This window comes from Triturus cristatus, chromosome 3_2 (assembly GCF_964204655.1).
Source record: "Triturus cristatus chromosome 3_2, aTriCri1.1, whole genome shotgun sequence".
NCBI classification, from domain to species: domain Eukaryota; kingdom Metazoa; phylum Chordata; class Amphibia; order Caudata; family Salamandridae; genus Triturus; species Triturus cristatus.
The window spans coordinates 283,376,435-283,448,523 of NC_140584.1; the positions used below are offsets into that span (position 1 = coordinate 283,376,435).

Genomic DNA, 72,089 nt, shown 5'->3' on the forward strand with positions numbered 1-72,089 from the left:
GCTTGCAGTCGCTGACTTGGATTGTCAGAGCTGTCCAGTACCATTGTCCTATTAGGCACCATCTATATGTCACCAGCATACATTTTTAAAAAAAAATATTGCTGTACGTACTGGGATGTTTAAACTCAAACTCCTAATTATAGAAGTGAAACTACAAGTTCCAGAATGCAATGTAATGGTGGTTAAAAAGCTGGGGCCGGTAGGTGTCACACATAATAAATAGCAACTTACTTTTCAGAGATAGTTTGCTAATGTGGCTTGTTGTCAATTACCAATCAACAATAAAAGGAAGTAACAGAATATTCCTTAATTAATAAATGCTGTTAATTTCAATAAGCTTTCCAATGTTTAAATAATAATCTGGAGTGAGCAAAAAAAAAAATGTCACTTCTCACTGCCATGCTTTGATAACTCGTGATGAGAAAAGTTATAACAACGTATAACTGCTGGGTGAAAAAAATCTGCTATGTGTTTTGCACATAAAGGCATAAACATGATAAATGTTTGCCAGCACAATGATTATTTTCTCAGAAAAAGAGAGTCAACAAACCAAAATGATCCAGCTTCACTCAAAAAGATTCAGTGAATAGTATATGCAAGCCTGAGGACTGTAAAGCACAGATCTCAAGTAGCTGCATGTCAGATGTAGCTCCTATTTGTATGCATTGTATTCTGGTACTTGTGGTTTTGCTTTTCCTACTATAAATGCAAAACTCCAAGTATCAAAGTGTGATGGATAAATGTGCACAGGATCAACTACTTACACCATAAATGAAACAAAGTGAGATTTATATCTATGGTCCAGAGCAAAATTTCTCCTTCATTATTTCCACTAGGTACTTTGTGTTTTCGTATTGGTAGCTCCCAGCCTGGGAGTATACAGCTGCATTTGTTATTTTAATTTCTCTTGTGTTAGCTACTGATACTAAAGCGATGGACCAATCACAAGATGTCACTGGGCCGGTGAGGGTGGCGGCAGATGGCCTTCAGGGACGGATTTATGCAGATTCAGTTCAATTTACTTTATTCGATTAATTTGAGTTAATCATAAAAGTTCAGAAAAACATCATAAGTATATACCATAAAAAAACAGAGGTGACAGTTAAAAAACCCATTAAAAACATTATACAAAATATTTAAGAAAAGGAATTCATCTCAGCAAATGTACATTTTCCTAGTTTTCAGTGACTGGCATAAAAATGAGGCGACACAAAAGCAGGTTAGGGGGTCGGGAAACATTTGTAAACAAGCATTGAAAATGCAATAGGTCTCGCCTTTTATTAAGTGAAAGCCATTCGCTTTGCTATACAATACCATTAGCAAAGCAAATGGCTTTAACTTAATCAAAGGCGAGACCTATTGCATTTTCAATGCTTGTTTAGCCTTGAAAAAGCCCCAGCCTCACAAGGCACATATGAGGTGAAATTCGTGTTGGCTAACAAAACGAAAAGCTTCTAAGAAATATACCACTGGAAATAATAATCTGCAAATATGATATTTGTGGAGAACTGTGCAAAATAAATACAAAAGTGTCAAAACATAGTAAAAAAAATTCTCTCCAGAAACATCAGTTAAAAAGAGTCTTTGCTCTGTCTAAAGCAAAAAAAAAAGCAATTAGAAATACATGACTGTCACAGACTAAAAGAAAAGGATAACAGGGCAACTGTTGCTCTGCGGTGTTCTGGACTCCTAAAAGTGGGACCTTTTAATAAATTGTTTTTTTAGTTTTATATAGCGTGAACTCCCCCCGAAGGTATCAGGTATCTGAGCACTTTACATGAGCTCCAGTTGCGTTACAGACGGACACATTCATTTTTATTAGGCACAGAGAGATTAGGTGATTTGCCCAAAATCATAGGATGTTGAGTGTCCCTGCCGAGACACGAAACCAGTTCCCCCCACTTCGAGGTCGACCACCCTAGCCATTAGGTCATATCCTCTATTTAATTGAGTACTGCTGAGTGTTTCCATCTTTCTCTGCAGAACAAATCATTGTAAATGGGATCATTAACTCTCATGCCTTGTTTCTTCTTAATAGTCTAGATTTCATGAAATTGTGGGCAATTACCACTCTGGGATTCCAATGCTTTTGGTGGTTATTTTGCCAGTAGTGTAATCTGTATGTAGTAACTATACGTAAACTGCACTTCAGTTAGCGACAGCTGGTTGTGGATTTAACACTAATTTAAGCAGCTCCGTGCTGAACTACTTTTCCTCCATAAATGCTACTACTTTTAGAAGGTGGTGTTTTCTACAAGAAAGAGCCGCTTGTAATGCTCTTTGCTACTAATTTTAATATTGCACTAATCCTGTAAACGACTGCCATTGCCCAAAAAAGGGAGGCCCCTGGACTCCTGTCGGCGTGCTCGCGGGGACTCCACGGCTTCGGGGAGCTCCTGCCAGCGGGCTTGCGTAATTCTACTGGCAACCCCGTCTCGTTGTGAAGGAATCAGCAGCAGGATCTCTTTCACCAAGATTTGGAATCGTTGACCGCACACACCTCTCCCCCTCAATTGACGTCTCGCCTTTGTCTCTTCACCCACCCCCCTTTACCCTCCCTTCTGGATTAAGCGTCTGTCAGTTCAAAGGCACTCTAGAGAGGAATCTTATTTCTCCGGCGCAAGAAAAAGAAACTGAGAAGACAAGGGAGCAACAACACACAAGTGGCCTGGTCGGTGTACGTCACTGTACTAATCTCGGCGCAGATGTAACAAGTGCTAAAGTAAATAATTTAAAGCTGATTTCACGGGATGAAGCTTTCCCTACAGCTGTGAAGTAGGCTCCTTTTATTAGGACCCTGGCAGCAGGGGAGCGCGCCGACTGGCGGCCTCTGGTTGATATCCATTGTGAAGGGTGGTGCTGCCTGCGAGGGGCACTGCGCGCTATTCTTGAAGGAGCAGGCATGAGCGGTGCGCGCACTTTTCAGCAGCGGTTCTCCCTACCCGCACGCCTTGCTGTAGAAGTCTATTCTCGGCTGTGCTCCTCAGTGAGGCAATGCGTTTCCCATGTGTCTTGTCGCCAAACAGAGTGGCTCCATTTTCTAATTAACTCTGATTTTTTATTTTTTTATAAATAACGACCCAGGCCTAGCAGGAGGGGATTCTGAGTGCTTGTACAGTACAAGCGTAGATTAAATAAATTGTGGCTTTGAGCTATACATTGCTGTTGCCGTGCAAATAAATACAAATCTAGCTTCCTGAGCGCTGAACAGCTATTCTAGGTACATTAAAGCTAGAGATGTACTATACACAGCGTTGGTTTAACATGACACTGTTGACATAATTAGTACAATACACTTTGTGTAAATCTGATAGGGGTTGGATCACCAGTCGACTGGGCAACATTGTACAATATAACTAACCATGCTTAGTTTGTTGAACTTTCGAAGGACCAAGGTTGGAATTTGAGGAGTCCAAGGAAACCGAGTGTCACATGTGAAACTATTCAACAAATGAAATAAAGTGGTAGGAAATGCTCAACAACCTGAATGACAAACACAGATGTAGTAACATTGGATCTTTGGAGAGAACTGTTATAGAGTTAGAGGAGAAACAAGCAATGCTCGCGGGAAGCCTCGCGCCAGCTTCTGGGGTCGAGCGGTGGCTTCGCGCGCTGTGGCGGATTCCTCAGCACTGCCGCCGGGCCCTTCAGCCTGTCTGGGAAAGCAAAAGCACGACGCCATGCACGTGTTGGGACAAAAAAAGGTGTGCGCCTGTGCACAAAGATGGCGCTGGGCTGTCCACATGCGCTTGCATTTTTTTTTGTCCCTACGCGTGCAGGTTTAGCTTTGCCAATGGCGAGAGCAGGCATCTTTGTCCATTTGGACGCGCGGGTATTCAGCTGTGGCTGAATCGATTACAAAAGGTGCTCTCCATGGCGAGGCGGTGTATGCGCTGCTTTCGCCAGGCGAGACCTAAAAAAATATAGAGGCGGGCAACATGGGCTAAAATTATTCTTGAGCATGATTGGAATAAAAAATTCTTTATGCAAGGGATTCTGACTCCTAGAGGAAGGGCTAAGGCTTCAGGAGAATTCCCCCCAGTGGAATTCCTAAATGACAGAAATCCTATGGTGACAGAAATAGCACTGGGGCGGTGTCAGTGTCAGGCTTCCACTCTTAATAAACTGTCACACTTCAGGCTTGGAATTGTCACGCACACAGACATTGTCAACAGGCAGGGTTTTAAGTGGGCCAGGTCCTGCCGGAGCTCAGCACCAGCAGATCTAAAAAGCAGGTGTTGAGACGGGTCTCTATCGGGCTCTCAGTGTTTGCCCTCACCATCAGGTTGAAAATGTGTTTTTAACTCTGCAGCAGTACCACCCCTTGCTGCCTTTCTTGTAACTTCAAAGAGACTCGTTATGGTTCTTTCAGTCTCATCATTTTAGAATGGAAGCATTTTTTATATTATATACAACAAAGCCATAGTTGTTGCTTATTTATCATATGCAACTAACAACCATTGACAAAGCCAATAGTCCAGGCTTGTTGTAGCTGTAATGTTACTTGTATTATATGTTTGGATTCAATGACAGAAGCAGCAACATACTGGTGGAGTGGCAAAGTACGCTAAGCACAGATTTTTAGCTTAAGTGTTTTTATGCCACGCCCTTCATTATATCGACCACGACCCTTTGGGAGACCCACATAACCCCTAGTTTTTTCATCCTACTTAAAGCCCTGTCAACCGGGAAATGTCACATAAGCAAACTGAGAACTTGACAACTATGTTCTTTCATAAATCATGTTTTCCTGTGCTTTAGGTCAGTTGTATTAACCGCAATGCCTTTGGACTATTCCTCCCGGAATGCACTGGATTGTAACAAGGCGCCGCTCTGGGTCTCCCCCTAGAAATGAATACGGTTGGTCTAAAATAACCGTAGTTTGTAGGTCAGTGCAGAGATGTTTGTTGACATGAAATAAACTTTAAAACGAACCCTGTTATTAAAGCAGCCCATGCATCTGAATGCTATGTCCGAAATATGCACGCTCCCTGCGTAACCACTGCTTTTCAAAAGTGAAAACCTAATTGCCTAACCGGTCTGGGCAGCCTGTCGTATTTTGGAAGGGGTGGCGAGTAGGGGGGTGGGGAAGTTGAGGCGGGCGAGGGAAGGAAGACGTGTTGAGAGGGGGGAGGGAAGGAAGGACAAAGGTTAAAAGGGCGCCTGTGATTAGAAGAGGAAGTTCAGGGTGTGCAGAAAGAAAGCCGAGATGAGAATTTGAAGCAGGGGCCACAACGAGCACCCCCGTGGATGAGAGCCATAATGAGGGTCGTCATTGCCAGATTCGGGGGGGGGGGGGGCAGATATAGACAAGAGTGGAAGGAAGAAAGGTTAAAAATATTATACTGGAATGAGCAGATCGGTTTGCCCAAGTAAAGGAAAAAACGTGAAACCTCTGCTAGTTGTGGGACATCGACTCTGCGAGATAGTGAGAGCGACCCTCAGTTACACACTATAACCTATTTGATTGGGTGCTAACGCGTCGTTATTCCAGCCCGACTGGCCCCATTGGAGAGGTGACTTTTGCCTTCCTTATATGTAACCAATCGCGCAAAAGCAGCTGATCACGAGCGACATGTGAAGGAAAACTCGGGGGATGGAAATGGGACAACAACCATCTGAACACCACATCTGTGCTTCGAATCTGGCACCTATGGGGGACTAACTTTTCCCTGATTCTGAAATACAGTTCAATTAGTTGACGTGCCTTTATGTAATATCCATGCCATGGGTAATGACGCTTATTAAGTCGGAATTTTGTCACTCCACTCATAGACATCATAAAAAGCTCCTACTCATGTCCATCGAAAGCGCTACGGCGTATTCTCGGTAGTGTGAAACGCTATATACATGGATTTACTGTTATTCTCAGGCTTGTGATATTGTATTTAATTTGGTGCTTTCTGTGAGTTGTAGTCTGACTAGTTGGGCTCACAATCGGCGAATTGGAACAGGAAACCAAACCAAGGGATTGCTCTTCACGGACTCATCTGGCAACCCAAACTGTGCGCAAAGGACGCGTTATTATTATCTGAGATCTCAAGTTTTCCGATGAATACCAAAACTAGCCCTGTTTTTATTTTTCTTTCTTTTTTTCCTTTCTTCATTCCGGTTCTCGCAGTCCTTGTAATAAATGTAGGACAAGTAACAGAAACGAAAATTAAAAGTGAAGACAAGGCTGCCGGCGCGTGATTGGGAACCTGAGTCCTCCCCTCCCTAGTATCGGTGAAACGCTCAGCCAGTCCTGGCCTGTGGAGACGCCCGGCCGAACAGAGGCGATGGCCGCCATGGTGGAGCAGTAGAAGTAGCGGAAATGGCTGTTGGGTCATTCACTTGATGTGATTCTACACTGTTGTAGTAAGTATCTCAGTAAATAATGCGTCTCTTGCGCTACTTAAATGGAGCTCGTTTTATTTACCTCGGGACAAAATAAAAACTGAAAAAACATGTAACGCAATCTGTCTCTCTGCTAAAGCGCTCTAATGTCCTCGGGCAAAGTAACGCTATATCAAAACAAACTGCAGACCCGGTTGTCCCGTGATTTTTTTTTTTTAAATACACCCGGCCTCTCGCTAGAAGTGTGGGAAGGGCGGGGCTTCGTAGAGTTGTTTTGAGCCCCTTCGAGCTTCCCAGATGTAGGCAGTGAATGGGAGGACAAAACCCCGCGCAGCTTTGCAGGCATGGACCGCCACCACTGCACCGCCCCAGCCCCCGTCCGTGCCATGGCCAGCGCGGACTGGCACTACCAGTTCCGAGTGATCCTCCTGGGGGACGCCACGGCGGGGAAGACGTCGCTGGTGCAGCGCTACACCGAGAAATCCTTCCTGGAGCAGGCGGTGTGCACCCTGGGCGTGGAGTTCCATGTGAAGATGCTGACAGTAGCGCCCGACGTGCGGGTCAAGCTGCAGCTGTGGGACACTGCGGGGCAGGAGCGCTTCAGGTGAGTCTTTTTTATTGTTGCATCTTTTATATAGCGCGAACTCGACCCGAAGGTATTGGAGCGCTGTACATGAGCACCGTATTTACATTACATATTCAGGCACGGGAAGATTAAGTGATTTTGCCCAGAATCACAGAGACTCTCCCAACCCCAAAGTCGCAGTGATGGTTCACTGGAGTGACCTGCCGTGCGCACACTTGCTTCCCGACCCCACCACCATAGCGGCAGGGCCAATTCAGTGGGGTGCCCCGCAGTGCATGCTTGCACTGCAAGTTACCGATTTCACAGATTCTTCGGGGCAGGAGCACTAGTGGTGTGTGACGCTCCCGACCCCAGCACTTTAGCAAGCAGTGGCGTGACTGCAGAATACTCTCGCACTGCACATAACTGCAGAAACCTTTCAGGCGATTGGGGCTCCTGTGCACCTTTCAGAGCAGCAACATTTCAGGGTAGTGTTTCCGCGCAGGCGTACTACACTCTAGGTGAGAGTGCGTCTTCTACGAGTGACCTCAGCTCACATGTGCATTTCCTCCCCTGCTGGCAGGAATGCTTTAGCTGGGCATTCATGGCAACGTTTAGATACTACAAAGAGCCTAGAGGGAGATTTTGGAAAAAAATAATCGAAGGACTATTTTCCCTGTCCCTCTAGGCTGGAGACTCCTAAAATGAAGCAATTTTTTGCTTAAACAAAGGCAGTCGCCCGCCTGAATAATTGGTATATAGGTGGGTGTGGTTGATTCCCAGTGCACCCCACACTGCATCATTCTACTTCTCATGCACACGCACTTCATCCCACAAGGGGGCACAAGTGCTTCTCGTTAGCATGTCACTCGTGTGCACGGAGTCCCCACTGCACACAGTACGCACCTGGCAGAGGCACGTAAGACAACAATGGTTCTAGTGTGCACACCATCGCTCCATCATGGACTCCATTCACGGGTCGCATATGCTGTTCCTGGCTTGCCTCCTGCGACACCCTAGCACTGTGCTTGTGCCCCTTGCCCCCGTGGCATGTAGCAAACTTGTAAAACAATCATTCATTGTTGCAGGAGGTAAATACCTCAGTAAAAATGGCATTTGTGTCTCCTGCTTCTGAGCATGTGGAGGGAGCAAGAAATACAGGAGATAGGAGGAGGGCTAGGTGTTTGAAAGTAAAAAAATAAAGTTCGAGGCAAAACAAAAAGGAAGACGCTACTGAGCTAAGTATGAGAGATCAAGAGACAGACCTTGTGTGTGATAAAGGCCCAATAGAGAGGTAACAGATAGAAGATTTATAGAGTTGTATAAGATGATAAGCACTTTGCAAGGTGACACAGCTGAGAGTCAGAGGGGGAAATCGGTGAGAGAGGATTACACTATGAGAGACGTGATCTAGAAAAAGATAGGTAAGCACTACACTAAGAGAGGGTTAGAGAGGCGTGATAGAGACAGATGGTGAAAGGCATCTCATAGGCGTAAGAAGGTAGGTGAGGACTTATTGGAAAAATGCAGATCAGAAATGGAGAGGCAAGACGAGTAATACGGAGCATAGCTGTGAGAGTAGGCAGACAGTGGGAGAGATGGGAAATAGTGTTTACAGTGCAACACCTTTACCACGAAAATATAAGTATGTCAAGTAAGTGAAACGCGTGTGTGTGTGTATATGTGTATATATATATATATATATATATATATATATATATATATATATATATATATATATAAGGGCATTCATGTTTTAAGGGTTTTTCGGTGGATAAAGGTGGTTTTAGAGATGGGTAATGGTATTTTTAGGCTTATCAGGTAGGCAAGGGTATTGGGTGGTAAATGTGTTTTTAGGGGTGTGGGGAGGGTAAGGGTATTTTTAGCATTTAGGGTGGGTAACCATATTGGGTGACTAAGGGTGGTTTTAGAGTTTAGGGGCGGGTAAGAGTAGTGGGTGGTAAGGGTGTTTTTAGGGTTGAAGTGTACATAAGGGTTGAGTGGTAAAGGTATGTTTAGGGTTGGTTGAGTTTGGGGTCAATAAGGCTATATATATATATATATGTATGTATATCCTTCAAAATTATCATCCAGAATGACGAAGCGGCACACCAAGTGATTAGCACCAAATTCATTGTGCAAAACAATGCGTTTCAGCGATAGAGCCTTTGTCAAGTTTACACAATGTGCTCTAATCACCCAAGAAATACGCTGTAAACTAATGGCCATAGAGAAAAGACTTCCTTTGCATAAACAACATAGTTTTTTAAATAATGTTTTCTTGTTACTAGAGTTTGGTAACAATATTCAAAATTCATATGAACACAATCACAATAGCAAAAGTTCATAATAACATAAATACTTCAATTGTTAATGCACAATTCTAATATGCCATTGTACAGCGTGTAACATGGTGCTCAATACGATCATGATATGATGTGTATGTACAAGTGATGGCACCAAGACATGGGGTTGCAGCAAAATGCATACGCATATAAATTAAACATCAAATGCAGTGTTAAATGGGCAGATAGGCAATGGTCATGCTCGCTCGAGATTACTAGAAATCTACACTCGAACAGAGAAAGGTGACTTAAATCGAAACGCCAAAGGGTAGACAAAAATCCACTTATGGCAAACCCATCGATTGCATAAATACGCAATCTGATCATGCCTAGCGGTGGCTCGCCTGAATATCGGAGAACTACTACTGCCTTATAAAATAATATAATAATCTTCAAAATATCGGGCAAGTGCCCAAATTCAGATGCAAGCATAATGCTTCTGATTTAAAAAGTGTCAGTCAGTGCAATACATTGTGAGTGAACATTGCAAGTTACAGGAAAAAAGGCACGTAAGGGATAGAGTATGATCTGGGGTCAACCGATGTGAGTTGTTAACTCTTCGCTGCTACTCATTAGATACGATGTTTTGGTATCCAAATCAATTATGTATCGAGATTCGAAGGTGCACACATTTTTTTCTCTGTCATCCCCTCTGATCTGTTTACCAATACAATCAATCCCAAAAACTTACAGATACGTGTTGTTGCTGTTGTGTGATGTTTGGAAGTGACGAGCTACTGGGTAATTAAAATCATTTTTGGTAATAGCTTGCATGTGTTGTAAAATCCTCATCTTAAGTGGGAGTTTGGCACTCCCCACGTATCATAGTCCACATGGGCATTCCAAGATATATATATGGCGAATTCCTTGGTACAGGTAATATTTGCGAATATGTCTTGTTCTCCCATTTTTCATGGTATAGTTTCTACAGACCTGACTATTTGTACATGCTTTGCATGAATTACAAAGAAAAAACATCCCATTGTGTGCCCAACCAGCTAGTCGTTGTTGTGGGCTCCTAAAAGCTATGTACCAGAAGGTCCCTCAATGATCGTGGTCACCTATAGGTAATCTGGGGGACATTCCTTAGCGAGCTGCCAATCACCGGATCGGCTGCTAGAAGACTCCAGTGTTTTTTTTAGAGTTTTCTTGAGATTGAAAGATCTTCTATTGTAGGTGGTAATTAGTCTAGGTTTATTGTCACTCATTCTCTCCTTGCCTGTATCTTTGTTTTTGAAGAGGACATTTGTCTGCTTTACTCCCTCCAGTTTTTTGCTGGCTTGTGTCAGTACCTTTTGAGAGTAACCTTGTTTCATAAAACGTTGTTTCATATACTCCTGTTCTTTTTTGAAAATATCGTCTCCACTACAATTATGGCGTGCCCTGAGGAACTCCCCATAGGGTATGCTGTGAATAAGTGCGGCAGGATGGTGACTGGACGCATGCAAGATACTGTTGCTAGCCGTGTTTTTTCTAAAGAGAGATGTTGTTAATTCATCATTTTCAATACATATTGCTGCATCTAGGAATTCACAGTAAGCTCTGCTCATAGTATAAGTGAAACTTGGATTCAAATCATTACTTTCCAATACACCAATTAATTCCCTAGCCAGACACTCCTCTCCATCCCAGATGAGCAACAAATCGTCGATGTATCTAATCCAACATAGTATATGACCACCTGCTCCTAGGAAAAGATTTGCCAGGCTGGGGGCGAAGCAGTTGCCCATGGCTGTGCCTGACTTCTGTCTGTGCAAAGTTTTTTTCAAACAAAAAAATGTTTTGCTCAAGACAGTAGAGCATCATCGTCTTTAACATGTCTGTATGTTCCAACATGGACAATACAAGTGTATAATTAACATACATCGAGTGATACCATTAGTTATGGGTTTTGCCAGTTGATACCATGAATTCTTTTTAGAAAGTCAGTACTGTCACAACGGTATGAACGTAAATTAACAATCAATGGTGATAGGAAAACATCTAAGAAAATGGATGTGGTTTCTAGAAGACCCCATTGGATGATACAATGGGTCTCCCTGGTGGTCCAGTAGTATGCTTGTGGAATTTTGGAAGCAAATACAGACGGGGTGTGCGTGGGTGTTCCGTTTTTAAAAACAGATATTTTATCCTGGTCCAATAAACCTATAACCCACCACTCTTTCAGCATATCATGATATCTGCAGATGGATTGTCTGTAGGTTTCCCCAGTTGATCTCCTCGTAACAGTTGATATTGCTTAGCTGTCTGCAAGCTTCCGTTCTATAATCCTCCATGTTTAGCAAGACAATATTGCCCCCCTTATCGGATGGTTTAATGATAATTGAAGAATCATCAGTTAATCATTTGAGGGCAAACCTTTGTTCCTTGGTTAAATTATCTCGCCACTTCATATCATTGCTGTCACGGATCTTGATGATTTAATGCGTCATGACTAAATTGAAAGCATCTGTTATTGTAGGGTACATTTGGATTCTATCTTGATTTTGGTTTGAAACCACTTTTAAACGATCTGTCGATGGTAAAGCCCATAGCTCTCGGTGTCTCATTGGTATTTTGTTCTTGTATATCATCAGTTAGATTCTCGTCCAAAGCATGTGCTGCTAGTATAGAATTGATGTCACTCAATGTAAAGATAGAAGGTACATTCGCTACCGATCCATTGCCAGCTCTTCTTTGTTTATTTGTTATCATTTTATGCATTTAATTAATTTCAATTTTCTGACATAAACGAACAAATCTATTCTTAAGTCCACATAGTTCATATCACTGCTGGGACAATAAGATAAACCCAATTTGATATATACTTACATTTTTGTTGTAACAGCATATGCGTGGTAAAGGTATGCATTGCAAATGCATGATTGTGTCACACAACCAGGAGAGATGAGGGGAATACTGATAAAGAGTTTGTTCAAAGAGAAGGAGAACCACAGGGTAGGGGAGGCAGTTGAGGGAGGTGATGGATACATTGATGTGAGAGACTTCTCAAAGAGATGGGATGGCAGGTGTGAGAGGCGCAATAAAGAGACCGGTTAGAAGGACATGTCGGGTAGGTGGACAGGCGCGAGTGATAGCGGAACGAAGGGAGACAATTGAGAGAAGGGTGATAAAGTTGAATAGGATACAGTGATTATACAGTTTAGAGAGAAACAGGTTAGAAAAAACATTAGAGAGGGAGGCAGGAAGAGGAAACTTGCTGGATATGTAGATGATATTGGTATAGAGACAGGTGAGAAACAATCAGGAGAGCAAGTGAGGTGGGAGAAATATGAAATAGAAGTAAAATAAGAGACAGAACAGATGAGAGACGGGAAGATAAGTACTAGTGATAATGATACTGTTAAGTTAAACAGGAGGTGTGAGAGAGACACAGCAACATACGAGAGATAATACAGTTTACAGATAGCTGAGAGGAGAGTCACAGCAGGCCCAAGGTCATATGACATCAATTCCTGAAAAAGCCAATAGGTCTGGTTTTAGCAAGCTTGTGTTTTATTTATGTATTTTTCTCATGTTGAAAGCATTAGCCACAAATATATAAAAGAGACAAGTAAACATGCCAGTTACACGTGGTAACCGTATACTGGCAATAAAAATAAGGATGACACATGATGTTATAGAAGAGTACTTGTGCATCCTAGCACGCAAGCATATTTAGAACGGGTACACAACCTTTTCAGTTTTTATGCACACCACAGGGAATTAAGGTTCTAATTGGCACAAAGAGAAGGTACTATTGGCTTTAAATCACTTAGCCTGAAGACACGGTTTCAACACACAAGGAGGTCTAAAAGAAAAAGTCAAAGGATAAACAATAGATTAAAACAAGCATTGGCATAGCCAATAGGTCTTGCCTTTGGGACCTTATAAGTGTTTAGCCATGCAACAGTTGTTGTTGCACCAAGGATATTGTGCTGCATAACTAAATACTTATGAGGTCCCAAAAGCGAGACCTACTGGCTATGCCAATGCTTGTTTTTAATGTGAGCGACCTACTTAGGACACCAAGCAAGACATACCGAGGGGAGCGAGAGGCCTTCTTAGTATGGGAGCAATTTTGTGGGTTGATGCACCTTTTAAATGTAAAACTTTTATCGGTGGAAACCTCCCATTGCCTTCTCCATACTGTCAGCAACGGTTTATCAAAAATGTTTAGACCGGTTATTAAAAGATAGACGATCCATTTAGCAACCTTGAGGAGGGGACTAGGTATTGAGCAACTAGGGATTTGCCCTTCTGACAAAGGAGAGGGAACTGCAAGGGGCCAGGTGGCAAGACAAATGGCGGCACCCGTGCTTTAGCTTAACCATCTTAAGCTAAAGTCGGGTGCCGAGATTGCTTCAAAAGTAAAGAATTGTCTATTTCTTTACTATTGAAGCGATCTCAGCACCCGACTTTAGCCTACGATGTTTAAGCTAAAGCACGGGTGCCACCATTAACAGAATGGCGCACGGAGAACATCCAAGCGGCTGTGCGGCCGCGAAAGTGATCACGATCGTGATCAAGCGCGGCGCCCGCGCGCATGCACTGTAGCTCTAGGCTGCTCATGGTAGCACTTTTTGGAGCCCTCACAAAAAGTCTTGCCAGACCAGCGCATGCGCTGGGTCAGGCGAGACCTAAAAAGTGCTGGTACTCAGTACCGGACAGTACCAGGCCATTTTAAGCACTGCCTGACCTTCTTCTTTATTTGGAGATGGAGAGTATCTGCACTTCTCAAAGGAGGTGCAATTCTTTTCATTGGAGAATATCGGCACTTCTCATAAGTAAATAGTAACTCTGGTATCGGGTACATGCACTTAAGGTTTTTCCAAGTCAAGCACTCGTTTTGGAAGTGTGGGGCACACACGACAGTTGAGGCTTGACTGTCTTTAAAATATACAAAACAACTGTCCTGCATTCTGACCTCCGTAGGCCCAGCTCTCTCCTCTGCGCGAGAAGCACGCTGGAGACAGGAAGTGCTCCTGGGCGGGCAGGAGATGCTCCTGGCTCCCTCCTCCCCCTCTGGTGTAACACGCACATCATCTTACGCACCAGCTCGCACCCCCAGTCTGCCTCAGCTTGTAGTGTGATGGAGCACCAAGTTGTGGGGGCTGCGCAGCTCCCCCCCCCCCCCCCCCCCCACCACAGAGGCAAAGCTCGGGGGGGCCTCCAGCTGCCCGCAGGATTCATTAGACACACTGGCTGGAGAGCAGCTGCTCCACTCCGTCGCCCGAGTTTTTGTCAGCTGCCCCGGGCTTCACGACAAAGCCACCCCCACCCCAATACACCGAGGGGGTCCTTGTAGTGTTTTGGGACCTGGAGTGACTACACGGGACACTTGTGTTGGTGCAGGGCCAGAAGACCACGAGCGGTCTCCGCCACCTTTATTTAACCCCTCGGGCGTGCCCGCCTTCGGGATGCGTGTTACGTGTCCGTGAACGGGCCGAGTGGCTCCGTCACTACATCCCTCCATTGTTTTAGATACAGCCATCCTTCACAGGAGGTACGGATTAGTCTCTCGTGGCACACCACGTAAAGTCTTTGAGTCTCTGACTCGGATTCGGCCGGAGACCATACCTCTGGCTCCGGGAGTTGTCTCCTGATTCCGACCTTTTGCGTTCTCCTTCCGGCGCAGGGGTATCCTCCTCCGAGTTCCTGGGGTCCACCCCCGACCCGCGTCCTCTATTTGTTGTACCGACTCCGCCTGATTCCTCGACTCTAAAGCGAGGTGAGGTTCTTCCCCGCTTTCCAGATCTTCCAGCGGTTGATCAGTCTCTCCTCCGTCCCTGGGAACTAACTTGAACCACAAAACGTTTCTTGTGACAACACTGGTTCCTCGCCTGGCTGAAACCATGGTACCCTGCATGTTAACCACTTCCCACACTTCAGGTTCAAATGGAGTGCGATACTTCCAGCTTGGGTGGCGATCTTTTACTATGACCGTGTCTCCGACCTGAATGCCTCTGGGCTGCGCTCTTCGCGCGCGAACCGCTTTATCATTGGACATTCTCCTCCGTGCCTGCGCCGCCCCTTGATCTAGCTCGGGTGGATTCCATGATCGGTCTGCTGGCACGTTGTCTCTCGTGGCTCGTCGAAATAGCAGATGCGCTGGCGCACATCGTGTGGTGCAGTGTTGAGTTTGGCGATATTCGCAGAGGAATTGTGACAAGCACTGCTCAGCATCATCCCCTTTTCTACTCCAATCCTGAGGGCTCGGTTCAGCGTGCGCATGAACCGTTCCACCTCTCCATTGGCCTGGGGCCACTGCGGGGTGATCTTCCGGTGCTGGATACCCCTCAAGGCCAGGTACTCTTGGAAGTCTCTGCCTTGGAATGGCGGACCATTATCCGACGTGACCTCATCTGGTAGACCCAGCATGGCAAACGTGCGGTCCAGCGCTGTTTTCACATGTGAGAATGCCGTTGACGGTACTACCTCTACCACCGGAAACTTGAAGTGGGCATCGATCAGTACTAGTGTGTTTCATCCGTGTGGGAATGATCCGAAGTCTATGCTTATCTTGGACCAGGGTTCGCGGCACGGGTTTTCCCCTCGCTGCCTTTACTGGCGGCGAGGGGAAAAAAAAAGTCCCCAGTGTATCACGCCTCCAGTAAAGCATCCAATTCCCACGTGCACATCTTCTGTCTCGTTTGTCTCCCTCGCTGGAATCGTATCCATTTTAAAAGGCCTCTGGATGGCAGAGCAGCGCATGCGCTGCTTTCGCCTGGCCAAGACCAAAAAAACTGTTAAAATCACCACATCCTTGAATCTTTAAGAGTGTTTTACCCTCGAAGCTCTATCTGCAGTGAGACTGAGTTCCTGCCTTACAGTTCACTCAAAACACCTGCGCCCCTGTCGCTCGCAAAAAATGGGGCTGTCCAGGACTGACAGAACTTTAAGGACCATATCTCAAATCACTGCTTATTAAAAAGTTATCCATCGCGAAGAGCACCTGTGCAGAAAATAGCCCCAAAATATGTAACGACTACATAACTAGGCTGAAGCCTATTCTCAGAAACTCACCACAAGACATTTCCTCCCAACCAAATTGCTGACTACCAATGGTCTACTGTATTCAGCCAGTCACCAGTACTACCTGTTGGTGTTACTCTTTAGTTGCTTACCAGTAGTTGTATGTTTTTTAATGCGACCATACTGCCCTGTACTGTTTGTCCAATACATGCATTCGCCCTTCTAAATAGACCGAGACGGGGCGTGGCCAACTGCCCAAGATGGTGGACGCGACCTGGTAGGGCTCCGGACCCTGGGGGGGATTATCCTGGGACTACACTGTGCCGCAGGGTGTAGCTGTTGCCCGGAGAGTTTAGTCGGTCGCCCACTGCTATCCTGCAGACGAAATCAGCTTTATCCCGGAGAACCGGGGACGGAGATGGACATCGCCTGCGGGCACGAGGAGTGCGGCCGAATTACGGAGGAACGCGCTGAGGCCCTTGCCGCCTACGACTGCTTGAGTCCTGGCGTTTGGAGCCGGAGGCAGCGGTTGTTTCTAACTGCCTGGGATTGGACGGCGGTCGGAGCGGATCACCGAGTAACTGGATCAGAATACGGAGCAACGCACCAACCGAAGGCGGTGAGAGCACGAACTATAGGGAGATGGGCCGGGAGAGGAGGCCCCTCCCCACCCCCTATATCTTACTTTCTCTCCTCTTTCTGTTCAGGAGGGTGTTTCAAGTAACACCCGATTGTCCCTGGCTGCACTGACGGAGGTGCGGCTTGGGTTTCCTGAATTGAAGGCTGCTGCGTTGTCACTGGGCTTGGCAGCGCGAGTGACGGTTCACTTTACGACTGGCATACTTGAGAGGCATTAGAAATTGTGCAATATCATACCAGGGGTGAAGTGGCGGTGGTGACCAGCGAAGACAGGGAACCCAGAGACACTGCGCATTTACCTTCACTGAAGAGTGAGGTGCCAGAACTAGATCCTTCAAAGGTGGGGACCTTATGCGGCGGCAGGAGCTATATCATTCGTGCCTGCGGTTGTGATCGACTAGTCTGAGAAATGGGCAGGTTAAAAGGCGAAATGCTGGACGCTGGCCCGACAGCGGGGGGGAACCCCTAACACCAATACCAGCGAAACTGCGCTGGGCACTTCTGCCACAAGGTTAGTTGAGTCCAACTCAGAAAAGCTGGATCTGATACTGAAGGAAATCCGAGACTCCAAGAAAATAACGGAGCAGCAGATTGGGGCCCTCACAACCGGACTTACCCTTCTGAGGGCGGGCCATGGGAAACTCGCCAAGACGGTGCGAGACCACGGGGAGGCGCTGACCAGTATAGACCCGCAACTTACTGAGCATGCTGCACAAATCAAACAGCTACAGGTTAACGGCCTCCAGGACCGGGTGGAGGACGCGGTAGGCTGCAATCGGCGCAACAACATCCGAGTCATTGGGCTTCCGGAACGGAGTGAAGGTACTCACCCTGCAGACTTTATGGAAGCATGGTTCCGGGAGTATGTCGCCCCTGAGGGCCTATCCCCGTATTTTTGTCTGGAACGGGCGCACCGGATTCCAACTGGTGCTGCGAGGGTTGGCCCACCCCCACGACCTTTGATAGTAAAAGTCCTGAACTACAGAGACATGCTATTGCAAAAGGGAAGGGGGAAAACGGACCTTCAATTCGAAAATCAGCGGATCTCCCTATACCAGAACTACACCATCATGGTACAATGCCAGCGAACCTCCTTCCAAGCGGTGAAGAAGAAGCTTCGGGCGGCTCAGCTCAAATACGCCCTACTGTTCCCGGCTAGACTCAAAGTAATACATGACAAGAAATCTTATTTCTTTGACAGCCCCTCTGATGGGGAAGAATGGTTGGAAGTGATGGATATTGCACACAGCCAGGAGAGAGCACCGGGCTTGGTAAGGCATAGCCCCACGCCGTCCAACAACAACAACCCCCAGGACGTGTTTTATAGATTTAGCTCTCATTCTCGCTAAGCGTAATATAACTATGCGTTGGAAATCGCGGAGGCCCCCAGATACGCTCACATGGCATTCGGAACTGGCGAAATGGGGCGCTGCAGAGAGCGCGGCATTGCACACAGAGGAACTCAGGGGGCTGCGGAAAATACCAATAGCAATGGAATGGGATATAATGTTGGAAGCGATAAAATCTGTAGGCGAAGCCTGAGACCCTACATAGAACATAGAATGCATCAAGGCCCACAGAGAAGGACGACGAGGGTCTTGCATTGTTAGCACAGGAGTAAATGTGTTGTATAAACTAGACACGTAAATTGGGCTGAGTACACCATTGAAAGGTAAAAAGCACATGGCACAGACGTACACAAGTGAGGGGGGGTGGAACGGGAGGGGGGGAGTTGGGGAAAGTTTCAAGTACTAAATACTGCATAGACATTATTTATAGCGGGGGCGGATACCCCGGCAGGCCTTGTAACACTTATCCTAGGATACTGAAGAATGTAACTATACAGCGATGGAATTCTACCACACACGAAGTAGGGTGTGATATGTACAGAATAAGGCTGCTACAAATGTATACTATAATGTCTTTGTACCGTGAAATCTCGAAAATCAATAAAAAGTTAAAAAAAAAAAAAAACAACCCCCAGGACGTGATTGAGGCCTGAAGAACTCGGAACAACGTGGGCGGACGCTGGCCCAGAAGTTGGCGGACAGGGCGGAAGCACTAGCAGTCGCAGGATCCTTCCGCGAGGACAACACTAAGATCGTGTGATCGACTCAGAGGACAGTACTATACAATCGAACTCTGATCATAGCATTCCACTCTTTCCCTCGGCAACGCCCCAAATGGGGGATGGACTGTTGGACACCTGAAGGATAGTGATTAATTCTTTACACATTAGGCTTCTATAGATTTGCACCGTCTGCACCACTGACACGACGTATCACGCTGAACAGTATCCTTTTTTCTTAAGACGTGTTGATTGTGCATGTACAATGTTTCTGAAGTATGCAATGTATTCTGACTTGCCATATTTTTCCTTCAACTGTAAAAATGTCCGTAATTGTAATTGCTAGGATCCGCACATGATCTATCACGCTGTTGGGCACTTCTGGCTAGGTCACCCATGAGAATCACCCCGGCCCACATATAGAAACTCCTGTGTTGTGAAAGTGCACAGATAACTATACCATGAGACGATTTCCCCCCAGGGCCCAATGGAGCCACCGGAGCTCTACACCCATATAAGCAATAGTATGGTTGACTGCACTGGCCCCCCACATAGCGCACGCACTGTTCTATGGACTTTGTATGTTTCAGTTCTAAGTTTGGCTCAGCGTTGTTGTTTATTAGCTACACTGTTTATGTTTAGTTCACAAGGGATGGGGAATTCCTTGTCCACCTTTGCTCACAAGCTCAGCACTGCATGGTGCATGGCACACATAGCATATGCATGTCTCGTGCTCAAGCCACCTTAGGTTCTAACAACCTACTGACCTGGAATGTACGGGGACTAGGAGCGGTACATAAGCGCCACAGAGTGCATGCCTACTTCCTTAGGAGGAAGGCGCAGATAGTCTTCCTTCAAGAGTCGCAACTGATGGAGGCAGAGGCAATGAAAACTCGGAAAAAATGGAAGGGCCGAATATTCACCACTAATTATTCGGCCTTTGCTCGAGGGGTGATCATTTGGATCCGCCATGGGGTCCCGTTTGTAGAAGTGGACCGGCGTACGGATGAGCAAGGGAGATATATCCTCGTAAAGGGCACCTTAGACAGCCTACCCAAAGGGCACCTTAGACAGCCTACCCAAAGTCCTCGGTAGTATATATGCGCCGAATTTCGATCAGGACAATTTTTTTTGTGACCTGGGCAGAGCCTTGACGGGTTGGGACACCATCCCCTGGATGCTGGGTGGGGACTGTAATGCCATCCTAGACATAGAGTTGGATAGATCACACCCTCCATTGCATGGGGCTGGGACACATAGGCAGACTGAGTTACTGAACACTTGGATACAGGGTTGGAGGCTCAGGGATGCATGGCGCATGCTACATCCTACACATAAGGAATACTCCTTTTACTCCCCAGCTCATCAGCTGCATACCAGGCTCGATAGATTCCTTTGTTCACACACAATAACCACACACATCCACAATGCGTCATATTTAGCCAAAACTTTCTCTGATCATAATCCTCCGGAACTTACGCTGACATGGGGTAGGGTCCCAACTCCTGTGCCGACCTGGAAATTGTGGCCACAGCTCCTAGAAGACGCCCCTTTTCAGACTCTATTGTCGACCAACATTAGTAATTATTTCACTGACAACTGGAACACCGCTTCCTCCAACCTAGTGGACTGGGACGCATTTAAAGTGGTGGTGCGGGGATCCGCCATTGGTGTCACTGTAGGGGCCAGGCAAGAAGCGCATCAGAGACTTATGGATACAGAGGCCCTAATGACGGAGCTAGAACCAGCTGCAGTAACTGACGTAGACAAACGTGCATCTCTACAAGAGGCTCGAATTAAGCACGCGGAGACTCTGGAAACCATTAGGCTTATAGACTATCGGGCATACACACACCTGAAACACATGGACGCTGATTAATCAGGTACACTGCTAGCTCGGCTACTGAAGGATAGTCCGGAGGCGGCATCTATCACCTTCATACACTCGCCATTGAAGGGTCTGGTCCATTCACAAATAGAAATCAGTGAAGCATTCTGCGACTATCTTAGCACCCTATATGCGGCACCAACACATGTGAATGTCCACATGATGGATGTCTTTCTAGATGATCTACAGTTCCCTACGATTTCGGAGGCTTCATGCAAAGACCTCTCGGGACCCTTTACCCAACACGAAATATGAACCGTCATTAAAAGTCTTAACCGTAATAAAGCCCCAGGCCTAGATGGTCTGCCGATTGAATTTTATGTTACATATTGAATTTTATGTTACATACTCGGACATCTTAGTCCCTAAGCTTGAAGAATTGTACAAGGCGGCATGGGACACTGGTAAATTGCCGCAATCCACTATGCAAACTCTAGTAGTGTCACTCCCCAAACCGGGACGGGACAGCACTGAGATGTCCAACTACAGGCCGCTGTCTCTACTGGCTATCGAATATAAAATTCTAAGTAAGGCTCTTGCCAATCGTCTGGTTCCTGCCCTCCCCACCCTTATCCATCGTGATCAATGCGGCTTCCTTCCAGCACGTAGCACCTCACTCAATACTAGGAGACTGCATCACATAATGAGGGTTACAAGTTTGCTGCCCTGCAGCGTTTTGGCCTCCCCCTGGACTTCCTGAAATGGGTGTGCCTGCTTTACGTTGAACCCACTGCAAGGGCACGCACTGGCGGGTACATTTATCAAGAATACAATATCCATAGAGGTACTAGACGGGGGTGTCCGCTCTCCCCCCTCCTGTTCGTACTTGCACTGGAGCCTCTGGCGATGGCCTTGAGGCGGTGGTCGCCGCTCTGGGAATACCAATACAGGACTCCACACATCTCATTTCAATATATGCAGACGACATCCTAATATATCTACGAGACCTAGAGGGTGAGGCGGGACCCCTTCCTGATATCTTCTCCACCTTTGAGGCCATATCGGGATTGGCTATTAATGCAGGAAAATCCCACGCTTTCTATTTCCAAGAGGGACCATGCCCAGACACGATCCAATTCGGTAATTATCAGCTACCTGTCGTGCAGGATGCATTTAAATATATGGGTATCCAGGTGTACAGGGATCAGTCGGACCTACTGGAGGGCAATTTAATTAAAGCTATTGCTTCACTTCGTTCCAGCATCTCCTTCTGGACATCATTGCCGTTATCAGTGATGGGGAGGATAGCCATATCCAAAATGGTGATGCTGCCTCGTCTTTTATACTTTTTTGTTAATTTACCCCTGATGGTGCCACTGTCCATCTTTCGAACTCTAGACACGCTACTGTCGGAAACTTCTCTGGGAAAGAGGTAGACATCGGGTCAGCCTCAAGAAGCTACAACTAGCACCGAATAAGGGAGGGCTGGGTGTCCCTGATTTCCGGGCCTATTACTATGCATCCCTACTTCAATGGCTGTCTTATTGGACGGCAGGCAGGAATCTACAAGAAATAGGCTACGATACTCTGGACCTGGAACGAGGTACCTTACAGAATATGCTGTTACCAAAAATAACCATACCATTGGGCAGATCCCCACTGTTGACAACGGCATTACGGTGCTGGAAAAAGGCCCTCCAATACACCTCGGCCACGACCCCTTACACGAGTAATATTCCATTACTGGGAATGCCAATCCTGGGTTGTAAACTCACGATGAATAGACTGCGAGATTGGATAGATGCGGGAGTTGCAGAAGTGGGTTATTTCTTTGGAGATGGTGTCCTCTTAGATCACGCCACATTCGTGGGGGAATACCGGTGCCCCGGACCGGCTTTACTTGTTAAATGCCACGGAAGCGCATTATATCAGGACGACATGGGCACCTCAGCGTAGTGAACCCCCACAACACGACTTAGTGCACCTGCTCTATTACATGGGGCGGGTCACCTAGTTAAATGGCTATATACAGGCATTCGAGCACAAGCTTCCAGTACCCTCACGGACCTTCGCACAAAATGGGCAGAATCTACAGACATAGTGATTACAGACAAAGCCTGGGACAACATTTTGGAGCATCCCAAAAGGGTTTCCCGCAATGCCAAATTAAAATTCATACAAACAATGGTTCTTCACAGGTCATATTTAACCCTGAAAAAGATACAGCGCATGTTCCCAGCGGCCCAAAACTGCTGTCCGAGATGCAGAGCGGAAGAGGCAGGCTTTGTTCATATGCTGTGGGCCTGCCCGCATCTTCGAGACTACTGGGGACCGATCCGGACTATACTGGGGGAAATCACACACCTCATAATAGCAGACAACATACTGGAGTGCCTGCTGGGTTTGCGAAAACTTACTAGGGCCCAGAAGGTTAACCTACGCTTCCTGGACCTAGCGGTTATACTGGCTATTAGAGCAATCACAATGCGGTGGAAGTACCCGAGGGGTCACCTAGTGTTGGCATGGCGAGAAGAGGTATAGATGGGGCAGTGCTGAAGGTGCGGCGCTCAGACGGAAGGAGGCACAAGGGCTCAGGAAACGTCCCATCTCCATGGAATTGACCGCTATGTTGGAGGAACTCAGACAATTAGAAATACTGCCTACATTTGCAAACCCTCACCAGGGATCACCTTAAACACACGATGTGTGGTTAGCACTGGTTAGAGCGACCTACACGGAATAGTCCCATCGTGCACCAGTAGTATAGGTTGACGATGAATGGTAACTTACGAGCATGTGACAGGATAGAGAGTAGAAAGTAGGAGGCCCAGGAAGGGGAGGGGGTAGTTAAATTTAGTTTAGGGCTGCAAGGATCAGACACGTGATATGTTTCCTTTGAGGTACTAATAATCCTTTGGGATGACTCCCCATGTTCTCTTTTATCTAAGCTATTTTGTGTTATGTAACGCTGGAAATACAGATTTGAAGCTCGTAGAGTTAATGATAGTTGAAGGGGTGATAAAGATCAACAAAAATGAAAATGCCATAATTGTATTGGAATGCTGTATTGTACCCTACAAGACGGCTCAATAAAGTTTGTTAAAAAAATAAATAAATAGACCGATGACCTGGGTGGTTTGCACACCCCATGGAACCCTCTCTGTATTGCAACCTCATCCCACTGTTAGGGGTGCAATTCCTAAATGTGCAGCCCACCACTCACTATTTCATTGATTTAACCCTGTGGGTGCCCACTTCCTTGCGTTGTATTGCTGTCGAGTCTTGATGTTAATGCTCCACTCCAGCTGGTTCCTTAGGTGGTGGAGCTCCAGATAGCCACGCCCCCATCTTGGTTCCACCTCACGATGATCCTTTGTATTCTGCCAGTAGTTTAGACATGCTATTATTCATAGTTACTTTGGGAAAAGTGAAACTGCTTATCTTTATGCACGGCTCTCATGGTTGATGTAGTGTGCCACCCAGTACTGCATAAAATGGAGACACGCTCAATCGTAACTGTGGGTGTAGATCACAATGCCAGTAAAATGGATCAGTGCGGACACTGCACCAGAATCTAAAACCATCAATGTCCTGGTGTAAGTGTGTGCTCCTTTCATGTTGCCCCACCACATAGCGACGAGGCAACTGCAGAACCACCACGGTCAGGCCTGCTACCACAGACCCTGTCCGCAACTGACAACAATAAAAGCTTAGATGCTGTAGCCTGCCGTACCTTCCTGCAGGTGTATAAAACAAAGTAAAGACAAATCTGGGAGATGCTGCCCACAGTGCATCAAGGCCATCAGAACCACTTTGAGTGAGTATACAGAGATGGATGCGGCTGGTAGAAGATGGACCTTCTCAGCTAATGTGAGAAACCGACTTCGAGCAAAGCACAGCGTCGCACATTACCTGTTTAGGCGTCTTCAGCGCCCTGTTCGACATGATGATCAAACTGTGAAAAATACGTTTTTCGTGGTTGATAACTGCACCATCATCCTAACTCAGTGTATCAACACATGAGAAGTAAACGCAAACATCCACGAGTTCTGTAATCTCTTCGAGTGAAACTGTTGAAGCTTCATATCGATGAGACCATCTAGCCAGTCGCCCTACAGCACAGAAGGGTCCCCTTCCACCTGAGGCAGAAAGTGAATCGGAGCTGGAGTGACTCAAACACACGGGGAGTGATTAAGAACGTTACTGGGCCCACACTCTCTGTTTCCTCATGATGGTGACTGCAAAGCACAACTAGCCTGGGGCACGACAAGAGATTCCCAACATAGCGATTTGCAGAGACCAGCTTTTTAAGACTACACATGATGATCTCCTGGCTGACCTAAATGGGCGAAATGGTTATCCAAGTTGGATCTAAATGCCGGAGACCACCAACTAATGCTGGCTGAAGACAGTCGATACGTTCTACAGTGAACACACTCTATGAACATCAAAAAGTGTCTCCCTTTTGCACTCCAGAATTGCCTTCACGGGGTTTCTATATCTGTAAACAAATCTTCGGAATACTTTCAGGTTTGGATATCTTTTTATTGTTTTCAAACTTCATCTTCAATCAATTTTGTTCATTTATTCGAACGGGTATAAAGGTCCTTTAAATTGGTATTCATTCAAAGTATTATGTGCCCGATGCATTTCGGGCCTCAAGCCCTTCCTCAGGGGCAGTGTGCTGTAAATGAGGGAACAGGGTATCAGCAAAATGCATAGCTTTAGAATTTGTAAACAAGTAGTAGTGATAAACCCATGTGTCATGTGCATAAATATTCGTTGTGATGCGTGTGGTACACACAGTAATTCAAAAAGAGACAAATACATTCTACGCTCACATCGGGCTGAGGTGATATAAAAGGCTGAATTTTGATGTCATCAGCCGCAAGATCTTTCATAATGCAACATACGATTCTTTAAATGAGCTGATGGAGTGATTGCATTCTCATTCATGCATAGTTGCTAGCAGAGCACAAGCAATGATTACACAGTGCCTCTGAAAAGAGGGCCTCAGCCTCCACAGGGACAAATGTGAGTTGCTGAAGAAAAGCATCAAATTCTTCAGATAAGTATTCTCTGTCAAAGGTCTTAGCAGAGAAAGTTAAAGACTTCAAGACGGGCAACAGCACCCAATACAGCCACGGAAGTCTGGTGAAGTAATCTTATCTGGAACCTGGCCATGTCACAATGCCTTGACAGCCTTAACAAGTCAACAACAGCATTGGCTTGGCCATAGGAACATGAAATAGCTTTCACATTTGAGCAAAAACAGAAGTGGTTGTAAATGCAAGCCCCGATGGGCTTAGAGACCTGTTTTTGCAGGAACACAAGAAAGAACACTTGAACCTTATCAAGTGTGCCAGTAGGGTGCCTATGGTCACAGAGGAGAGAGACTCCCAAATTGATCGTGAGGCTCTGGCAATTTGGTGGGCATGCTATCTCTTCCTCCTCTACCTCTTCAGAAGAGACTTCATTGTCATAACTGACTTCTAGCTGCTTGTCCCACTATTCATGGGGACCTTGCAATTTTGCCCACTCTGTACTAAGAAGTGGGCTATCCAACTCTTTAAATTCAAGGTCACCTACAGGCCAGGGACTGACAATTCTGCTGATTGCCTCTCTAGACACCCTATGGAGAGCACCAACTAGACCTTTACCCACCAGGAGATGCAGAGGGTTTTGTATGACTGCTCTCGCAAGGAGCCAGCCTCGGAGCAATCTCAGACAGAAATGAACTTGTGCTTACAGTGGTGAAAACACCATTGCTAGAATACATGATTGCAGTGTCACACAGCAGGAGATGAAAATACTTGTCAAATGCTGGCAGAAATATAGAAGGTCGGGAATGAAATGAGCTAGGCAGGCTGTGCTACCATCCAATGGGGAAACCTCATTTTCAGGAGTTCACAAAGCCATGCTCGCTCTTGCCCACCAGGGACATCCAGGGATTGCAAAGGCAAAAAGCCAGCTTTGGGGGAAAGTGTGGTTCTCTTTGATGATGAAACTCCGAGTCCATGATTACATCGTCCTCTGTCAAGCTGCAGACACGCAGAATTCCACAGCACCTGTCGTCATAGAAGAGGGCACATGACCTTGAGTAAGGGTGTTACATTCCTTGTGTCCTCTCGGCTTAAAAATGTATTCTCACCTGAAAAAAAAATACCTGTTGTGGGGGACATAAATTTATTTGTGGAATCTCTGAATAATTTGGATAAGCATTTTGCACCTAAAGTATGCGTTGGCATTCGTAGATACAATTATTTTCAATGAACACAAACCAAAGTGGAAACGGTTGAGTACGTTGCAGATTTGCAAAAACTGGCTGGTGATTGTACATTTGGTGCATTACTGGATGACTTAATGGAATAAGTTGTGATGCTCGCTAGAAACCCCGCAATGCAAGAGTGTTTATGGATTAATGGGGATTCCCCATTGGAAAATATTGTTGCACTTGGCAAAAAAGCTGAAATTTCAGGGAAAAGTGCTGTAGCACTGGAAAAAAAATGGAAACGTTTTTATAAGGTATAGCACTAAGGGTAGTGTTCCGCAGAGTAAAGATAATAGTAAGGCGAAAAGTAAAGCAGAAAAGGGCTGGTGTTACAGGTGTGATAGCAAGGATCACTTTGCTTAAAGCAAAAGTTGCCCTGCTTTGAATAAAAAATGTAGTAATTGTGGAGTCGGACCATTGTGCAGACGTATGTAGGAAGAGGAAATGCGTTAAGTGTGTTTATGAGGGCTGATCCAGCAGATTACCAACCTCAGGTACTCAACTACCATATACTCACCTGGGCCCATAAACTCACACACATTCACATAGGCTAGTAAATCCCGCTGGGGGTCAATTTTTATAATTTCTCTAGATTAGTTAACCTGCTAATTTAACTAATCTTTCACTGATCAAAAAGTTCTTTCCTCTGGTCAATGGACCTTTTAGTTGGAACTAGTTGATGGTGAAATGACATAAATCTAATTTGTTTCTGGTTTGAAATAATCACAGACTCGGGAACGTTTTTAAATGTTTATCTGGTTAATTTCACAAGCGCAAATTCATATACAGTAAGAACTCCGTTTCTCCAAAGAAGAAAGTCAATTTACTCAATTAGGTCAATCATCTATTTAAACAATATTACCAACAATGACAGTACCTGGAGAGGAGAGGAAATAGAGCAGACATACTACACAGAAATATATTTACCTAGGATGGTGTGGAAACCAACCCCTTGGCCAAGGAGCTGGGAGGGTCCCCTGGGATAGATCAGGTGACAAAGCTTCAGGACCGGTTACCGGACAGGATAGGTGACCTTTTCTAGATCTGACGCCTGCGTCATACCCTTCTCCGACACTGTCTTCCTCCTCAATTCTTCGGCGATCTTCTAATTCTTTGCCTAACTTCCCTCCTCGATTCTTCCGCGATCTTCTAATTCTGATTACGTTTAGGATCGAAGTTCTGCAATTCGATTCTTCTTCAGCATTTGTTCAGCTCTCGTACAGCATCATAAAATTACCCATCGCCCAATCAGATGCCAACTTTAGCACTTCTCGATTCTCCTTTCTATCTTTGCGTTTCCTTTCTCATTATTGCCTTGTAAACTTTTCATCCTTTTGAACAAATCTCCTTTCATTTCTTCGAACTGGATTTCTTTCCCTTTTCGTTCACTACATACCTTTCTTTTTCAACAACATTTGCACCATATCATTATCACTAAAACTAATACTGTTATTCCAAATATGGGTAGTATTATTTGACCTATAACACTCTTGCCTATATTAGTAAACAAACTCCTTATTGAAGTAATACTATTTGTTAATTTCTTCCATACACCATCAACTTGCAGTGGTTTTAGATCTTCCTCCAATTTAGAAATATTTTTAATGTACCCTGCAATTTCGACACTTATGTCAGGAATATAAGTGCAACAATGTTGCGCTTTCCGTATTTTACAGACTCCACCCTCTTTTTTTACCAATAATATATCAAGAGCAAGTTGATTTTGTAAAAGCATTGACCTTATTGCAACCATTTCCGTATTGATCATTAAGAAACCTCCAGCAGTATCTGTCGATAGACGATCAACCACTGTTGATAACTGACACATTTTTCGTGAGTTTAAAATGACTCCCACTGAAGGTATCAATGCATTAAATATGTCACCTACTATTTCTGAAAAACTAGCTCTTTTTATGCGTGTTAGCTCCTTTTGTGTTTTCATTCTTTCCAGTGATTCTTTTTACATGATAAACTTTAGGGAATACTATTCCAAAATAGTAACTCGCATACCAATGTGCAGGCAGCCTAAAATGGGCTTTACTCCCACACACATAATAGACTCCTGAGAAAACTACATCTGTTCCATCTTTTAGTCCCCATCCCCCAATAACTAAGAAATTATGTTCACATTCACTGGAACCAATAAATACATTGTTATAGTCAGCTTTTAATCCATGGAGACACATTTTCCCTTTCTTTTCAAAATCTTGAGACCTCGCAGCATGAGTCTTGCCAGGTGTATACATCTCCTCTTTCTCAGCCCATTGAGGGATCTGAAGTTTCTTTTCAGAAGCTTTTCGTAGGAAATCCTGTCTCCTTTGCTCAACTAAATTCAAAAATACCTTTTCTTCTTCGTGTAATGAACATGTTTTTGTGTGCTTCTGCTATATCTATTGTTTTCATGGTTCAGAAATATTCACCCATAAACTGTGCGTCTTTAGTACTAAGAACTGGCTTCATACTCTTTCGAATAGGAACCTCTGAAAAAATCAAATCTACGTTAGAATAATAGTACTGTAATTTTCCTGTTCTATAAAATAAACTTGATAATATACTACATGAAATACCATATGTTAATGGTAAATGGTGGTAACACCTTCTGATTCTGGTAATTTCATACACACATAACCATCACTAACCTCCATAGTATCTACAAACTGTACTAATAATTTCGTGAATATATTTTAAAGCGGTGTCATTATTTGTCACCGTGTGATGCAAGTCTAACTCATCTGGTGCTTCTAATGCTACTCTATCTCCTTTGATGTTAGCTAATTTTTCATTTCTGTTTGTGTTATCTTTCTTTTCTGTCACCATCAAATAAGGGATGGCTATGGTTAATACTAACCAGATCATGAGTACTAAAAATATACAACATATACATATTCTACAACATTTCTTTATACACTTTTGTTTTGGTATTCCCGCAACCCTATCATCAGCCATTTTGGACTAAAGATTTCTCTTCTTTTTCTTTGCTTTTGTGAAACTTACGTTTTAGCCTTCAAGGGGGTCTCACTTCTCCTTCGTCAACCTGCTCTACAATTAATTCTTCTTCACTTTCTTCATTCAAATCTAGATTCTCGAATTCTTCAAGAATCACATAGGTCCATTCAGGACCTTTGAACTTATTGTTCAAAATTCGTAGTCTTTGGCTTATTCGCCTAGGTTTCTCAGTCATTTGCCCAGCTTGACTAGTGACTTCATTTAGTTGTTCAGGTTCTTCACTTATTGTTCTTAAGCAATATTTTAACCTCTAACACCACTTGGCCAATTATCTTCTTTTCTGACCTTTTTGGCTTGTACTGCACTTTCACTTTCCTCGTCTCTTTCAAGTATTCTTTTATTTTCGTTATGTTGTGGCACAATTTGATGATCTTCTGAGTCCCTTTCTATCTGTCCTGGTTCAGGATTTACTGTTTTGACTTCATTTGCCTGAACATGTTCTTCTTCCTCTATCTGGCCCTCTTCCGGTCGTATTTCGTCTTGTTCTCCTTCCTGAACTTGTTCTTCTTTTTCTAACTGGTCCTGCTCAGGTCTTACTGTACTTGGGTCTAGAAGAACACGTTCAGGCTGCAGAAAACCAATCTGTCCCTCAGATTTGTGAATGTATTGGTTCACCTCTGTCTGAGTATATTGTTCTTTCCTTTTCTGATCCTGCTCAGGGTCTCCAACAGTTTAATTCACCCTTTCCTGAGGTTGTTCTTCTTCACCTGTCTGGTCCTCTCTATTTTCCTGTCTTTCTAGTCTGGCTCTGCTTCTTGTTTTAACAATCACCTTGGGTATGTCAACCACTGGTATCCAGTCGTCCTGACTTGTGCTTGGTTGTTCTTGGTCAGCTACTTCAGGATCTGTTATTCTAGATCCTTCAGCTGCACAACCTTCAGCAGCCTCAACTGCATGAGTTAATTGAGGTCCCTCTTCGTCAGGAGCTGGCACTCTTTTGGTATGACTGGCATGTATCCCGTTGGGTATACTTGCACATTTTACTGCTGTTGTTGTAACCAATATAACCTGATGTGGCTTATCCCACCTGGGTGCTAGACACGACTCTCGAGTATGATTCTTCACCACCACCCAGTCTCCGGGATTCAGATCATGTGCTTGGTTCGGCTGCCTGGCACCTGTGTCTTCTCCAACCTGATGAGAGACAGAACGCACTAGGTCAGCCAATCCATTGCAATAGTCTAATACCAAATCATCAGTTATATTCAACAGTTTGTGTCCTGGTATAAATGCTTGTCTCATTGCTCTTCCCATGATAATTTCATGGGGACTCAATCATGTGTTTCTGTCAGGAATACTCCTGAGTCCCATCAGAACAAGAGGTAATGCATCTGACCATTCCAATGAGGTGGATGCACACACTTTTGCCAGTCTTTATTTAATTGTGCCATTCATATGTTCTACCACTCCAGAAGCCTCTGGGTGATGTGCACAGTGCAGTTTCTGTTCAATTTTAAATGCTTCACAGATTATTCGAATCATTTCATTATTAAAGTAAGATCCTCTATCTGATTCCAAAGTTACTGGAAAACCAAATCGTGGAATTAGCTCCCTCAATAGCAGTTTGGCAACTGTTATGCTGTCATTTCTCCTAGTTGGGTACGCCTCCACCCACCGTGAAAACAAACAAACAGTAACAAGAACATACTTCAGTCCTCTGCAAGCTGGTAATTGGATAAAGTCTACCTACAACCTCACAGATGGTCCTTCTGCTTTTCCAATTTTTCCCCAACTAACCACTTTCTTCCTGCCTGGGTTTATTTGTTTACCTGTTAAACATCTCTGGCAAAGGCTCTCTGCGACAGCCCTAAATCTCGGATTATACCAATCCTGTCTAAAGAGCCTGATCATGGCGTCTCTGCCTACGTGTGTGTCTCCATGATGCATTCTGGCCATTTGTGAAAGTAAACAATCTGGCATCACTGATCTGCCATCTGGATAAATCCACACATCATCCTCTTCTTCTCTGACATCCTACTTTTATCCACTCCTCCTTTTCACTCCTTTCCACCTCATCCTGTAGTTGTCTTACTTCCTCCCATGTTTCTATTCCTGAGAGTAGCATAAGTTAGCAGCTGATTCCACTTGTTTCAATTTTCTTGTTTACTGCCAATTTATTTCTGGCACAGTACTGGGCAACCTGGTCAGCGTATCGATTACCAGCTACCACATAGTCCTCGCCTGACTGACGTGCAGCACACTTGACCACTGTCACTTCTTTTGGTAATTGGATTGCTTCTAGCAATTCTTTCACAAATTTCCTATTCTTAATAGGGGATCCTGAAGAAGTCATGAAATCCCTCTGCATCCAGAGCTGGCCAAAATCATGCACAACCCCGTAACCATACTGGCTATCAGTAAAAATTGTTTCTTTCCAATTTTTCCCACTTTTGCAAGCTTCAATCAGAGCTATCAATTTGGCTACTTGTGTAGATTTGACTCCTGGTAAATAGGATGCTTCAACTATTCCAGCCAATGTACATACTGCATAAGCAGCACTTAATCCTTCTGCCTCGTGCACGAGCCATCTACAAATGGCTCCTGCTCCGATTTTTTTTCAGGGGCTTGTATGTCTGGACGGGGCTTCGTGCATAATTCAGTCACATCCAAACAGTCATGCTCAACCTCATCTCTTACTTCCTCTCCATGTACATCTGGCAATAGTGTAGCAGGGTTTAGCGTAGTACACCTGACCAGTGTCACATTTTCGGCTCCCAAAATTATTCTTTCGTACTTAGTCATTCGACTAGGAGTAAGGTACTGTGTTCTTGTTAAAAGAATCTCAACTGAATGTGGAACATACACCTTCACAGGATGTCCCATCACAATTGACTCACTTTGTTCCAGACTCATAGAGGTGGCAGCTATTGCTTTCAAACATCCAGGTAATGCTGACGCTACAGGGTCCAAGGTAGGAGAAAAGTATGCTACTGGACGTCGACTTAAACCATGTTTGTGTTAAAACTGAGCGTGTACAGCTTTCTCTTTCACAACAAAATAGTGCAAATTCTTTTGTGTAATCTGGCATACCTAGAGCGGGGGGCTTCACACAAGCAATTTCGTAGTCTCACAAATACTTCCATGCGTTCATCATTCCATTCTACTGGGTCCTTTGCTCGTTTCTTGGTCATTTGTATTAAGGGTTTGGCTAACAACGAAAAACCTACAATCCATTGCCTACAGTACCCCACCACTCCAAGGAACATCCTAAGCTCTCTTTGGGACTGTGGTAACTGCATTTGTTTTATTATCTTAATTTTTTCGGGCGTCACTTTTATCACTCCTCGTTCTATTTGGTGTCCTAAATATCTGACTCCAGTTCTACAAAATTGCAGTTTCTCTGGTGACACTTTGTGTCCACCGTCAGCCAAATGATTTAATAGGGCAATCGAATCGGTAACACAATCATCTCGAGACTTTGCTGTGACGAGTAAGTCATTGATATATTGAACCAAAACTGATTATCTGGGCACCACTTAAGTTTTTTAACAGTTTTTCAAAATTTGATTGAATATTGAAGGACTTTCTGTGTACCCCTAAGGAGCTCGATTCCAGACTAAGATGCGGTCCTCAAACTTAAACGAAAAGAGATACTGGGTGTAAAGGAATGGAGAAGAAGGCTTGGCATAAATCAATTATCCTGCCTTCCATGGTATTTGATACAGAATTACTGCTGGATTGAGCACTACAGGGCAACAGGGCGCTACAATTTTATTGATTTTTTTTTTTTTTTGTAAATCTTGGACTATTTTCCGCTAGGTTTCTTAATGCCAATTATAGGCGAATTACAAGGACTGCTCATGATATCCTTCAAAATGCCTTGTTTAATCATTCGATCAATTTCTGCTGCAACACCAGCCTTAACTTCAGGACTCATTTTGTACTGTAGAGTATTTGGATAAATTGTACTTTCTTTCACAGTCACTTCCACTGGGTCTACATTTGTTATCAACCCTGCTTCTTTTCCTGTGAAATCCCACAATTCTGGGTTCACAGTCGTTTTTAATTCATCAGGTAAATCATCTTTTGTCATTAATGAATATATCTCATCTACCTCTGTGCCTTGTTTTGCTACCATTATTTTATAGACCCCGTCTTCATCAGGAGTCTGAATTGCAACACCATCCGGTGTGCAAAATATTGTTCAATTCATTTTACACAATAAATCTCTCCCTATCAAGTTTACAGGACTGGAATCACACACCACAAACTTATGCGTTTCCCTGAAGTTGCCAATGCGCACCTCCATTGGTTCTGTAATTGGGGTTCTGATCTGTTTATTAGTAACGCCTACTACTTGGATGGCTTCTCCCAAGAGGGGTAGGTTTGGAATGTCTGCTGTTCTCACAGTAGAATGTGTAGCACCAGTGTCCAACAAAAAGATAATATCCTTTCCTTCTACTTTGCCATCAATATATGGACCTGACTGATCTACCGGTAAGGATGTGCCAAGTACGCACTCCTCTTCCTCCTCCCCCCCCCCCCCCCCCCCCCCTCAGGCACCGTCATTGTTCATCTCCGTAAAGATAACTATTCTGCAAAAGAAACTGTGAATTACAGAATTTTTCTTACCACTTTCTCCTGGAAATACGGTGTCCGCTCTGTATTTTGCTCTGTTCACAAAATTTGGCATAGGGGCAGGTGGCAACTAACTGTGGATTTACAACCTGCTGCGGTTGACTCATTATCACCTCATTCTGCGTCTGTGGATTTAAATTTTGATTTGGGCCATTATTTGAATATTTTTACACTCGTTTTTCCAATGTCCCAATTTTCCGCACCCATGATAGGGAAATTTTTTCTTTGCTTCCTTCCTATTCATTCGTCCTTTTTGTTTTCCCCCATTATTATCATTCTGACCCTGTCCTCTCACATGATCAACTGTCCGACTATTTAATTTAAGCTCTTGATGATCTGCCAATTTCACTTGTGCCCACACACTTTTTCCTCCAGCTTTTCACGTCTATTTTCTATATCCTTTCTTTCGGTGGGATTTTCCCTTTCAAGAACGTGATCACTTGGTGATACTTCTTCATTACCTCTTCTGAAGGGGCTCCTGTTTTCTCATCTCTTGGGTACTCTTCACTAGGCCAATCAACTGTGATTTTACATTCTGACCATAAATCAACAGACACCACTGTGTCAAATAGACCATCTAAATCTTTCAACAAAACTTTTGAAACCTTCACAAACCTTTCAACCTGTCGGTACGATTCAACAGGTTTTTCTCTCAACTTTGGGAAATCATTAGTAAATGACAAAATATCTTGTCGAGTCCATGGAACATGTACATATCCCCCTCCTGGAACATCTCTCATAGGATACAATCTTTATGCCTTTCCTGATTCAATAACAATTCAGATGTCGATCGATTTTGCCGTGCTTCTACCTTTTTCTTCATCCACCTAGCTTTCCATTTGTCCAGATCTCCCCACTTTTGTAATATGTTCATTAATTCCTTAATCTGTAATTTCCTTCCAGACACATTCATGTTTTCCAAATCTTTATCAGAAAATTCTGCTCTATATGGCTTCTGTAGTACTTTTGATCTCCCTATTTCAATCCCCATTTCGGAAGCAAGATCTGTCAATTTCTCATGTCTTTGCGTTTCTAGTGATGCTTCTACAAATAAGCAAAAATTATTCTTCATTCTAAGCATTTAATCTGTCTTATTCCACATTTCCAGCTATCGTTTCTTCCAATTCCACTTTCAATTTGTAAATATCGAAAATCTTTATTGGTTGTTTCGGCTTATCCATTCCTTGTGCCCATCTTTCTAATTCTTCTGGGGATACTATTGTGGCAATCTTGGTTCCTGTAGATGTATTTCTTTTGAACAACTAGGTGCAACTCTTCTCGGGGTTTCATTTATGTGTCCTCTAATCTGTAAATCCATTAAGGAAATTACCGAATCACATTCACTGGCTTGATCATCAATTATTATCTTTTTTTTTTTTCTAGGTTCAATTGGGGGAGTTGTCATATCTGGTGGTTTGGGACAGTTCACTTTATCCCCATATAATGGAACAACTGGACCTATAGTAACTGGTATTGTCAGTGCTTCAGGATGTGTATTCAATAGGGTTATTTTCTGTATCAGTTCTTCTCTATTTTTATTTATTGCTTCTCTTTCCTTTTCGTGCAGTACCCTTCCATTCATTGGGTCATATATAATCTGTGGAACCAAAGGTGTTCCCAAAACAGGGGCGCTTGGAGTAATTCTATTAATTCCTTCCTGATATGGAGTGTGTTTTTCGTTAAATCTTCCATAAACTCATCTTCTGATTCCCTACAACCTGTCATTGTTAAATGCTTAGTTTTCCCTGTGCTCTTGCCTTCTGACTGTTCCTCAGCCATTCATACAGGATACAGTCCTGACTCTCTCATGATTCACACATCTGTCTAGGGAAAAATCCTCTAACTTCTAGATCTATCGCGCTCAAATGCCTCCGTTTCCCATTCTTCTAATGCCTCATATTGCGTTAATCTAGGTCTGGGCTCTAATTCATTCATCCGCATTCTCAAATTATGAAGGATTCTCCCATTGAACGTACCATTTTCTGGGAAGGCTGACACTCCATCACTTTTGATATACTCTATCCAATTTTCTAACCACACACAGGTATGGTAGCCTCTCTCCATCATCACAAACGATGCAGGTGTCTTTGGGGGTGGAATAAGAATTCCTTCTCTAGTCTTAATGGGTTTCTTTCTTGAAGTAACTTTTAATTTTCTGCATAAATGACATCTTTCTCTTTTCTATGTACGTTTTTGGTGAAGATATTTTTATATTGTCCTATCTAGCAAATTCTAAATATCTCCTGTCTGGGCGATTCCCTATTAGTGTTGGATCGTATTTCCACATCCAGACTCCACTATCCAATACTATTACAGCTTCTGTTTTAACAACCAATTCGATCCTTCCTCACACTCGAGGTTTGACCAATCCCAGAGCGGCTTCTATTCCTTTGACCAATCAAACTCGGGCTCACGCTATTCGTCTAGCCAATACTAGTGTGGCATTTCTGTGATGTCAGTATCACTCCTTACTACTGACCCCTCCTTTACAATTTCGCATTAGTCACACGCCCACTGTTTCAACCAATCCCAGTGCGGCCCTCTGTGACGCCAGTGCCACTCCAGCAACTGACCCCTTCTTCACAAGGTAACACGAAAAACGTATTTTCTTACAATTTTTCTTAAAATCTTCATTAATAACAACATAAGAACATTTGCTACTCTGTCTGATCCACTAAAACCAAAGGATAGTGGTTTTCTTTTACTACGAGGAAAACCTTCCGCCTACTCTTCGCACATTGCGAGGAAAACCCTTCCGTTTACCCTTCACTCAAGCTTCGACAAACCTGTTACTCCTTCAGTGTTACCCGTACTAGGTGATATAACACCAAAGTTTCACCAGCGAACTCTTTTGCTATCAATCACTCTCACTTGTATACGAAATAGTCCCTAATTTTAACACTGCCAGCCCTGCGTAGCTTTTCAGTGCTATTCCAACAGACGAGTAACCTCACTGCAGTGTGGTTTCCATTTACCCTTAGGACCCCTATGAGTGAGGGGCATTTTCTGAAGAACCCATTGGAATCTATGTATTATGGGACTGGTGGGAACATTACAAGAGTATGTCACAGTGATTATGGATCTTTTCTCAAGCTTGCCAGTAGTTCAAGTGGTGCAGAAGACCATATTGCAATTTTTTTTTTTTTACCATGTCTTCAGTTTGGAAGTGATTCTTGCCACTATTTTGAGCAACAAAGGAATGCAACTCAAGTCTAGTGCATTTAAGTAATGTTGTGACCGGATTGGACTTAAGTTAAAGACCACTTCTCTTTACATTTATAGGAATGAGGCCACTCGGTTTCACCTTTTTTAGGTCTCGCTGAGCTAGCGCATGCGCTGGTCGGAGAGACATTTAGTAGGTAAGTGTTGAAAGTGCTACTGGCTGGCCTAGCGCTTGTGTTCACGCGAGCGTGAACGCGCGCAGCCGTCACTGTCTCCTCTGTCACGGGTCATTAAGCTTAATCGCGGCTGCGAATACACTATTGTTAATTCTCTTCAATCCTGTTTATTTATTCATAGATTGTTTATTTAAGTTTAGATTCCTTACGATGGCTGTTTATCTCTCATGCTAACTTTATTTTACATTTGTGCACTGTTAATTGGATTTTTCGTAAATATGTGCAATCAGTAGCCTTTGCGCACATGAATACATTTTATTTTATGATCGCGTCTATTATGGCCACCCGGTTGGCTTTCTTTTTACTGTGTTAGTCTGTTATCACTATTCACTGAGCACCACGGTAGTCCTACTTCTACCTTTATCGTAAACACAACAGCGTCTTTAAATCGACACGCGTTACATGCCACGGCTTTCATACACGAGTGCAGCACGTTGGATTAACTCCTCGAATAAGTCGCTTAATACATTTTTTAACTCTTTATGATTAGCTAGTAATAACTGAGACTTGCGCCACTAACATCGTCCGCTCCGTACGTGTGTTCACTCACAGGGCACTTTTTTCTGAACTAACAGCTGTTTGTAGCACCCTTGAGCACCGTGATAAATTTCTAATAGGGAGCACACCGATTATAGAACAGGAACTCGCACAGTGGGATTCATCATTATTCTTTCTGTAAAGCACGCCCAAGGGCCAAAATTCACCACTATTAGGTTAAGTGCACGGTACTATCTCGACTCCGTGTCCTTGTAAATTGAGACTTATTCTTTTAATTTCACAGATTATCCCCAGATGAAGGCCTCGCTAAGCCGAAATGCATTGAGATGTATAAAATGAGATACAACAAATGCTAATCTGACCACTATCGTAGATGCATTTTGGGAAATTGAGTTTTTGCATTATCCATGAAATCTTTGCATTGTGAATGAACAATACAAACAGAGTGCATATAAATTGGATGTGAAGCGTCTTGATTTAAATAATTAGAGTCTCATTCTGAGGACCACTGTCCAGTGCCCTGGGGACATTCCCCACGTTCATGGGGGTGCTATTAGGTTCAACATAGATAATTACCACACTCTTGAATCTCAGGCCTAGAGTGATAGACAGGAACAGGAGGGCTGGGGCCCAAAGGCATCAAAAAGGCCATTTTAACCCCTCCAAAATGTGGCTGAGCACAGTATCAACGAAATTTATCTAGGTCTCTTTCTTGACAACAGCTCCTCAAATCCTGTTTTTTTAGAATATATTAGAAGTCCAGATTTTAGGTCACACCTTTGTTTTACTTGGTACATTATATTAAAACGTTTGTTTGAAAACAATTCCTTTGTAAGTTTGCAAAAGTCTTATGAATATTAAACATTGAATACAAGTTCTGGGAACTTCAACTTTGCACGCTTCTTTGGGAAAAAACATACTTTGGAAAAGTTTGTACAAAGTTTGAATTTTCAAACCCAGGTTTTCAAATAAATTGTTTGAGCTGAATATTTATTACACGCTTCATCTCAAGCATATCCTTCCTAACAACAAAACAATTCCCTGTGTAGCCCTGTGATAAGGTTTGACAGGGACTGCAGGTGAGAAAAAAAAAAATTAAACTACTTCTCATTGATGTATTTATTAAGCGCGATTTTACATTCCAAACGTGATAAGCAAACTGTGCGAGAAACTGATGGGTTACATCGCACGACAAATAACACAAACCAACATCAAGCAATCTAGATGGATTTAAAGAGCAAATCGGTCACACGACAAGCATCATCTAAAATAATAGCCTCATGGACCAGAGTTTCCCACACTGAGTGGGCAACAGCATCATGGGTGATGCACCAAACAGAGTCTGAAGATGTATTGATCAATGGGTCAAAAAAATGGGTGGGCAGCATTTTGCTCTATACAGCTGGTAGAATTGGATGAAGTCCACAAAATTTGAGGATGCTTTTCATGTTAAAATATAGGACGAAATGGCAGATATGCAGTTCGCATAACTGAGCTTAATTTTGCCTTGATTTTTGAATGACGACACAAAAGCACATTACGCAAATGTTGCCTACATCTAAAACAAGCATTGGCATAGCCAATAGTGCTCGCCTTTGGGACCTTATAAGTGTTTAGTTATCCAGCACAATATTCTTGGTGCAACAACATCAAGTTTTGCATGGCTAAACACTTATAAGGTCCCAAAGGCGAGACCTATTGGCTATGCCAATGTTTGTTTGATAATGAAAGGGAGAACTTCTTGGACGAAATCCAATCCTGGTTGGTTGTTTAGCACATATGTTGAACCTTGGTCAGTGGAAACAGTTAACACCATGGCTAGGGTACACTAAAAAAGCAATGCTTACTATAATTTCTAAAATGGTACTAAACATATGAATGTCGCAGTTGGGCGATTGGGTTATCATAAGGAAACCAGGATTTGTAACTAAAGGTGATAGTAAATTTTACGAAGCGGAAGAAGTGGTGAAAGTTTTGCATAATGCAGTTCGTTCAAGCAATGGTAGTGTGGAATCTCAAACGTGTGGCTTTATGTAATAAGAATGGATTGAATGCTGAGCAGGATATTTTTGCATTTGTTGGATATGGATGACACTATGATTGATTCAGCTACACAGGAACATGCAGTGGAGAGGGTAGAGGGTCCAGTAGCAGATGCGTCTGGGCCTCAATCGTCGGGTGATTCTATGGAAGTATCAAATTCTTCTACTGGTAAAGCTTAAGAGGTATTGGAGTGTGACTCTGGCAATGTTCACAATGCTAACCAATCCCATTCCAGTGCAGAAGAGAGTACAGCAGATTAAAGGGTTAGGAAATCACCTAAATGGTTAAACGACTTCATCTTTGAAGGTTGTAAGTAGAACATTTTTTTTTCTTTTTGCTATTTAGTTTTAGAAGTTCTTAGTAATTAGAATTTTTTCTTCTTCTTAAAAGGGGGGGTTGTGTTGAGTTTAAAAAAATAAATTTAAAAAATAAGGTATGTTTTGGACTTGCATTTAAAGGAGCGGGATGTGTTTGTGGCTTGTGTATGGGTTGCCATGGGCTCGTGTATTGTCATTTGTATGTGTTCTGTATTCCTAGAATGTTGGGCGGGGGATTCTTGAGCGGGCAGTCTATCGCTGGCGCTGAACTGTATGGATCATGTTGCCCTATTTCTTTACTTTGGGGAATAAAGAGATTTAGAACTGAAACCAACTGGGGTGATCTCTATACCTACCCCAGGCATCAATGGGATCCCAGTATGGGGAGCAGAGAGGGCCAATGTTTCACGAAGCCAGAGGACCAGTCATGCGCTTAGGGAAAATCCGAGAACCTCCCAGAGTATGAGCGACTTTGAGCAGCTCTAACAGTCTGGAGATTCGTTTGGTATCTTTGTTTTGTGTTTGTTATAATTGGTGAAGGATGTAGTGTGCCACCCTGCACAACGTAAGATGCGTACATAGACAGTCTTAACTATGCGAGTAAGCCACAGTGCCAATAAAGGGGATTGTTGCAGCAGTACTCCAGAGTCGGAAATCATCAGAGTGTACTGGTGTGAGGTTGTGCTCCTTCTTTGTTGCCCCCACCATAGTTGAAACCTCGGGACTGAGTGAAAATTTGACGGGTTTTATTTTACAAGACAAAACACAGTTCTCAAAACCTTTCCCCAAAAGTGAAGGCATGTCCCCTCCCGAAGTACAATATTTTTTCACGGGTGTGTATCCATGTGTGCAAAACTGTGGCCTAGCTTTGCGCGGAAAACTGTAATTTTGCAGTGGATTCAAACTTGAAGACCCTAAAAGCAATTCTGAGTTAAGAAGAAAGTGGCCCTGTTGGCACTTTGAATGGAGACCGACCAAATTTGCCATACCTGTTGGGTTGGTCACATTTGTATAGTGTACAGATTGCCAGTGATATGATATTGCAGCACATTCAGTTGTACAGGGGTGACTTTTGAAAGAGTTCCAAGTTTGCAGCGTGGCGTTTAAATTGGCTTGTGAAGATGCACTGTCAGTAGCGTGAATGGTTATGTTCCTGTCTTAGGTCGTGCTGCTCGACTAGACTTGATTCAGCTATATTGTCCCAAGCTTGAAGTGCCCACTAGGTAGTCTTTGCTTCCCCTTGAGTTTCAATGCAGGTACACTAGGATTATTAATAATAATTCAGCAGATCAAGTTATTTTCCACTTTTGTGTCCAGCTTTATGTATGATTGAAGCGGAACCGCTTCGCTGCAGTGACGCTGCTTGATGCTAGCAGGTAATGTTTCACATTGGTGCGGTTACCTTCTAACGCATACATATAGTCCCAGGCTCGCATTGACCAGTGCCAAGGTAAACACTTTGAAGGTCTTAAGCACTTCTGACTTGTTTTTGGTTCCATTGTATTCCTAGTGGAGGAGACTAATGCATCTATCTGTAACAGCCCGATGTCATACCACTGCCCTCTTTTGCCATGACTATGGACCGTTTATCTCATACCAGCGCTCATGAGATCAACCAGAGCCATGGTATATCCCTGATGGTTTCACTGATTGACTACATGATCTCATTGGTGATGTGGATGCGTTAATGCCTGGGCCATCCTGTAATAGTATTGTATGTTCAGGAAGAGGCAGGTGTTGGTTTCCATCCTAAGCTCTAGGTATTTTCTTGTCGGAGGAACGATCAGCCAGGGCCCCTGATTAGAGTAGAGGCTTCTGTGTACTTTCAGAACCATATCTGGACGAATTATAGCCTTTGGGCAATGCAAGTAGCCTGGCACGTGAAGGGTCTGGTCAGCCAGAGACAGTTGCCTGCTGGGAGCACCTTCTTTAATACATTTTCATGGGTTAACGTGAAGAGGATTTCCTGTTGCTGCTTTTTTTGATCCTTTGCAGTTTTCGGAGTAGGAAGAGCGGGACCCTGAGGTACAGACTGTTGGTGTTGTCTAGACATGACAGATATCACACAGGTGATAGGAACTTGTAGCCTCTTTCTGAAACCTTGGCGAGAGAAGATGTCACAGTTTTGTAGGAAGTTCTTCTTGTGAAATTGTTCACTTGTGGGACAAGGAAAAGGCTTGAGGTCATGACTATTTTCAGATTTCTTACGCCAAGGTGTATCTCTGGCTGTGGGTGGCGTTCCAAGAGGCCTATCAGTTGTTGGATGGTCATTTTTCCCCAATTTCTGCAGGTTAGCGTCTTTGACTTGGAGGAGTACAGTTTAAGGCGTTTATTAAGCATTCGTTTGTGGTTGGTTTGGAGAAAGTGGGGAAGTCCTGAGTAGTGTAAATCTTCTGGTTTTCCACTGTTAAGAGATCAGGGTGTCATTGGTGTAGTTGTGGCATGTTAGGTTCAAGGATTTGATGAGGTCCTGTAGTGTCACACACACAGTTTCCTTTGGGATATCTAACACATGAACCACAAGGCCAATTTCTGAGTTCTGATGGAGATCGCCTCGGGAGCTTGACAATCCCTAGAACCTCGAGCCGGTTAAATCCATTTTATGCCACATAAGACTGTGAAACCGGCCCTGTATTGCTTATGGTCTACAATGTCCCATGTATGCTAACGTTGTCGCTATATATTCCCCATGACCGGCACATTCGTCTTTGGAACTGTGATACTTGTGTACTGGACCACACATGTACTATGTTACTCCATCAGTTTTCAATGTCATATGATCTTATCTGTGATGCATGTCCATGACTATTTGATTTGTTCTTTATACTCGTACTTTTGACTCGTTTTTCATGCAATGCTGTTTCCTAACTCAACTTTATTCCTTGTTTATTTGATTTTTCTATTTATGTGCTCTTCTCTACCTATTTGCACACTCTTTCTTGGTCTATTCTGATGTATGACTATTTTGATATGTCCTTCTGACTTGTCCGCTTTACCCGTTCTACATGCAATGTGATGTCCATTAACTCACCCTTATTCTTTGTTTATTTGATTTGTTATTTATGTGCCTTTTTAGGTCTCGGCTGGCAATAGCAGCGCGCATGCGCTGCCCTCGGCATTCGAGAGCTTCTTGAAATCAATACGGTTGAGGAAGGGGACGTGAAGCCCTGCCCCCTCTTCCCATTGGCTCACGTCGTAGCTTAAGCTAAACGCTGGCATTCTATTGTTAAGGAGGCTTTTTAGTCACTCCTTGTTGCCGCCCTGTCCACTTTTGGCTCCGCCAACCGGGATTTGATCTTTTACTGGCGACGTTAGACTCTGGCCTTTAATTACTGGGTAAGCACTATTTGTTTCCCCTTCCCTCTGTCTCTCTCCCCGAGCAGACCCTTCCCTCTGACTCTCTCAGAGACACAGCTGCTTGCTCGTTTCAGTTTCCAGGTTTTGCGCGAGGCAATTTCTTCCCGTCCCCCCCCTCCCCTCCCCCCTGCAGTCCGATGCCTTCTCGCTCGCCCGCCGCCCCACCTTCCCGTTTGTGCATTCAAATGCTAGTTTTATAGTGTGAACCGGACTCAAAGGTCACAGCAATACCAAAGGGGATGATGGACGGAGCGCTTGAGCAAATCAAAACACTCACCCCCAGTCAACTGATCTGGGTTTAATCCATCATTATTCTTTAGCTCACTCCACCACCCCAGTTCAGACATGGCCATATGCAAATCAGTCTGACCCTGGACTCAAAGGTCACCAGTTACATTATTTATTTTGAGGCTGCCCTCTGTTAATCTGTCCCCTGCCTCAGCACCACACACGGCGCAGCCTCTTCTCCGGTTGCAGTCCTGCTCCTTCATCCGCACAAGACCCGACTTTGCCACTTTCAGGCTCGTGAGGAGGAAAAGGGAGGATCTGCGAACTTCCCCAGACGCGGGTCAGACGTCTATTAATACAAAAGTACATACAAGTGGAACAGTTAGTAATGCATGTCAGGTATGTTTTATTTAATAAATTAACATTTTGGCAGCCGCGCTCGTATGCCAAACCCTTTGACGCTCCCTCCTGTCAGCGTGACGCCCGCTTTATGGACTTCCCACTATAATTTTTACATATGCTCTGTCCCCTTCCGTGGCGACGCTTCCTCTATGCGTCATTGTTCCCCCCTCCCTCCCCCATCCATGCCCTTCCTTCTTCTGGAAACCACATCGGTTGCAATGTGGCCCAGGGACCTGTCCGCTATCCGGGTGACAGTGCAACTGCTAAAGACAGACGACGAACCTCGGCGCACCAGTAAATAAGACTGCCCTGTTTACATATGTAGAATGTGGAGGGAGTCCCTGGGACACTTCAAGCAGCATGTGTTACTAAATGCTGTCACTAACCTTTTAGAAGAAACTGCTGTCAACGGTCAGAGGCGAGCTGAACAGAGCTCAACTGACTGTTTACACAGCAGTTTCTGCTTAAAGCTTCATGACAGTGTTCAGCAACACCCGCTGCCAGTCACAGGTTGTGTTGCTTCAGACGTGAGCAGCACAGTTCCGGGATTTGTGAGTTCTTGGTGTAACTGGTGCTCATGTACAGCTCTCCAATATCTTTTTTTTTTTTTTTTTTGAAACCGTTTATTACATGTTAAAAAGGTTACAGGTATGGGCCTACAACCATCCGGCCGGCCGCTAGAGTGGCAGAAGCATATGACATACCTACAGTAAAAGTCTCTTGGCGGTGCAGATCGGTAAATCAGGAGATATCAATGGCGCAGGCCACATAATTCCAAGCCCACAATACGGTTTCCTTTTTTTCAAAACAGAACAACACAAAAAACCACACCCGCAAGGCAACCCGCAATCCAAAGTGACGGCACGTGCTCCTTAAGTGGGGGATCCCAACCAGCAGCCAAACTCTGAAGAGGGGAATGGGAATAGATCAAGGACAGGGGAACCACATGCCCGCGGCTAGGGGAGGGGGTCGGCTAGGGGGACGGAGCTGGTGAGGCGGCCGGTAGCAGTGGCGGCTCACAAATACCCCCGCGATAGGCGTTCCAGGGGCCCCAGATTTTCACCCACGCCCCAGGCTTACCCCTCGCCACATACACTACCTTTTCACGAAACATACACCAATCCATATGTTCTTTCCAGGCCAACATTGTCGGGGGCCTCTGGGATCCCCACAATTGAGCAATGTCACGCTTAGCTATCATGTATCCCAGAGTCACCCACCGCTTCTGCGGGACCGAATAGTCATTTGGTTCCCACACATTCAGCAAGCATCTCCTCGCTTCAGGCAACAGCGCGACACGCGTAACCACACGCAGGACCTCATGCACACCACGCCAGAATCGCTCCACCTTTGGGCACTCCCACAGAATATGCATGAAAGTTGCCAAAGCACCACAGCCACGCTTACACAATCCGTCACCAGCAAAGCCCATACGTAGAAGCCTTGGCCCCGTCACGTAAACCCGGTGGAGGATCTTAAGCTGGACGAAGCGAAGGCGAGCCGGGATGGCCACCTCCTTCGGAGAGGCCACCGCGGAGATCCAGTCCTCGTCGTCCAGTTCCAACCCGTCGGCAAGCCAGGCCTCGCGGAGACTAGTCAGCAGGCACGATCTGTCATTGATCAGCTTTTTATATATAAGGGAGATCGTGCTGTCTGGGACATGGCCATCCAGCACTCGGTCCTCCAGGGGGGAAGACTCAGGAATGGACGCGACATCCGGGAAGACGGAGCCCAGCGCATGGCGGACTTGTAAGTACCGAAAGTACTCACTGCCTTGCAGCTGAAACTCCGTCTGCAGCGTCTCAAAAGTTTTGAATCCCCCCCTCGTCCAGAGATCTCCCACTGTGCTGATTCCGATCGTGTCCCACTTCTCGAAGCCCTTCGATGTCCACAGGGAGCCCAACCTCTCAGACGCATATAGCGGTGTCGCCCGGGTCAAACGGTCCTTCCACCCCATCGCTGCATTAGCCGCGTGCCAGACACGCACCATGACACGCGTCGGTCCCGTCAGACGGGAGTCGGGCGCGCTAGAGTAGAGCGCTCGATTGTAGTCGCCACCGGGCAGGAGCATCTTGTCCATTTCAAATGCCGGGTTCAGGGCGGGCCCGTAAAGGCCATGATTAATTGCAGCTAGCTGGGAGGCCCAGTAATACCGTTTAATGTCCGGGAGGGCGACCCCCCCATCGTACCACGGGAGCGTCAATTTAGCCAGAGCAATACGCGGCCTCCCGTCCCAGAACAGGCGCCGCTGCAGGCTCTCCACCTCACGGAAGTAGCGCGCCGGAACCAAGTCCATAGTATTCTGAAGCGCATACAGAAAGCGCGGCAAGGACATCATCTTAAACAAGGCCGCTCGGCCAAGCGGCGAAAGCGGAAGACGCCGCCAGCGCGCAACGTCCTCCCGCAAGCGCTGGAGGGGGGGCAGCAAGTTCCGCTCGTAGCGGACCTCCGGGTCTAGAGTAATATATATACCCAGGTACCGGAACCCCTGGGAGGCAATCTGGATCGGGCAGTCCCGTGGTAGGGCCGGAGCAGCTCTCCAATATCTGAAGGTCTAGTTTGTGCTATATAAAACTGCAGAAAAAAATATGCATGGAACTGCAGTTATATCCCCATGAGCAGTCTTTTTATTGTATTCATTATTTACTTCAATATATGTTCCACACTTCGTCCATGCAGAAGTCTACTGCGCCCCTCTTGGTCTGGTGAAAAGGTGTGATACCACCAGGCCAAGCCAGCACCAGAATGCAGACCGAATATGAAGTGTGTCTGCTGTGTGTACGTAAGCCACAATTTACACACTCTTTAGAATAATGGCAAGTTCTTAAAAGAACTCTATGCACACATTTAATCAAAAGGTGCACGCAGTTTGTCCTTTTGCCCCTTTGGGTTGGACGTACATTTATTTTGAAGACTGTTTTGAGCCTCGTGCTTGCTTAATATTTCTTTCCTGCACGCACTTCGGTGTTGTTTAGCTTCGGCTTCCAGCCATTGCCCCATCCACCTACCACCTATCCAGTTCACGTAATCTCCCCGCTCCGCTCATTAACACTTATTGCTGCCACTCGTGTGAAATCTGTGCCTTGAATAAAAGGCAGAGCCCCGACATGAATATTCTTTAAAATAAGATGAAAATTGGCAAGCCCACCATTAACATTTCATGCACTCACTTCTCAGTTAATTTCTAAAAGTGTTGAAATGTTCTGGTGAAGAAAATAACCGCTTGCAAGCAAGCCTACTACTGTCTACTTTTTCATTACCAAGCATTGTGGTTATATGCCTATGTTTGACTAAATACTTATAAGGTCCCAAAGGCGAGGACGATTGCATGACCACTTAAACACATTTTGAAACAGCTGTGTAATTACCGTGGCTTCGGCTTTCAGCAGCCAATCCCAATTTGTAGTCTCAGAACATCTGCGGTTTCTCAACAGCCCCTTCGGACCCCCGCCTGAGAGCTACTGGGTACCCCCTCTACCCCGAACCCTCCCCCCACAGGAAGTGCTTCGTGCCCATTGCCCATAGATTCCGGAACAGGGCATGTTAGCATGGGGAGGTGGGCGCGGGGGGTGAGGCACCCATGTTGCGACAGACTGGAACGCATGAGCTCAGTGTTCTCTTCGTGACGATGTACTGGAATGACAGAACATTTACAGAGGCTGGGAGAAAATGCGCAAATCAACATTCTCGGCACACTCGCGACAATATCGAGGCGGTGTGTTCCTCATCACACATTGCTGCTTTTGTGCGCTTTAGGGAGGAAGGGTATAGATACACAGTCTGTAAAGACGTTGCTTGTAACCTGCCTATTTCACAGTGTTTACGTCTTTGCTGTGACATGCCATTCGGCTTCTCCAGGTGCAGCGTTCCAGGCATATAAAAAATCAAAGTAAAGGCAGGCTTTCTTCCATGGAATATAGCGTGACAGTACAGCCTTTGCTGTATTATTGGAAATAAAAATTAGTTTTTATGTAGAATTTTCAAAGTGCACTTCTACGTGTCTAGGCTCTAGTAAATAAAGGTTCTACCTTTCTCCAGTTTACCAACCTCGGAAGAATGGGAGATTGGTTTGGCCCTGACAAGGTTTGATCTTTAACTGTATGAATATTCCCATATACCACCAGGGTGTATGTATGTATTTGTACTTGTATAGCGCACTTCTACCCAGAGGTCTCGTAGCGCTGTATTCATACCGCTGTGGAACCCCTCCTGGTTTTCCTGTGAGATGTCCACTCCAGGCACCCCCCAAGGTGAAGCCAGGCATCCTAGCGCTGTGGGGGCCGTTTTGGAGATTAAGCAAGCTATTGCCCAGAGTTGCACAGTGGGACCCATGATTAGAATAGGCACTGAGGCGAGAATTATCAGGTCCGGGGAAATTGAATCCAAGAGCCGCCGAGGCAGGAATTGAACCCTGGTCCCGGGCCAGACCTCTGCATCAGGGTCTGCCACTCTAACCATTGAGCCACACCTTCTCCAGGGTGATTTTATGGATAGTGTGCAATGTTCCACTCTGGACTGTGAAGTGCTCTCAGCTGGGGGCACCAGGCAAAGACTGGGATAGGATTCCCTATGACTTTGAATGCGATGTTCCCAATGCAAGCACAAACTTCCATTTGTCTTTCTCTCTCTGTTCCTGTCTTTCTCTCTCTGTTCCTGTCTGTCTCTGTCTTTCTCTTTCTGTGCCTGCATTTCTCTCTCTCTATTTCCTGTCTTTCTCTCTCTCTATTCCCGTCTCTCTCTCTCTCTCTCTCTCTCTCTCTCTCTCTCTCTCTCTCTCTCTCTCTCTCTCTCTCTCTCTCTCTCTCTCTCTCTCTCTCTCTCTCTCTCTTCTCTCTTCCTGTCTTTCTCTCTCTCTCTCTCTCTCTCTCTCTCTCTCTATGCCTGTCTTTCTCTCTCTCTCTCTCTCTCTCTCTCCTCTCTCTCTCTCTCTCTCTCTCTCTCTCTCTCTCTCTCTCTCTCTCTCTCTCTCTCTCTCTCTCTCTCTCTCTCTCTCTCTCTCTTCCTGTCTTTCTTTCTCTCTCTCTCTCTCTCTCTCTCTCTCTCTCTCTCTCTCTCTCTCTCTATTCCTGTCTTTCTTTCTCTCTCTCTCTCTCTCTCTCTCTCTCTCTCTCTATTCCTGTCTTTCTCTCTCTCTCTATTCCTGTCTTTCTCTATTCCGGTCTCTTTCTTCTTTCTTCCTGTGTCTTTTCCGCGTTTTCTCTTTTTGCCGGCTGCCCTATACCTGGTGAGCTGTAGACAGAGGCACCGGTTGTCTCTGTTCCTGTCTTTCTCTCTCTGTTCCTGTCTTTCTCTCTCTGTGCCTGCATTTCCTCTCTCTCTCTCCCTCTCCCTCTCTGTTCCGGTCTTTCTCTATTCCGGTCTTTCTCTCTGTTCCTGTCTCTTTCTCTCTGTTCCTGTCTCTTTTTCTCTGTTCCTGTCTCTTTTTCTCTGCTCCTGTCTCTTTTTCTCTGCTCCTGTCTCTTTTTCTCTGCTCCTGTCTCTTTTTCTCTGCTCCTGTCTCTTTTCCGCGCTTTCTCTTTTTGCCGGCTGCCATATACCTGGTGAGCTGTGGACAGAGGCACCGGCCGTCTCTGTTCCTGTCCTGTCTTTCTCTCTCTGTGCCTGTCTTTCTCGCTCTGTTCTACCTGTTCCTGTCTTTCTCTACCTGTTCCTGTCTTTCTCTACCTGTTCCTGTCTTTCTCTCTCTCTCTCTCTCTCTCTCTCTCTCTATTCCTTTCTTTCTCTCTGTTCCTGTCTCTTTTTCTCTCTTCATGTGTCTTTTCCGCGCTTGCTCTTTTTGCCGGCTGCAATATACCCCAGGGAGCTGTGGACAGAGGTACCGGTCGTCGACCTTCACCAAACATTAAAAATGCAATAGGTCTCGCCTTTCATTAAGATAAAGCCATTTGCTTTGCTTTACAATACCATTAGCAAAGCAAATGGCTTTAACTTAATCAAAGGTGAGACCTATTGCATTTTCAATGCTTGTTCTCCCTATTGTCACACTCTCCCTTGGTCTGCACTGCTTATGAAGCCTTTTGACATCTGTTTGCTGTCATGCCTGTGTACTTCGCTTCCACTGCATATTCTGACCTGCCATATATATTGAATACTGATTTTCCAATGCTGTCCCTCTGGTCCTTCCCAACACTCCCCTATCTATGTCCGGCCGCCTTTTCCTTTGGCACAGTTACTTTAGCTGCACACACAAGGCCCTGCACCAACGGGGGCCTTTCATCCTACAGAGGAAAGTTGAATTTTATGTACCCACTAGGTGCTTAAGATCGCGGCCCCTAGCTCTAGCCAGAACAAAACGCATTAAGAAAACAAGAACAGGGGGTCGCAGCTTCTCATACCTGGCAGCAAAACACTGGAATGACCTACCACAAGAACTCCGCCTCACAGAGCACTATCTTGTCTTCAGAAAAAACTTAAGACTCCTCTATTCTCTGGAAAAAAATACTGGCCAAACTCATGAACCACTCAGCTACACACCAGAAGTCCTAGCACAGTGCCGTGATATCCTCTGGATGAATATCGCGCTTTACAAATACACATACTCTGCCTGTGTCTTCCTCGCATTGGTCCCTCTCCCACCTCTCATTTTTTTCCTTCTTCTCTCCTTCCACGCCCCCCCTCTCCGCCGCCCCCCCCCCCCCACCTCCCCCGTTTTTTTCCTTCTTTGTCTTTTTGCTCTTCTGTCTTTCATTGTGGTCTTTACTTCTCCTGCTATTCACTGCCCTGTAAATCCCTTGCACATCATTCACGTTGGGTCGGACTCACCCACCTACTTCCTATCCTGCACGTCTTTAGAATGCCTAATTCTCACTTTGGTCTCTAGCACGATATTTGTTCCACTATGTATAGCCTTGAGGAAGCCCCAGGCCTGATAACCGATGTAAAGGGGCGAAACACGTGTTGGCTATAAAATGTTCTTACTTTGCTACGAAACACAACACAATTAATTGGAATTGATTCCTGGGAATATTTGATTACTTTTACTCGCTCCCATATATCCACAAGTACTTTAACAGTAATGGGGAAGGAGTTTCCCATTGTCATGAACGCGTAAACCTCACCAGATTCGCTCTATTTCCATTGGTTCGCTGAGGCCTCAGACCCTTTACTACCCACCCTTTGAACAGGCAGAGACAGTTATCTGCTGGGAGCACCTTTTTAATAAATTTTCATGGGTTAACCTGAAGATGATTTCCTGTTGCTGCTTTTTTTTTTTTATCCTTTGAAGTTTTCGGAGTAGGAAGTGCGGGACCCCGAGGTACAGACTATTGCTATTGTCTAGACACGACAGATATGACACCTGTGATAGTGACTTGTAGCTTCTTTCTGAAACCTAGGCGAGAGAAGATGTCAGTGTTGTAGAAAGTTCTTCTTGTGAAATTGTTCACTTGTGAGACAAGGAAAAGGCTTGAGGTCATGACTATTTTTCAGATTTCTTACGCCAAGGTGTATCTCTGGCTGTGGGTGGAGTTCCAAGTGGCCTATCAATAGTTGTTGGATGGTTAATTTTTCCATTTTCTGCAGGTTAGCGTCTTTGACTTGGAGGAGTTCAGTTTAAGGTGTTTATTAAGCATCTGTTTGTGGTTGGCTTGGAGGAAGTGGGCAAGTCCAGAGGAGTGTAAATCTGGTTTTCCACTTTTGAGAGATCGGGGTGTCATTGGTGTAGTTGTGGCATGTTAGGTTCAAGGATTTGATGAGGTCCAGTAGTGGGGTGGTATAACAGTCTGAAGGGGAGTGGTGAGATGGTCTTACCTTGATGTTCCTTGCTGAAAGGAGCCGACATAAACAGGGGAGCTAGATTATGCTGGACCTACTATATAAGTAGGAGGAGATACAGTCCAAGAAGCTTCCTCAAATGCCGATTTCCTCTAGTTTTATGTTGTTGCATTCCACTGTGCTGTAGGAAATGAGTGGATCCTACAGTTGTTGTGCAGAAAACACTTCCTAACCGCAGTTAATTTCAGGCTGTTCCCAATGGAGATTGGGAGAATTCATTGCCTCTGGCTTTCACCGATTCTAGTCATGAGCCACATTTTTTAGACTGCTGCAAAGTACCCTTGGCTTGTCAATGTTGGTTAGTAGTGTTAATATGTAAGGCTCTTTTTTTCCTCTGTTGAAACCCTATGATATGTTTTTTTTTTCCCTCCTGCAGGTGTATTACACGATCTTTCTATCGTAATGCTGTTGGTGTTCTCCTGGTCTTTGATCGGAGTAATCGGTCCACCTTCCTGTCCTTGGATGACTGGTATATGGAAGCAATGAACGTGCTTTCCGAACGGGCTGTCTTTGTGCTGGTGGGACAGAAAAGCGACCGGGATTCAGGGTATCTTGTGCCTAGTGAAGAGGCTGCAGCCTGGGCTGCTCATCTGGGCATGACCTACATCGAAACTTCAGCCAAGAGCAACTTCAATGTAGATCACCTATTCCACACCCTTGCCACCAAAATCTATGATGCGGTCACCCACGGTGCTGTAGACCGTGGTATGGTGGCCCCATCCGAAGGCTGGGATGGAGTGAAGGTGGTTTTTAGGGTCCATAACTTCACTCCCAAGAAAGAAAAGACTGCAAACCAGTGCCAGTGCTGAGTGGGACGATGCTGGGACACTTCTATGGAAGACTAGTAGGAAAGAAGTGCAGTTCATCACATGTTGCTAGCACCGGACGCTTGGTGAAGAAGTGTAGTGCCAAGAGAGAAAGCTGAAAAGAGTTGGCCATGAACATTGATAGCAATAACTGTAAGCAAGGAGGCCAGGACCACCTCCAGCTGTATAAATAAGAGGGGTAAGCCTGTGCAGTCGGGATGATGTTTACACTACAACATTTTTTAAAAACTGTTCTTAATATTTATTTTATAATTTTATGGATCCACAATCCATGTACTTTAATATGAGTGGGAGGGAGAACCTTTCACCGATGTGCCTGCTGGGCCATCTCCATGAAAGGGGGTTCCTCTGTGTGCTTCTAGGATGAGAAGAACCAGGAAGGATGGTGGGAGTGAGGCCCCAGTGGGGTGTTTAGCTCAAGACGCTGCTGATGTGATGGTCTGAGTGAAGGTCCCAGTAGTGTCATATCTAGGGCTCTTGGGAACAGGACACTGGTGGGTGCTAATGATGCCTCCCCACTAGCATAGAAAGGGGTTCTTGGCAGAGTGCTCAGTGCTGGGGTGACTGGCGCAAGAGGTTGTTTGTATGGGCTGTCTGTCTGGGACTTGACCGGGTTGTAGTAGCAGGATAATTGGTGCAGACACGGAGGGATGGCTTGTGCTGTGATTTGGCAGGTGAGCTTTCCTTTAAAGCCTGCACTGCCTATCGTGGGTATGGTGTATGAATGAAAATGTTGCATTGTTTTGTGAAAAAGTAAGAGGGTACAACATATGTACGTGTGTGTGTGTAGATGTATGTGCATGCACGAATTGCCAATTGACTGTGTTGCATTGGTTTAAAGTAAAGCTTCAAACTAGTGCAACCGAAATTATTTGGAACTCTGTTCCCGTAGACTTTACATTTTTGAACTCCACGCCTTCTTTAGCCTTCCCGACTTGACAGATCTCGGAGAACGCTCAAATCAATTTACTGTGATTTTTCTTTTGTTGTGTGAACAAACTTTCAGCCCTTGGAATAATCCGATTTGCCAAAACTTTTATATTTAATGATTTTTTTAAATGTGTTTTTGTGTTGCTCTTTCTCCTCTGCCCTAAACTGTGAAACAGATGTTTGTATATTTTAATGATCTAATTTTGTATGGTGTGGCGGATCCACTATCTTTCCGAATAAACCTACAATCTTCATAGTCTGGCTGTGTTGTGATCAAATAATTTTTTTGTCTGTTAAAGTACCTTACTCACACCTGCCTGTTTATATGGTTATATTTAGTGTAGCAGGTGCAGTGTTTGTTTTAGCTGTAAGCAGGCTCGTCTTTTTTTCTTGTGTGCACTAGAGTCCATGATACCCATTTTATCACGCAAGACACAAAAAATGCAGTTTATATCCACTGTTCTAGGATAGAAGGTTACACCATTAGACATAGTGCGGAAGGCATAAAGCCTGCAATGTGCCCACTACCGCTTCTGGTCTTGATTAGGGCAGTACTGAGATCAGTTTTTAGTAACTCCTTCAACCAAACAAGCTAAGCAATAAAAACCCAATCGTTCGCTGCATCTTCTCTCTTTTAGATGAAGAAACTGATGTAATGGTATTTAGAGAGCACTTTACTACAAGAGTTGGCTTCTTTACTGTGTGGGGGCGACTTTCTATGGCTGTAAGGCAGCTTAATGAGGGAACAAAGAGCCTATCCTGCCAAGCAACCTCCAACCCATGCTGCTCAGTCATGAACCCCCACTTACCAGTATACAGCTGCAGTTTCGGGTTACCGAGCCCTACCCGTAAACCATTGGGTAAAATGTGAGGCTGAAATAAAGTGGGTCACGCTTGAATCATCCGTATTGGGGAGAGAAGAGGGTGGGTTGTGGGTTTAATGAGATTGCAAAAAGTTTTCGTTGGCATTTAGGGCTGGTGGATCTCTGCAGTTCTCCACGGAAGGTTGTATTTATGAATGTATAATATATCCGTACGTATAGTTTCAGAAGATAACTTTGGATGGCGAACAATCCACCTGAAAGTTACATCATATAAATGAAGGTGGTTCAAGCTTTAGCAACTTGGATCAGGGGCCTGCCAAATCTCATTGAGGGAAGGGACCAGAGAATGGACCAGTCCTGCTAACTAATAAAAAGGTGTTTTTGCCCTGTTAAATTAAAATTACTAACATGAGTGCGGTGATGGTCATTAGATCTGGCAGAATATTTGAATCTATGGCTACCCTTAAATGCAGTACACCTTCCTTGAGTAATGGGGCATTGCTTCCAGCATGGGAGGGGACCGGTACTGATTTAGTTGTCATTAAGAAGTGAAGGCTTGAGTGAAAAGTTGTGGGTGTTGGCTGCATAGCAGTAGAAAGTGTGAAAGAGTGCATGAGGTTGATGAAAGGGCTGAAATAGACCTTGAACGGGTTCAGTGAGTCCTCATAAGGAAGTGGCCTGTAGGAGCAGCAGAAAGACAGGCCTGCGACCTCCTTGGTACATTCCAACACCAAGGGAGATACACAAACGTGGGCACAGTCTCGCTCTCGCCGATCAGAGTCTGTGAAAAGACCGAAGTGGGAGCCAAATGTTGCAGAGAAGGACCAAGGCAGATTTAGCCCCCTTATCTAAAGGGAGACCTTTCATCTAATGATGCCGTCAGAAGCTACTCTGTGCAATGGCGGAGGAGAAGGGACAAATGGGTGAGAGCTGTCGCCTCCTAGGTGAAGAGAACATCTGCAACCGAGAAATTACAGATTTTGCCAGTGTCTGGGACCTGAGTAAAGAAGGAGCAGTATGGAAGACTCACTACACCATCGAACCAGAGGAAGACTCTGACGAGACCCTTAAGGATTGCCTTTGATGTTCTTCCAATCTCCAAAATATGAAACACTGAAGGGCCTTAGCCAGTGCCACAGCCAGTATAAGGGCTGCCTAAAATGCGTGGAATTAACGCTCCAGCAGTGAATCTGGTAAGTCTAGAGAGCTCCTGACACCTATCTAGGTCTGGGCTCTAGGAAGACACACAGTTCCTAGATTGGAGACTGCAGTTGTTTCCACCATGATGGCAACAATTGGTAATACACTTGTAGTACCCAATGCCTGTTGGTTTCCTCATTCCTGAGTCTTCTCCCCTAGCCTCTCACGCAACCTATTGGTTGATTGTGGTTCTCAATAGATGATGAGACCCCGTCTCAGCTGTTAGATCTCCTGGCAAGATAAATGTATTGCCACGGAGGGCAAATGTTTATACCAGAATGCACCGCTCCACCGGACACAGGCCCACCTCTGAATGTGGAAGAACAAAGAAAGGTGCAAAAGCAGATTACTTAGCATTAGCCAAAGAAGTCGGTAGTAGTTGGTAGATAGGCTTACAGATGTTTCAGCTGGGATGTTTATGCTGAGTTCTAGTTGTGATTCTAAAGAGGCTGCAGTTATTAGCTCCAAGAGAGTCTTTAATACAAAAGTATCCCCACTTTTCCTATTTAAGTAATGAGGAGAAAGAAGTTTGAAATCTGATCCTTTGTCTCTCTACTGCCACTCTCGATCGATCTCTGCTTTCTCTACCTCATCTCCCTACCCTACCCTGTTCATCATTATCTCATCACTCCCTGTCCCTAACTCCTCCTCTCTACCACCTCACTCTACCGAAGTATAGCCTTAGCTATGGTTGTGTTGGTGGCAAGTTGTATAATGACCAAGAAATGTGATCAGACCAGGCACACTATTTAATCTTTGGATTGACAAAGTACTGTCAAAGCCACTCTGGAATAAGTACTTTAAAGAAGCTCGTTTTCGAGTACCTGGATGATTTATGTGTAAGCGGCAGTAAACTCCATTTTTTTTTGCGTGGCGTATGCTTCAGATCCTGGGGATCTGAGTCCCTTCCTTTTTGAACAATCTCATCAATTATATGATTTGATTGCCTTGTTTCTTTGTGCATATAGTGGTTTAGTTTGCTTGTTTTGGGATTGGCTTCTTTACCCAGTCACAAAGTAGGTGTAAGGAAAACCAATTCGGTGAACATCAAACTTCTAGCTTAAAATGAATACCCATCAATTTTCACAGAAACCTCTCCGATCTTCCGTCAAATGAATTATCTTCTTTTAGTTTGTTTTCACAAGTCTGATTATTACCTCAGCAGAAGGTAATATGGTTGTGATTCTCATATTTCAGTATGAGGTTCCATATTTTTCCATCTTGGTATTTACAAATTATTATTTCCTTTTCATCAGTGGGTCTCAAGTTATTAAATCAATATAGATAGGCCCCAGGCTGCTACATATATATATCCAACAAGTATTTTGCTGTTTAGATTGGCAAATTAGCGAATTGGCCATCACCAATTTATAAAAAAATAAAGCAGATTTTTCTATAAATTTAGACACCAAAACTAAGATAATCAAATGAGTATAACCAGAGGCATGGTTTTTAGAAGTAAAAATAAATCTGTGCAGTTCACTACTGCAAAACGTTAACATTACGGTCAGTGGGGAAAAGCACTAGTGACAATTGGTCACTTGCAGGTAGAGTCCAGTGGAAACCACTGGGAGATAATGTGATGTGTGCCCCTGGCCGCAGTCAGTTGAATTTTACCTGGCTTGTAGGGCCCCAGTGACAAGTGGTGCTGGCTGTCCCTGGTGCTGAACGTGGGAGCTGGTTTTGCTGCTCTAACAGTGCTGGCAAGAAAAGAGGTGCAAAAGCTGGACATTGGGGCATCTGGTAAAAAGTGTTGCGGAGTTCTCTCGATGTGCAGCAACGAGTAAAGGCAGTGGTAATTGAGCTGGCCACCAGCAAGCCATGATGGTAGCAAACACAGTGTTCGGTAACTTCGACGTCCTGGAGTCTGGAGGAAAGCAGAGCTGGCTAAAACTTGCTGGAGGTCAGGACTTAATTTCCCACAATGCACTAGATCGTTTACCATCGAGCGATCCCTCTGTGGAACCGATGGGCAGTGATTCTTTGGTTCCGGGAGTGTGATTTGGCTGCAGGGGACTAGCACATCTAGGAGAAGGGAGCTCTGGGGTTGCATTTGGGTCTCAGAGGGGTTCCTCTTTCCTGTGGAACCGGTCTCTGGTCCAGGACGATTCTCAGTCATGCAGTTGTAGGATGGTTGTCACAGGTGTAGGGTATAGGGCCTTTGCTTTGTGCAGGTCCTGATGTCACAAACTCGTGTCGCTTTGTCCTTGGTTGCAAGTCGATTAAGATCTGAGGTTCCGGTGCCAAGGGTGCCCCTTAAATCCTATATTTTGGGGTGTATGGGGGTTTTGTTTCCCTATCAGACTATGGGATACAAGCCCCAGTGGCTTATCAGCACCAGACGTGACCACATCTGGGGGCGGGAAATATGTGCCACCTTTTCTAACCATAAACCCTCCATTTTGCAGCTTTTAAAATGGCAGACCCTTTTCTTGTCTGTACAGCCCAGGTAGCCCACCCTAGAGGTGTGGCTAACCTTCAGGGGGTGTACATTTTCTTACTACCTATTTTTCCCACCTGCCTGGGAGCAAATGCGCCTGGGGGCAGGAGGTTGAGTGTTTCCTCTGGAATGCAGCCTGGATGCATATCGGAGGCGGTGTAAGTTTAGAAGCTCACTGCCTTGATATGTCACTTTACTAGCCATCGTGTCAGGGTGGGAGGTGTCACCTCCTTCCCAGGCAGGCCTTCGTTTCTGACTCCTGGGAGTGTTCACACCTCAAGGCAGAGGGTCAGATTCCTGTTTTGGCAGCAGCAGCTGTAGGCTGTCAGCTAGGGAACAGGAAAGGCTAGGGCAGCAAGGTGGGCAACATCTGAGGTGGCCACATTAAATGTGACTTTGGGGAAAGAGTAGGATTTGATGAGACAAGTTGTTTGAAAACAGGACACTTTTCTGTGAGACCATAATGAAGCTGGCATCCTGGGGATGCCCTGGTGCTAGCCCATGTTATTCTATGCCCCCTGAACACTTATTGTAGGCCTTAATGAAAAGAGGATACTATAGGGACATATAAGCTTGCACATATATGTCCACACCTTTTAATATAATGCACCCTGCCTCCTGGGCTCAGGAACCCAACGTTAGGCATGACTGGCATATATTAAAATTAGTGCTATGACTGTGTCACTCGTGCTGAGGTCGAAGTTGAGTTAGAGCAGTTTGCACTGCTCATGCAGTCTGCAAGGGCATGCCTGCTTTTATCTGTTTACTTGTGTCACTCAGGGAGGCACAATCCGTGTTTCAGGACTTGGTGACCCCTTTAACTCCAATGTCCTGGGTACCACTGGTTTCACTTACCAGGGACTTATAAGGGGGTTAAAGTCCTTGCCAATTGAGGTTACAAATTCATATGCATCATATTTAGGGGGAGAGTACTGGCACTTGGGCCTGGTTAGCAGGCCCTAGTGCACTTTCAGAGTTAAAGCCATCAGCATTGGGGCAAAAAATGGGGGCTGCAAAAAACCTGTTTCCTTACACACTGTATTTCTTTTACATACAAAGTTTAATGTTATGGGTTCAGGTGCACATTTGTTCTTGGTTCTGGTGGAACCCTAACTAATCTTCTGTCAGTTGAATTACTCAACTCGGGCAGCATCTTACAGTGTTATATCACATCCCCGTTTCTTTTGTTTATTTCCCTCCCCCGTTCTTCCTTGGTTGTGCCCTTAGAATCTCATGTACATTCTAATTATCCTTATCTCAGTTCCCAGTGCCATTTCATGATCAGGCTTTGTGCGTATTAGTCCTTATTTATTCATGCTAATAAATCATTAATTGCTACGCATTTTAGCCCCTTTAATGAAACCGGCTAATTCTGGAGACTGGGTGGGATGCATTGGCCTCCTAAGTGCGGCCATCTTCGTACGGAGCCTAGCACACTCTGTGGCCATTTCTACCTTTGAGTTTTTTAATGCCTTCTGAGTCTCTGATGCATCTGCTCAGCTGATTCTGACTTGTGTTCCTTTCAGGAACTGATGCATGCCTCACTCCATTGCTGCTTAGTGGGCCTCCTTCAGCTTGCGCCTCACCTGGAGGTTCTATTCCTGCTTTGGAGCGAAGCCATTCCTGTTAACCTGTCGCTGCAGTCGAACATAAAGACCAGCGACAAGGCTGACAATATGCTGGTGGTACAAAATGTGAGCATAATAAAGGAAGACTGGTCAGACAAGCTAACTATTTTTATGTTGCAAGTCCTACAGGAAAGATTTACTATGGGTCCTCATTCACGATTAGTACTAAGGAATGTTTTGAAACTGTCTTGGTGAGAAAAGTGACCCATCTACTTGCAGCTGAAATCAAAGCTGTCACGTTTGATGGTTGCCAAATAGACCTCGAACGGTATTTGTCCTGCAACGTAGTCTTCAAGGACCGTACAGCTACAATTAAGATCCCCCAAGGCTCCTAAAGTGTGTTCTTGGATGGAAAGATCAACAGTTGCTCCACAAACTCTAGATTTCAGTGCTGCTGAACCAGTATTTGTCATCAACCTATCTGATCCAGGGCCGTATATCTGCCAAGCATTTCCACCAATGTTCTACAAAGGTGGTGGCAGGCTTGAAGGATACATTCACTGACTTAAGCTATAAGAACGAACCCATCCAGTCCAGCAAAAGTTAAGAGGCATACATTTTTCTCTGAGGGGTGATCTATAACGAGTGCTAGATGAGCTCAACCTCCCCCCCCCCCCCCCCCTCCCACCCAATAAAAAAATCTGTTCCTAAATGATCTTAAATTTCGTGTTTGCATTTTGCATGTTACATATAAAACAAGGTACATCTATAAACCACAGGCAACAACATCTGTGTTCGGTCACATCCTCCAACTCTATAGATTCATCCAACTTTCAGTGCCAGATGTGTCTCCTACCCCAGTACAGGGGTGTGAGTCATTCCATTCCGCAATATCCGTTGTCCGTGGATAGAGGAACTGAATCTTTGAATTAAGTTTCCCCCCATAGTCTTGGCCAAAAAGAAGGATATCAACTTGCTTCTCTGTGTTAATCTTCTTCTTTCCTTGAGGCCATCACGTATCATCTAGAATAAATGGAATCCTTGCGCTCCTGGTTAGTGCGTGGTGTTTTCCACCCTTGACCTCACTGAAGCCTATCATCATGTTAAACTTACAGAGGAGTCAAAGCCTCTCAATGCCTTCCTTGAGCCGTTTGGACTGTTCCAATACTGTAGAATTCTGTTTGGCCTAGCGTCTGCTTTTTGGCATGCCTTCTTTCACCTCTTCAAAGACATGGACGAAAATGTCAAATGCTTCCATGACAACAGTTTGGTTTTCATAAAAAAATTAATAACTGCATTGAATTGTTCTGCATGAGGTTTCTTCAGTGTTAGTGACAAAAGGTCTGACCTTGTCTCCTGAAAAATGTAAGTTATTCAAACTGCATTAGGGCTCTCAATTTTAGCAAAGGATGTAGTGTCAACATCTTCCCTATTTAAGGCTTTTTAAGGGCAGTGCCCGCTCATACAGCTGAGAAGCTATCTTATCCCCCCCAAAAATAGAAGTAAAGAATGGATCGTACCCGTTGCCTCTCGGACCCTTGATGGGACGGAGCAGAGATATGCTATCTTTGCGAGGGAACTTTTCTTGTGTTTGGACTGTCAATCATTTTTGCAATTTCTTCTGGGGAAAGAGGTTCAAGTTGCAAATGGACCATAAACCTGTCCACATTTTGCACAGATGGACAGACAAGCGGTCATCTACAGGAGTATTGTTTTGACCCTCATTATGTTCCTGAAAGGACCAATCAACCTGCAGACTTTATTTAGCAAGCCATGTCAGAATGCAGACGAACGGGGCCAGGTGTATATGGTGGCACATTAGAGTGATGTTTGTACCCTTCCATGTGGTTATGTAGATGGGCAACCGTGGTGAGTCGAAGATGGTGAGTTGGATTTGGTGAAGAAATATGTTCTGGAAGGTTGCCCCCCCTTCTTAAATGTATTAAGTGGTCCGTTACAATAAAGGATGTAGTCTTGTAGGTTATAAAAGATATAGATTTATTATATTAAGATCATGTTACAGGTCAATCGGGTAAAGCCCCGCCAGCAGCAGCATCCTGCCGCTCAGCCCTTCTGACTCCATCTGTCCAGACATCCAAGCACAAACACTCTTAACATTACAGACATCCAATGGCCTCACTCGCTGAGAGAGTGGCAGGGACTTGGAACTCTGGGGAGGCTGCATAGCAACCAAGACTAGTCACAAAACATCTCCCTCTCTTGAAGAAACAATAGAAAATTCAAATAATCAACGAGTCTCATAAATATCCATTCTAGATTAACATCAAATCAAATCACAAGGACAATAGATGAAACAATATGATAAAAACAGTCCTATGAACATTAGAATACATTGATAATCACATCATGCAATCTTCAGTAGAACTTGGGAAACTAATAAAGGCCCTAAGTCATTCACCTCATAACATTAAGGTGCAACACATGTTCCTGTAACACGCCCTTAACCACTAGGGAGGGACAACATTAACATAAGGGTGCAATACACATACCCCAACACTATGTCCTTAACCACTTCGGAACAACAACGGAAAAAAGATCAATTGGTGTCTCTAAACACTCACAGCAGGACCAGGGACTTCACACCCTTTACTGGATCCACTCTAATGGCAGGACCAGGGACTCCAAGCCCTCGACTGCACTTTCACAACTCACAGCAGGACCAGGGACTTCATACCCTCTACTGCACTTACACAACACATAACAGGACCAGGGACCACATACCTGCTACTGCACTCCACAACGTCCTTACTGTACCCGACAAAGAATCAGTGGTAAGTACTCATACCACAGCCTCACATAAATGCCAGGGACTTCTTATACTGGCCGGACCAGGGATAACTTCTCCTGCATAAATTTAAAGGAGCAAATAGACACAATCCAAACATATACCACACACGGGGAACAAAAAACCACTCCCTCCTAATTGCTCAACCTATACAGAAATATTGACCACAATACTTTAAGCGTACATAACAAGTATACATGACATCCAGTAAAGCGTTAATTCCAATGCAATTTGGCAACTCAAAATCCTCGACTTTCCGGTGAGCGCACCTCACCCAAAAATCTACCCCAAATCAATGATATATGAAGTAATAGTACCTCACAGTACCTCAGAAACATAATGTCCAGTGCTCTCTACAATCAAACTTCACTTCTTACCACAGATGAAAAGATAGTCCCAACGCTGCACTTCACACTACCCAAAATTCCTTTGCTCACTCAGTGACATGCACGCATACCTCCATGGAAACTGCTATGGCAGCCCCACGAGCCTCTTCAGATGCCCACAGACCTTCTCCTACTTGTGTGAGCTGTCCGTCACCACAAGAGCTGCGCTCCTTCCCCTGTTCACGTCAGCTGTCTGACGTCACTGTATGAATGCGCGCACCTCCGATCCCCCTGCACGGTCTGCTCCACGTGCACTGGAACTCTCTTCCTGTCAGTGCCAGAAGGGCATCCACTAGCCCTCACACACACCTCGAAAAACTGTACGCACCTTCGAAATCAAAGCGCATTCTCAAGTTTCGTCACAACATTCCTCAAAACATCTGTTTGCTGCCAAACTGTCCAAAATAGAAATCTATGCTGAGCACAACCTCTCAATTACGCCAGGGGCCTCTTGTTCACACCGGGTTCCAACCACACTGTAAACTCCAACCTTGTTAGCAGTAGTTGCACAAATTAAGTTGAACAGTTCAAAGACGCCTTTCATACCAGGGATGGTTCCAACGCTAAGTTCAGGTACAGGCTCTCCGCAGGTCAAATGCTCTTTGCCTCACCGGTTCACTCCCATCCTCATCGCCAGTGTTACAACCAAGGATGTAGTCTTGTAGGTTATAAAAGATGTACATTTATTAGGTTACAGGTAAATCAGATAAACCCCACCAGGAGCAGCACCCTTCTGCTCAGCCCTTCTGACTCCAACTGTCCACTCATCCACGCACAAACACTCGACATTCCAACCATCCAATGACCTCAGTCACTGGCTGAGCAGCAGGGTCTTGGAACTCTGGGGAGGGTGTAAAGTGACCAAGACAAGTCACAACATGGTCCTATACATTCCTTTGACCAAGGGAGTTCAGAATGAAGTGTAGGGAATGGATTTGTCTTTCATAACGATGTATATGTCCCTCCCATGGGTGCTTGCTTGTTTATTCTTCTTGCCACAAGAGGCACATGGGAATGTATGCCCTTAGTGGTTTGTGTAGGGTGCATTTCAGGTGGCCAAGAATGGATATGATAGCCGATCACTACATCTCGGAGTCAGGTTTACTTGTTTAGCAATAAAAATCTGAAGACATTATGTACCCCCTGTAAAACCAGTTTGCTGGTCTGAATTTGCAAGGCAAAATTTAGAGTTTGAAATTGCTGGACTCTTTCACTAACTTACCTCTTACATGCATTTTTGTTAGACCAACCGCTTCAGAAATTTTAGAATTCCTCCAGGAAGTCTGTAGCAAGGAGGGTTTCCTTGACACGATTGTTAAAAGATAACTGGATGCAACTTACTGAAATTATAGATTTTCTCTATCTTCATAATATAACCCACTTTAAGTTTTCCCATGCTTCTAACCCCTACATCCTTGAGGCCGGGAGGCATGTAGGGTTTCAACTGACTCACACTGAGGAATGCTTTAATAATGCTAAAAGAGTCCAAACTCCCAATTGTGCTGTGGGTGAATATCCAAAATTTGCTGACCAATAGAAAATAATTCCTTCAAAATTCCCCCGCCCTTACAGAATGCAGAAACTCGGCGAGAAAATTTTGTCAGTCGAGATGGGAATGATAAAAGGATTTCCAAATGTATAAAAGCTTGTGAGAGTGAGTATAAATGTACAAGAGAATTTCCTATTAGCTGAGACCCAGTGTTCCGAAGGTTCCTTCACCCAACGGGGAGCCAGCCACCAACAAGAGCCCAATTTTGGAGGTCAGGAGTTTTCGAAGAACATTTCCGGAGCGCATTGTGGTACTTCTGAAGGTCGGAACGATTTTGAGCTCATTTATTCTACCATGAGATTCACTGTGTTGCCATCATCACGGATATTAGAATGAAGCAACCTTTTGCCATTTGTGCTGCCATTACTTGGGTATAATACCATATTACAATTTGAACATTCATATCCTGAGGTATTGTCTTGTTCATTATACATTGGCTGTTTTTCTAACGTCCATGTATAACCTAACAAAATGACCTTTGATGCCACATCTGTTGCAGAGTTTATCCATTGTGGGACAGAACTTATAGCTGACCAAATGTGAAAGACTCCCACAAGGGAGACATGTTTTCTTCTTCATCATGGGTGTTACCTCTCTTGCTTTGTCCAATTATTCTTACTTTTTTGCTGGAGATTTCTTCAGTACAGCATTCACCTTCACAGAATTTGTTGCTTGAATTTCCTCGGACTGTTCTATCCTTCTAGCTGCCTCTATAGTAGCATTACTTGCGATTTCTGTACCAGATTATAGCTCTTTTGAGTTTTCTTACTTGTTTTCATAAGAATTTAAAACCTGATTAATTGCTCATATGTAATGCTTTCAAAATGATGTGTAGTTTTAAGCGTACCAATACTGTATTAGTCTTTTTTTCAAAATGATTCTTGTATGTGTGTTCACAACATATTTATAAACATCAGGGGCTCAATCTGCATTGTCTAAACGTGGTAAATGTGTGAATTCTTTGAGGGGTTGAGCACACAAGTGTCCTTTCAATCAGGAACATTTCCTTTGTGGTTCACAGTTAAGTCATTCTATCCCTTTTATATATGCCTCAAACAAATACAAGTTTATGGCCCAGTCAATATTCAGCTTACCATAATGTTGTAAGAATTGGGCTTGGGGTTGAATACCTTCAGAAAGACATTTATATTCCTTGGGGCAAATGATAGAAACACTTTCCACATTGTAATGTAATTAAATTTTCAATAGTAAAAATGTAGCAAGAAGAGCGTAAAAGTTTATGAATTCCAACCCATTTAGCTTGTGATAAAATAAGACAGTACAATTTCAAAACTGATTCCTTTCCCTATACACGTGTGAAATGGTCAAACGCAGTGCACCTTCCAGATTTAATTCCATATCGTATGGCCATGTCATGCATAGTGCGACTCAAGGCCTTGTTCTGTCCCCAATCCAATATGGCTGCTTCACACATATGCGTAACGTAAGAATGAGATGTGACTCAGGGTTAACTAAAAAGAATCGAGCTGCTCACTCATGCACAGATGCATTCAGGTGGTGTGATTCTGACCAAAGAAAGCCAGCAGTTTCAAATTCTGCACATAGCCCAGCACGATTGATTTACCATCAAAACGCGTCATGGAGAAACAAAGGCTTCCAGAGAAATCGCCTTGATAGCCAATTGCAGGTTTCACTGGCACACAAGTTACTCCCCCAGTACCCACTTGTCACTATTGTAAGTCAACTCTCAAACGTTCCCAGCAATCTATCTTCACCAACCTCTCTCCAAAATTCTAGTATGAACTCTAGCTTCTACAGTCCTACCAAATACAGCAGTCCTACATGTTATAGATGTGAGAAGTGCGAAAAAATTATTCTTTTGTGTCAGCATCCCACAGGAATCTTTCTCTTTATTTGACTTCCACAAGGAGTGGTAAAAGCTCCTTAGGGGGGGTGTCCTTTTCCTGAACTGAAATGACAGGGCCCTTTATGCCTTTCTGCCCACTCCAGTGTTTTCCAAGGCTGTTTTAGCAGCAAAGAAATTGTTCAAACTGGTGAAGAAGCTGAACAGGGAGGATCCGTTCTGCTCAAGGCAGGGCTCCTTTGTTCTGGACCTCTTTTACGCTTGGAAATTTCAGCTTGGTACTTCAAAGAAGACTGCACTTCCATTATTAAACATCAGCATCTGGCTATTAGTAAGAATATTGCTATTCGACCCTACAAAAATTTGGAGATGCAGGCTCAGATTTGCATGTGCTTTGCGTTACTTTTCTAAAGCATACCCGACTCAAAGTATTTAGGTGGGATTTACTACCCAACGCAAATCAGGATTCTGGTTGAATAACCCAAAGTAATGCAAAGTTGTGCAATGTGCTGTCTTGCGCTTCTTTGTGTCAAGGGGTGGGTCTCTGAGTGGCGGGTGGATGTTCCTATGTCCCCACCCATTGGTTTTGATGCAAATTCTTATCTACAAAGAATCAAAGACGGGGATTTGTACCAAAACCATATGCCTCCTCAAGGCAGGTGCAAAGAGGAGCAATGTTTTTATTTATCCATATATTTCTGTCTTACCATGTCTGCTGCATTGTACAGCACACATAGAAAGTGGGAAAAGCCTTGAGTCATACATTTGTACTGGAACTGGCCCCTTCCAGTACAAAACCTATGTTTCAGACAACACAGACTCCCTTGCACTATATTATCAGGGTAGTTGCATTGGCACATGGCTGACTAAATTGTCCTAGATTATGGAGAGAAAACAGCGCCACGTCTTAATAGATGTGAAGCCGTGTTGCTCTCTCCCTTAGCTTAGAACCTTGCGTGTATTGAAAATTCTAGTGGGAACTGTTGGTAGTTTTGAGGCAGAGACCTAATGAGATGTCCTGTTAATGATGTGAAATTTCTGCTAAAGATATTGAATTATAGATGAGTATGAGTGAATAACGGGATGTTTCCAACCAAAGAGTTCTCATTGATACTCAGGTTGTCTATAATGTTACTCAGAGCCCCAAGGTGAAAAAGATCTCGGTTATTCACTTTTTACTCCTCTATTGTTTTACCTTGTGTATGCCCCCCAAAACACAAGCACTTGCTTTCAATTGCTTCTAGGTCTCCTCGGTCAAAGTAAGATCTAAGACATTAGCTCTGACCTCTGGTGTTCCTCAGGGATCCATCCTGAGCCCACTGCTCTTCAACATTTATGTTTGCCTATTGGCAGATGTAATTGAGAAATTTGGGCTCACCCTCTTTTCATAGTCTGATGTTACTCAGGTCATCTTTTAGTTATAAGCAACCCAACATCAAGATCCCTCCTTGCTCCATCTGGGTCTGAGGAATGTTTCCTTCTGGATGATTAAAACCGCACTGAAGCTTAATGGTGATAAAACTAAAGTCTTGCTTCTGGGAAACAACCCTGAGCTCTGGGGAGCCAATCATTGGCCGGATTCACTTTGGCCGCTACCAATTCCGACGACGAAGGTCAAGAATCTCTGCTTTATTATTGACGACAAGCTCTCCCTGAAACCTCAGTTGTCCAAGGTCACTACCTCCTGCTTCGCTGTACTCAAGTGGCTCAATAAGATTCTTTGGCTAATTCCTCCGGTCGCCCAGAGAACAGTGATTCAAGCTTTGATGATATCTAGATTGGATTACGCAATGTACTGTACTTGTGCGCTGACAAATCTTCAATTCGTAGTTTGCAGATCATTCAGAATAGGGCAGCCCGCCTTCTCTTCCGGCTGCCTAGACGTGCCTTAGCTTCTCCTCTGCTTCACGAACTGCACTGGCTTAAGATAGATAAGCGTATTGTATTCAAGACTTTGTGCTATATGTTCAGGGCCCGTCATGGTTTGGCCCCCTCATTTATTCAAGATCTGGTGACACCCTATGTTCCTTCCCGACAGCTGAGATCATCCAATCTCTCACTGTTCGTAACACCTAGATTTCGTCTTGCTCGCATGAAGGGATGCTCATTTGCCTACCTGGGCCAGAAACCCTGGAACTCTCTCCCGGTCTTTCTTAGGAACTCTCACTATCTACTTACCTTTTGTAAGAATCTGAAGACATGGCTTTTTTAGCTGTCCACTGCGGCTCCCATCTGCTGCCTCTTTCCTGCGCCGGGAGACCCCTCGGGGTAGCTGTGCGCACTACAAGTCCTGCATAATAATAATAATAATTATTGCTATGCTGGGGCAGAGGGATAATGTGGAAGCCATACATAACATGGCCTTTCCTCAATATTCCAAATGTAAAACGAGCATTGATAAAGCTCATAGGTCTGATGTTGGCTGCATGACTTTTGACTTTGTCGGTGTGTGTTTTTTAACACTTTATTTACGTTTTCGAATACACAAGTCGAAACAAAATAGCCAGACTTAGGTAGTCTGGGAGAAAGGGGCTCTTTGAAAAGAGGGGAGTAGAAAAGAAGAAAGAAAAAAGTCATGAAAGCTTGAATTGCTGGAGGGGAGGCAACAGTTACATGCTTTCATTAAACTATGGAGTTGCTCGAAGATATCAAGTGAAGGATGCTAACTAATGGCCCCGGCAGGGCCCTCCAGCCACCTAAGCCAGTTTGTTTTCTGTTTTGTAATCTGTGGAAGATCCAGACATTTTGTGAAGCCACCCCCTTCTAACCAGAACTGGAAAATGTCTTGCCATTATCCAACCCCAAACCCAGTCTATTTTTAGGTCTTCACTCTAGACAATGCATGCGCTGTCTTGTAAGAGACATGTTGTATTTACTTTGTGGACTTCAGCCCACCCATAGACTTCCCGTTTGCTGGCTCCATTGCTGCTCTCCTAATCTTTTTCCCATGTGTCAATGGCATGCATGCGTCATGCCTCTTCCTGTATTTAGCCCTCCCCGAGGCATAGACCAATTACTACTAACCATCCACTCCTCCCAATTATTGACAATTTTAGGAACTTTTTTTTCTTCAAGAGCCCACCTCAGGACCGGTCGTGTTTTCACTCGTTCTGAGAGCCGCGCTGGTTCTGTAAACATGCCTGTAAATCATGTTATTATCTCTTTTCTTGTCCCGTTCCCTCATCACCCTCCTCCTGCTGTTGCTTTCTCCATCCCGCACTCCTGTGTCTGCTTGCCTATGCTTCTCTGACTATTGTGAAATTGCTCTCTGGTCATTGTAAAGCGCCACATGCCACCAACTGCACTCCTAGGCGCTGGAGTGCAGCTGTTTAGTGAGCGTGAATACAGCACATAGTACATAAGCAAGCACATGGTTTGTTATGTTGCAGAATTAGTGGTTAAAAGCAGATGATCAGTAAAAGGCTTATTGCAAGATAAAATAAACAAAGGTATTTTCAACAGATGGCACCCCGCCTATGAGATGAGCGTTTGGTAAATGTTCATGCCAGAACCCAAGTAAATTCACATTACTGTAGATTTTGAAACCGCAACCTACCAGGGGCATCAAAGAGGCACTTTGCACGTGCACGGTCTCTAAGCCCCAGCCGAACCTTAATAACAACAGTGGTAAAAAAATAATACAATACTATCACTTAATACTTGGAGGCAGACATATCGAAGTACTGCACAAATTCGTTACTGTTACACAAATCAACAGGATTAATTTTATCAACCTCAGAACATCCAAAGGCCGAGTTAGCCCTGCCACGACCCGGCCACGTGATCCAGTGATAACAGTAGAGTGGCCTAACAAACTAGCTTACCACTTTCTTGCAATGGCCTTGACATCTAGCTGGTCGTTGTAAATCCAATTCACTGACTGAAAGGGAGGTCTGCTCATGCTAGACCAGGGGTCTTCAAACTGTGGGGTGCGACCCCCAGGGGGTCCGTGGAGTGATGCAAAGGGGGTCGCGCCTTCCCAGTCACATTTCTGCCCAGGCCCAAGGGCTTCAGCCCCCCCCCCCCCACACACTTCCCCCGTCCTGTGTATCAGCCCGGGCTGCTGCAGTGAAACTTGAGCTGCTGGGGGCTCAGCTGGGCAGTGTCTGGATTCTTATCTCCGGCACCCCCCGTGTTTTTTCACAGGTCTTTAAAGACCATTTGCATTTTAACATGCCTTTGTAAACTGGTTACAGAGGCTTAGGTTTTTTTGCTGGTTCCAGTACCCCCTGGGTCCCCACTGTGCCTATTCCTTACATTTGGATTTTACATTCACTGCCGTAGTGTGAGAATGCATTTCATGGAAAGGAATACAAAGTTGGCTTCCTGGGGGCGCCGTGTGTGAAAGTTTATTGTGCTTTTGAAGCACCTGCTGCAGCGTTTCTTTCCCCGGCAATTGCCAGGCCTCACATAAATGTCAAGATAACTCGTGTGATTAATTATCTTCCTGGAGAGAGATCAGCATTTTGTATAGTTGTGGTTTTGACTTGGGTGAAGTTAGTGCAGAGGGTTAATATGCCTGCTGCAAAGAACGTGTACCAAGTAGATTACAGAGTGCGTATGATGTGAAGAGATCAGCAGGATACTGCTTTCAAAAGAGACATCCTTTTGTTACTTGCAATTTATAACTTAAAGTACTAATATAGAATAGTGAGCTATTAACTTTCATCCTAGAACTGCATGCACACTACAAAGAATACCTTATTAGACCATTGATTAATGTTGCAAAAAGGGTTAATTTGGCTAGAAATCAATTCTTATTATTAAAGGAAACTCCCAACTATGCTGTTTCTTTTTCGACTCTGAGTTTGTGCCTCTCCACACCAAGCACTCTTGAACTATACTGCCTACCTGTATGGATGACATGTGACTCCTACACTTTTAGACCTTTGGCTTATGTAACATTTCCTATACACTGATTTACACACGTATGATTGATTGTCTCTGTGTAATGTGTGTGTGATGCAAAGTGCTCGGACACCCTACACTGGTATGAGTGGCACTATATAACTAATTCAATGCATCTGAGAGTGTGGGGTTATGGAGACTTGGTCACTGTTAAAGGGTGCTAGTGAGAGAATCCGTGGTGGGGGTGGTCATTGGGGGGGCACCAACAAACATTGTCGCA

The 72,089-nt window shown here is 44.6% G+C and overlaps 1 protein-coding gene across 1 annotated transcript; it reads left to right on the plus strand.

Moving 5' to 3' along the window:
- The first annotated feature begins 6,414 nt into the window (after positions 1–6,414).
- Positions 6,415–54,622, plus strand: LOC146857153 (ras-related protein Rab-39B-like). Its single transcript, XM_085647634.1, has 2 exons — positions 6,415–6,940; positions 52,983–54,622. Exons 1-2 carry the CDS (start codon positions 6,681–6,683, stop codon positions 53,413–53,415), a joined length of 693 nt encoding a protein of 230 aa, XP_085503760.1. The 5' UTR covers positions 6,415–6,680; the 3' UTR covers positions 53,416–54,622.
- The last annotated feature ends 17,467 nt before the right edge of the window (positions 54,623–72,089 follow it).

Coding starts and splice junctions, on each gene's coding strand:
- LOC146857153 (XM_085647634.1), top strand. CDS start 6,681: ATGGACCGCCACCACTGCACCGCCCCAGCCCCCGTCCGTGCCATGGCC. Junction 6,941..52,982: donor GCGGGGCAGGAGCGCTTCAG/GTGAGTCTTTTT, acceptor TCCCTCCTGCAG/GTGTATTACACGATCTTTCT.